The sequence below is a fragment of the Thunnus albacares genome, chromosome 10 (assembly GCF_914725855.1).
Source record: "Thunnus albacares chromosome 10, fThuAlb1.1, whole genome shotgun sequence".
Taxonomy (NCBI): Eukaryota; Metazoa; Chordata; class Actinopteri; order Scombriformes; family Scombridae; genus Thunnus; species Thunnus albacares.
In genome coordinates this window covers 4,301,092-4,373,180 of record NC_058115.1, presented here as the reverse complement: position 1 = coordinate 4,373,180, position 72,089 = coordinate 4,301,092, and the positions used below count along the sequence as shown (strand labels likewise).

The window sequence follows — 72,089 nt, the reverse complement described above, 5'->3', positions numbered from 1 at the left end:
GTTAGCTTCATATGGTCAGATATGACCTATTTCATATTAACCCCAGGTTTTACCATCTAAAATGTGAACTTCCACAAACATTGTGCACACTGTTAGACAACTTCAGCTAATCCTGTTCTTGATTAATGAAAGAGGGAAAAGTAAGTAAAAAAAAAAAGACTACAGGTTCTTCCTCAGAGGATGAATGTAAAGAAGTCATTTTTTAGAAAATGAAAGATGTGAATGTTTAAAAAATTTAAAAAAAACTTTTTGTTTGTTTTACATTTTTTTCTTTTAACTGCACTGATGTGGTTTGTGCTTGTCTTGGAAAGATGTTAAAGAGATGTTTGCCTGTTGCCTGTTTCTTTCATTTTTACATTCCCTTTTCCAACACTGATAACTGCTAATGAGAGAAACTTGCTTACATTTTTAGATCAAGCATTGGAACAAGGTTTAAAGGGAAGAACAAGCACCCAACAGAGAGACAAGTCCATCACTAGTAAATATCAATATCACATTTTTCTGACAGAGTGCTAAGACATGCATTAGGTGCATGTTTAAAGTGGTAAACATTTAATAACTAGCACTCTCAAAGCTGACAGTAGTCTTTGTTCACATTGCCAGAATGTCTCATAATGGCAAATGTCTGTGTAGACAATTTAAATAAAGTTTGTTTAAGCTTGTGTAAAGGAATGTTAAAAAAATGACTTCTCAGTGAATCTTACCATGTACTTTTTTTCTGCTTTTTTTAGTTTCTCAGTTCCTCCTGGCAGGCTCTGAGGAATTGTTTGTGAGTAATTGGTTGATATTGTAAATTTACATCTGAATACATGAAATATGTGTTTTAGAATCAATAGTTTATCTGTAATTAAGTTTCCAACTACCCTTTCATTGAAACAGTGAAAATCTAGTAGATGCATCATTTTATTTTATGTTTCTTCAGTATGTTTTCAGTTGAGGATATTTCACAGTGATCTTATAGCTTATATTTTACTAATTTAAAGAAACGTTTCAACCGTTAATCAGTACAGTAGTTTAAATATTAAATTTATTTCATTTAAGGTTTGAACTGTACTACAAAAGCTGAATCATTAGATTGTACTTCTACAGGTTTTTAACATTACTGTACATATTTAAACATTAAATCTAAACACAAACACTGCAAGTTAAAGTTAGAGATGATTTTAATCTGTTTTATACAGTATTTTTAGACTGTACTGTAACTGTTATTTTACAATCTTGAGCATGTGTTAACACTTTGTTTAAGGGGTTTGATTGTAATAATTTAGGAAAATTATGTAAAGTAACAGTGTTTCTCTGCTGAACCTCTAATGAAAATGTCTGTACATTTATTGTTTTTGCACTTTATATGAATTAGGAATTATTTCACTTCAATTTTATTGTTTTTGTTTGGCAGCCGTTTTGACAGGGTTGTTGCACAAAAAATCCGAGAGCAGAATATATCCATGGATCGGAACAGAATTCTGAGAGCAGAAGCAACCTGAGTGCAAGGAGAAGGGCTGAAGCCAGAGCAGGAAATCTGTGCAAGCAACAATAAATCTGAGTGTAAGCATACAGTCTGAGCAGAAGCAGAGCAAATCTAAGTAGGGGCTATTTGAGTGAAAGGGCAGGGTTTTAGGGAAGGAATTACAACATGAAACCAATAACTCATGCTCTCAAATTGAGAGACCACGCTCTTGAATAAAGATCGGAAAAAAAGCCCCATATTCTCCCAGCCTCCAGCCCCTGTGCTACACATTCCAGGCCAGTCTCTCCTCAACACCCATGAATGTGAAAAGATGGAAATATGTAAAGATGGATGTTGAAGTAGAGCATTACTGGCATTAGCAACTGTAATGTCAGTACTGAATTTCAAATTGTAAAAGGCCTCACACTACTCATTACTGAAAAAAGTAATCACATTTCTCAGTAATGACTGCTCAACAACATGTCTGCTCTACCTGAATTAATGCAGCACTCCAGTAAGTGTTTTCAATAGTTCACATTGTTGAAATATTTGCAAATTAGTGCTGTGCTCAGACATTTATATTCTTCACCATTTGTGATCATCTTACTGTGCAATAAGATGTTCTTGTGGTAAATTCACTTTGAACTGTAGAGTAATTGGTAGCTTAGCTTAAAATTTAAAGAAGTTTCCTACAACCTGTATTAGCAGTGTGCTAATGCTTGTTTAACGCTTTTGCAACTAATCAGCTCTTTCTTGTTGCTTTAATTTTCTGAAGGTCCTGTTGGAATATCAAACACAGCTTTATCAAATATTATTAACTCTAATAGACCATTGAATATGATCAAGGATGTTCCTCATGGATACTTGCTGTAGTCTTTTATTTGTACCTTTTCCAGCCCTGTCCAGTAACAAATTATAGTTTCCATTTACATCTGCTTTACTGGGACATAAAACTCATATTGCCATCAAAGCAAAGTGAGGACATGGATTTGGCAACAAATAAGAGAAAGTCATATAGTAGCTAATATTTTGTGAAGAGTAATCTCAAGAGATATACCATCAAAGGCTTGGTACTACTGTGGGGAAATAGCAATGTTTGATTGCTAAATCAAATGTAATAGGGGGAGAATGCATCCCTGTATTTTCTGTCAGACAGAAACTCTTTGATGATACACACAGATGCTGGGAGAGATATATGTAATAACTTCACCAAGGAAACACTGTCTGAGACTAAATCTCCCAAGAGTTTCAAAGTAGAGATTCCATTAGACAGTTCAAATAGTTTCTCATCAGGTTGTCTGTTAGGACTGTGGTCCCAAGCTGTTGTGTCTCTATCTGCTGTGTATTAGTGTGTGTTTGCGTGTGTGTGAGCGTGTGTGAGAACAGTGATTGACTGACGCATGTCAGTTGTGTGTGAGCAGAAAGGTACATGATTGACTTGGGTGGTCATTGGTTGGTAAGAGACACACAGGCAATTGCTTCAGATAACATCAAGTATAACAGTATGCTGTATGCAGACGTTGCCACTTACGGTGTCAAATGTAACCATTCAGTGTGTACCATCAATTCAACAAAAGAGAGGACGGGTTGAGTAATGTCAGCAAGCACAAATGCACAGGGATTTCTGAATGAAATATAATAGGTACTACAGAGTTCTTGCATTCCAGAAAGTCTGATGGGCATGTACGTTGAGTCAAAAACTGACTGTGAAAGGACCAAAATGAATGAAACGTAAAATTACAATGTTTTTACAAAATCATCCAAAGACAACCAGAACATCCTTTCTAGTCCGTGATTTTTACATTTTTTAAGATACTTTTTTCCATTTTTTACCTTTAATTGACAGACAAAAGTGCAGAGACACAGGAGTCAAGGGTAGGGAGAGGGTTATTATAAGGAACAAAGCTCTGCAGCTAGAATCGCATTGCGGACGTTGTGGTTTTGTGGCATGTGCCTTAAGGCTGTATTCAGACCAAATAAGGCGGTACGGAGCATCACCGCAGGGTTGAGCAGAGGTGTGTGGGAGTTTGGGTGTGTTTGTGCTCTAGAACGTAATGGCTGTGAAACAATCAGAAAATTACGTTTTATTGATCCGATTCTCCAGCTTTCTCACTGCCACTGCTCCCTCTCTTCATTCACTCTGTAGCTCACTCAACCACAGCTGCTCTCTCTCTCTCGCTCACTAGTGCTTTCAGCTCTCTGTCTCTCTCTATATTTTTTCTCTCGTCTTTTTTTTAAAATGAGTCGGGAAGACGACAGCAAAGCCTGACTTTACTTTTAACATTATCAAACAAAGAGAAATGTCCTCCCCTCCTCCTAGTAATGTCTTTGTACTCCCTCATAGCAGGGGTTTACAGCTCTGATCAGTCTGGACGCCGGCTGTGATTGGCCACCGCAGCATGACATCACGTTGCGGTTCTCCAAAAGTTGACTTTGGATCAACTTTCTTGCTGCAGGCCAGTGCGGCAGCGCTGCAGCCAAAACACCCACATCCTCAACATGCTACCCCCGTTCAAATGAATGGGAGGACTGGCGTTTCCACCACAATGCCTGATTTGGTCTGAATGTGGCCTAAGTTGTAGGCTACCAGGGTGCACCAGTCCTTGTAATTTTGACCAAACGGACAAATTCTTCTTTAAAGTAGAATCTGCTTTCAGGCTTTGTTTGATGCAGGGTAGATGTCAATGTCACGGAGTTTCCAAACAAGCTCACTATAGCTGATGTCAGTGGGTAGAACTGTTAAGTTGGGCAAAGTAAAAGAATATTTTAAAAAAAATATTTGAAGGCTTTTGGAATTTAAAATGATCTGAACAACCTTATGAACAATCATGGAATGGTGCTGATCATGGCAAATGAATGATAAAGGTTTGGTTATGGTTCGCCCCATTTTGTGACTGGTTCCATAGAATGGAGCTTTAATGGCTTCTTTAATTGAGGTGGGGCAGTTATTTGCCATGGCATCAAAGTATTTTCCCTTGTTAAAGTATAAAATATAAAACACTTATTTGTTAGTTAGGCTATTAAAAATTGACCTCAAGGTTAATGGTTGTTAATGTTCTGTCATGTCATAACAATTTGTCATATCTACATTTTACACTTTCTGGCCTTTACCTGGAATGTATTTTGTTATTATAAACAATAATTCCACTATCATGTATATGTTAAGATCTTCTATAATGGCGACATTAGAGTAATTTTAATTTCCCATGTTATAGCTCAGAATAATAAATAACAATGATGACCGTTTTTGCTGCAGGGGATGAAATAACAGGGTATTTCCTTGTTTTGCCTATAGGCAAAATTCTAACTTTTCTCCTTAAGGATGGAAACACATTCTCTGCAAATAAATGATCTTCCTTTAGGAGAGATGGCAGGAACAACAAGCTTTGATGTCGCTGAGCTTAAAAGGGTTGACAGTGATGTCCTCCTATAGCATTTTTCTATTTTCTCAAAATCCTTCTTGCAATGAATTCATTTAAATTTACTGTCAATAACAAAGATTTTGCCATCATGGTGCATTGCATAAAAAATACACATTTGGAGGGAACACAAGTGTTAGGTAATTTACGGAGATCAAGTTGGTCCTGGTAACTGCTCAGATTGACAGCTGTATTGGATATTTTAATATGCATACCTTGTCACCTGAACAACTAATGGACGACTAAACCTAAAGATTACACCTTGTAGAAACCTGATAATATAATCAGCAGCTCACTTTTGGATTAATTTCAACACTATATGCATATTTTGTTCCAAATTCTACCCGTTATTCTGAATGTTATAAAATGCTGTGCTCCCTTGCCATAGAACCTATTGAAAAGACTAAATCAGCATGGAAAAGAGATTTGGAAATTGATTTTTAATGAGGATGATTGGAATAAAGCCATAAACTCAGTGAGTTCTGTATTTATCTGTAATCGGCTATGTGAAACACAGTTTAAGATTTGTCATGGGCTCCAATTTACATCCCCAATATTAAGGAAATTCAATTCCCAGGTCTCTCCATTGTACATAAAATGTAAGTTACACACTGCCTCCTATATACATTGTATTGGTACTATAATTAAATCATTCTGGGACCATATGTCTGTGGAAATTAATTTAATCTTCCATCAGAATATAAATGCTCATCCATCCCTTCTTCATCTCAATGTTAATAAGGGGACATTAGACCTGAATAAAACTGAATTTAAACTTTTGGGGAAACTTTTGTTACTTGCAGGGAAATGCATATCACTTAAATTGACTGAGTCAGAGCCCCCTATGGTTAATATGTGGTACAATGAAATACTGTCTACAGTCCTGAGTTGTAGTGAAAGAAAATTTAGCCAATTATGAAGTTGTTGTTTTTTTTTTATCATGTACCACAGGCGATTGGAAATACCTTGCTTGCAAGATTGACTAGCTGCCTATCAAATTTAACTTTGTATGTATCAGATTCTTAATTACATACAAAAGAAACTCAATTGATTAATAGAAAATATAAGGAAGAGGTAATTTGGAGAGGTAATTGACTTTTTCTTTATTTTGTTATTCTTTCCCTTCTTTTGTAGTATAGTGTTGTATTCTTTTGGGGCTACTACCTAATTACTTTCTTTTTTCTTTTAGTTTTGTATTGCATTAGGGTGATTTATCGTTTTGCATGGAAATGGCATCTGTTTTAGTTGTAGAGCATTGACTGGGCATGTTATTTGTAATTATTTGTGGTGTTGTAGATGTTGTCTGGGATGAAGGGATTGGGGTGTTGGGGGGGTGGGGGGGGGGAGTTGTTGTTGTCAATATATTTTTGTTTTGTCTTATAGCTATGGTGTTAATGACAAAAAAAAACTTACGGGTCTGGGACCTGTGACCCAGGAAGTTGTTGAGAATGGGTGTAACAGTTTAGAAAGGTAAACTCAAATGACTAAATTAATTCATTTTATACTGTACCACCAAACTTCTACCTCCCAGACTAATATATTGTTAGCAGCAGCCACATAAACCAGAAATATTATATTTACCATTTAATATTATGTTTACCACCAAAGTGTAATGTACTAAAGTGAAATTTTAGTAAACACCAGCATCACGTACCCTACACCCCAGACAAGATCAAAAGCATGTGGGAGTAAGAAACTCCAACCTCATTTTCTACAGTGAGTCAGCAGGTAGTAAACAAAGAGCAGACTACTGGCACTTTGAACTAAGCCCTAACTTTCTAATGAGATGTCATGTTTCTATTACTCATAGCCATTCTGTGATATGGATACTAAAACCTTGCTGCAGTAACAGAGTTACAGGCATTAAAAAGGCCATGGTGTTATTCAAAGAGGTGTGGGGGCAAATAGGTACCATATATTTTTAACAGTGTAGTCACCAACACAAGCACTGGAGTCTGTGAGGCAAATGTACAATAGTCAGCACAACTGCTCCTGTGTATTCAGTAAAATCCTGATGCTGTTATCATAATTAATTCCAAAGTATCTTAACACAAAGGTGATTTCATTTGTGAGATGTTTCCAAAAAGCATCTAAATCTAATTTTGAGCTGGCATCACAGTCCTCTCTGAATAAGCACCATTTGTTCATTTATCTCTCTCCACTAATCTCATACATCATGCTGCATTATGCCTGTCTTGTTTGTGATGAAAAGGAGAATGTAATAGTAATAATTCACACATATCACAAAGAAATATTAATTGATCTCTAGTGGTATGCATCTTGCAATGCAGGCAATAATTCTGTTTTTATTTGCCAGAGTTTTGAGGTATGTATTTCTGAGTTATGTGCTATTATTATTTCTTTATGAACAGCCCTTCATCCATCCACCCAGTACTTCTGTGCAGCGTCTCTTGCTACAGTGCATTTACTAGATGCAAGTGGTGAGCACAGGTTTTGGTATAGGTACCAGCACAATGGTAACAAACCTGGCAACCTTACTATGACAATAAGACTCAAGGAAGTCACTGCATGTTGCTGTTGTTGCATGTGACTCACTCTAAAACCACATATTGTTATTTTTAAATTCCAACAAATGAGACACAGCATGTTAATTAGTGAGCTTTACAGGTGTTGTTTTTTGGGGCATATTTTTGAACTTTGGACAAAGTCAGGCTTCATCCAGCTTCATCCAGCCTTTATGCATAGCTAGGCTAATTACCTCCAGGCTCCAGCTCATCAATCTGCTCATCTCACGCTCAGAGGGAAAGTAAAGAATGTCTACATTTCCCAAAATGTTGAACTATTCCTTGAAGCTGACTATGATGTAGAGGGTAATGTAACTAAACCAAAACGAATATGCCTAATAAGAGTCAGTTAGTCATCCCATATGCATCAATCCTATTAGCTATTGAAAACACAAACTAGAATTTTGTTGCAGCAACTGAACAGCACAACAATTACATAATAGTGTGTGAGTCAGAGGTAGATAACAGGATTTGAGAGTTCATTGTGTGATTTTCAATCTCATCCCATTTCTCGATTTGTGGTTATGTGTTCACAGGTCATCTTAATTGTTTGATTGTCAACAAAGGAAGAAAAATGCAGTTCAGACTGTGCCAAATTCAAGGTAACCCCTGCAAAAATAGCTTATAATAGCTGAAAAGTTATATCATTATTATTAATCTGTTTGCAGAATCCTATTGTGTCCTCACAGCCTGTTGTTTGGAAACAAAAAAAGTGTCTTATCACAACAAAACATCTTGTCATAATGACAAAAGCTTTTTGTTAGCTTGTTATGATGAGAAATGTTAAAAGAATTGAAGCAATTGCAGTACTGTAGAAATAGATGACTGTGTGCACTTTCATCAACAGACTTTTCTCTTATTTTTGGGCTAAATACTAGTGATTCGAGGTGCATACCTATGTAATTGTAATGTTCTCTGTTCGATTCTTGCAGTGAACAATCACTGCAATTATAGCCTAAACTGTCAAGACCTAAACTCAATGTCCTTTCTGAGATCTAACCATTGTTTGAAGCCAATAAATGGCTGCATGAATATGAATGCAGAACTTAAATATGGTTCCTGTTAAAATTCTATTAAAATTGATAACAACAAATAAAATCTTGAACATATACATCTACAAAATAATGTCACACGCATACAATCATTGCTTTTTCAAGTATACAAATCAGAGCATTTGAGTTCAAATGTATATTAAGGAGTGCAGGCATTTATGCTATTTAATATTGTTGTTAAGTAATTAGTTAGTTATATTCAATTTAAAAAAGATTACATTTTTTGTAGCCTTCTTTGGGATTCTGAATCTGGCTTGATTTGTACACCAATTGCCAAGAAAGAATGGACACTTAATGTCGTGGCATGATGTATTGCTCTAGCATGGGATGTAGTGGCTTCCAATCTATTCTTGTAACAATCATGCATCCTTGGCTGATCACTGAAGATAACTGTTTTTTGTCCTTGATCTCTTTATGCCATCATTATGGCCAAGATGTAAAACAAAATCTGGCATTTCAGGGCATCCATGTAGTTCATAGTCCAAGTTGTCAAAGCAATGCCCTGAGTTTAATCCTCACCTTGGCCATAACCTTTATATACCTTTTTCTATAGTAAAAAGGCCCCAAAATCAGTTGGAAGGTTTGCAAATACACTAAATGCACAAATGTTTTTGGAAATCCTGTCTACATACTTATGTGTACTTTTGGTCTGGGGCTGTTGGGTTCCTGATCAGGGAAATCTTCATGCTTATAACATACAGTGATAATTTAGACAACAGTGTGTTTTCAACTTTGTAACAACAGTTTGGCGAAGACCCTTTCCCTGTTTCATCATGACAATTCCCCACGTTCAAATCCAAGTCCGTAAAGAAATGGTTTCACCATCCAACATCTTTAGGGTGAGCTGGAATGTTGTCTGTGAGCCAGGCCTATCATCCAACATCAGTGTTGGACCTCACTGGTGCTTTTGTGGTTGAATGGGAGCAAATCCCTGCAGCAAGGTTGCAATATTTGGTGGAAAGCCCGAAACCAGAAGAGTGGATGCTAGTAGCAGATTAATGCCCATGGTTTTGGAAGAAAGTACCCAAAACCACATATGAATCTTCAGGTGTCCAAATACTTTTAGCCATGTAGTGTACTTTGGAGCCACTTTTCATTGAAGTAAAATCCCACTTTTCTAAGCATTCTTAAAATGTGCTTTACATGAACATCCTAAGGCGGAGGGATAATCAAAAGCATTCTTCTAGTATTTCCCGGTAGTTTGTACTGTATGTACTCTGCATCCCACGACGTTCTCGTTTCCTTTGCAGTGTGAGGTCACACAATCTGTTAAACAGAAATCTATTCAAGCACGGTATATCAATATGATCCCCTGGTTTAAATCATACATAATCCTTTCTCATGAGGTATGGTACGCCTCTCCACACAATGGGAGACGGGACATAAGACAAGGTTAATTGGGATCAGTTGTGCGTCATTGCCCAGCTGGCACGCTCTTGGCTCTCTCTGCCTTCCGACCCATCCAGATGTCACCTACAGGATGGTGCTGACTTATTCCGGTGCCACCTGCTCAATGATCCTTTCACTACCATGGACACCTTGCTGCAGCAGAGCCAAATACATTGACGAGTTGCTGCACAGGGAGGGTCAGCATGCTCCTAGGTGCACGCACTGATACTTGCTTGGCCAATATTAGCAATGGAAGATAGCCTAAGCATGCAATTGTTGTCCATGTGTTGCTGACAAGTTCTTGAAGATAGTTTGGAAAGCTGGGACATCCATGAGAGAGATATTTGTTATACATCCGGTCTGATCAAGAAGAGGCACCACAAAATTCTTTTCAATGTCCACAAAATAGTGTTGGTTGCTTGGTGATGTAGTGACCACCTCCGCTCTTGGTCACCTACCGGACAGTATGATGACAAGGTTAATTTAAGCAAACTTAGTTGTACCATATTCTCTGCAACTGTTTTGTGGAACAGGTCATACTCCAGAATCAAAACTGGATAATGCAACACAGCCAATATAATAGCTCCCTGTCTTTTATGACCATCCGCTTCTCCATCCCCTCAAAGGTCAGCACTGTTAAGACAGTTAAGACACTTATCAATGGTGCCATTTCACGTTGCAAAGTTGGATTCCTCATGGATATACTAAATGTGGCAATTCCACTGAAATGAATTGATGTGGTCTGAAATTTCACTGTGATAAATGCGAGTATGAGTAGGCCCTAGTTATGGAAGGGTGACATACCGTGGGTGGGGGTGATTAAGAGCATCAAAAGATATCTGAAAATAGCCTCCATATACATATTCTGCACTGTTTCACATAATGACTGATGATGGTGGTGGAAATGGAGTTTCCTTTCTGAAAGGTTGAAGTAAGGTAAGAGATCTCAAGTCTTTTTGGGGCCTTTTATGTCTATTTTAAAGAGCTGACAGGATAAAGGGCAGAGATACAGGAAATGGCAAGCCACAAAGGTCCTCGGCTGAACTCAAACCCGAGATGTTGCGATTACTCGGTCAGGGCTCAAAACCCCTCAGCCACCAGGGCATCTCTGCCCAAGGTTGTTGAGTTGGCTCTCTTTCAAAGTCAGAAAGTATAGTGTCCTTGTATAATGTGGGTTTCTGCACCAATGAGACAAGAGAGATTAGGTTTTTTGTCCATAGGTTACTCTGTATGTTTACAACAATAAAAGTAAAAATTTATACAAATGCCATTCATCCTTACTAAGAGCCAGTTTGAGTTTATTGTGCTTTTCTTGATAAGTGAAATACCTAATGATAATGTGTTTATCATGTAGCCACTGCAGTACCAAGTAATGTTTGGACAAAGACTAGCAGAAAATAAATTTTCTGTGCCGAATAGTGACTAATAAATCGGGTTTGTATTCCTCACAGCGTTGTATCTGACTCAAACCAAGGATACAGTCAGTCAGTATCATTGAAAAGCAGTTCTTGCTCTCTTTTTGATACACAGATACTCTTTAAACTTTTGGAGGTCTACTATTATCTTTTTCTGTTTGCTTCATTTATACCCAGGTGAACTCTAGCCTCTCTTCAGTTATAAATTATACCACCACAGCAGGCAGATGATTTTTGTCCGTCTATCATTCAGGCTGGTTGTATGAGCATTACTATCAGACTGCTTGGGTGGTGAACTTGTGATGAATGAAAAATAAATAAAACCAACAACAGCAACAAAACAAGCTGTGGAAAAGGTATTCAGCTGCCTTTGGTTCACAACTCACAATTCAATTCAAGACCTAACAAAACCCATGGGACTGTCACTGTACTCCTGGCTCTCCAATTTGCTTGCTTACCTTACTGACGCAAACATTTTGCATGCACGCATTTCATACATGCCCTTTGGGACCATGTTTAAAATAAGTTTCCTCTCTTGAACAGGCTATCCATTTGATACTTGTTTCTTATAATCAACTTCCTTGATATGCTGAGCTTTAAAGATTACAATAGAATGTTGGCAGACTGCTAAAGACATATTTGCACAAGATTTTATCCATAGCAAAGCACGCATTGAGAGGCTTTGGTGCAAAGTGGATTTCAAAATATGCATCAAGGTGCCTGTTTCAAGAAGAAATCAACAAAACCTGAGAGTAACCAGATTTTATGTTGTATACAGTACATTACACCTCTATTCCCAAATACATTGGGAAAAGATTTAAAAAAGAAACTTCAAAATTCAGATCCAAATTTTAATAAAATTGTCCTCCATTGCTTAAATGCCTTAATTTCACTTCAAAATGTCACTTTTTGAGCAACCTGCCCTCTGGAAAACAGTTTAAGAAAAAGTGAATAATACATAATATGAAATACATATAATACAAAAAAGCATGATTTACATGACCAAATGCCCATGTGGACTAATCTATGTTGGCCAGACACAGTGTCCTTTAAAAACACGAATTGTAGAATATATAGTGTCTGTAAAAATGAAAAGAAAGTTGTTAATTTTAGCAAGACTAAACAATATTTCTACACTCAAAATGGTATGCATACTCGAAAATATCTAAAAGGAGGGGGACATCAACTACCTCTCATTGAGGTAAGCCGCTTTCTACATATATTATATCTATATAATATGATTTGAACCCTTCATATATTTCATTTTTACTTTATTTTATTTTTGTTTAATTTTATTTTCCCAGTGTCTCTTTTTTTTCTTAAATTTTCCTCATTTAAGTCTCATTTTAAAAATCCACCAAGCAATCAAAAGCAATAAACAGGAAAGATTTTTTATATTACAATTTTTTTTTTGCTCTGTTACTCTATGTAATTCAAAACCTATTTTGACTTATGAAGAAAAACCAGCTTGCATGAAGTTGTACATTTCAACAACTCAATTGTGAGGTAGATTTACAGTCATTTCACATCCTAAAAGCCAACTGTGCTTTCTCTGTGTACCTCACATCATTCATCACCTATAATTTCTCATTTTAAGGTTAACAGACCTTACACTTTTGCATGATGCAAAATGGAGTGCCAAATGAATGGCTGCTGGAACACCTGCCACAATTTAGCACACTCTTACTTGAGTGAAGCTGTAGCCCACACATGAGGTAGTACCCTGCAGCTGCCACTTTCCAATTACCATGATTAAACACGCTGATCAATGAGTATTTGAAAAGATCAACATTCAGGCAAAGTGTGATGAAAAGCCCCGGCTTAAATAACACTGCAGATTTTTAAAGATTTTTCTTCAACAGCTGAATGTTTGTGTGCCAGCATACATGTGGATGCATGCACAATTCAAGTTTGCAGGTTTGAGATACGTTGGTTCTTGTGAAGATGAAAGATGAAAAAGCAAAAAAAAAAAGAAAAGAAAACAGATGCAATTCCAACATAAACCTTTAAGATTATTACTAAAAATTAAAATGTATGTATATATTTTAAATGTGCAAATATACAATCAGATTGTGCAGATTTTAAATAGGGCAATAGATTTTGTTTGGCTCCCTGTTGAAATACATACAACAATTATGAAGGTCTTCATTGAAGAATTTTTGACAATGGAGCCTATGGTACCAATATGTTGTTTAATGAGATAAGGTAAAAAAAATGCAAAGCTGAAGGAGGAATTAAGACTTAAAATCAACTTTCCGGTAAGCAGTAGAGTTTGGGGAATTTCAAAATTAACTTGTTTGGTATGATTCACACAAAATCTGATGCCTTTACCCATTTGATTCAGTTTGTTTAGGCTGGTGTGAAAGCTGTCAATCAAACTCAAAAACACATTTTTGAAATGCTGAAAGCTCCAGAACATAGTAACTATATAAGTGATCTTTACAATTACACAAGATCGTTTGGGAACAATGGTAACATATTTGCATATCAAGGGATCAGAAAATGAAAATGAGTGAAAATGTTACCACGTGACCCTTATACCATGTGTCATGTTTCATGTGACAAACAAATGAAACATCTTCATGACAACTGAGCAAACTCCATTCACTGATGAATGCCGTGACATGTGGCTGTAATTTATAGAATTTTCTAGTGAGTGGATCTTTCGTTAAGAATATTTGAAGTTAAAACAGGTTGACTTTGTGTACTACTCATTAAAAGTGATAATGATATGGTATAAGATCCCGTTTTTCATTCTGTTTCTACCTGTTTGTCATATATTCATGGTCCAGTTGCACTTTTTACCATAAATTATCATAATCAGTTATTTCTTTGTGAGCCTATTGTGATACCAAAGAAGATAAGTAAACAGAAATGGTTCAGTAAAGTGCTGCATGACCTGCTGTCAATCACCAGAATTTGATATCCCCTTGTGGGTCTATGTAGCACTAATTATGCCTGTCAGTCCATATGACTCAGTGTTGACGCCACTTGATTAGTCAATGTGAAAAGAACTGGATCAAAACTAAAAGGCTAAAATGTTTTTTGTCCTTAGTTCTGACCAAGTGAACCAAACTACAGGTGTGAATGTGACCCATGAGAAAAATGTCAGTGCTGTGGAGGCCTTTATAACTGGTTCAAAATGTATCAAAATTTTTTCATAGAAGCAGAGAGGATACTGTCTGGAACATTGTATTTAAAGTGTTTTTGTGAATGAGGGTGTCATTAAAGAATTGGAAAAATGCTAAGAAGCTCTAAAGTGGATTTTTAAAATGAATCGGGCCCTAAGTGTTTCACATTTTCAAACCTATGGGTAATTTGCTTTGTTTGGAATCAGTGGATGAGTTGGTACAGCATTTTCAACTAGGTTATGTATCTTCTCACACTTCTCTTTTGGTTACCTTGAAAATGCAAGCTAACTTGAAAATTTCAAGCTAACAAAAATGCATCACTGACAACCATGTAAGAACTTTCACTTCACTCATTGGTCAGATGTGTCTGGGGCGGGAGTGAGAATGTAAATATAGGAAGAAGGTCCTGAAGAGGGTCCTATCTGCCCAAATATCTAGAAGGCAATGTACTTCATTGTTAGTCCAGGTCGGACCTCGGTTCATTCTCCAGCTATCTGCTAGTAACTGTTGATGTTGCATGTTGAAGCACACCAGGCTATGTGAGCCATTGAGCCTACTAGTTGGGTCAGTTGGAGGTCGGATCACATTCCCTCCACACACTGAAGGTTCCAAAATTTGTTTGTGACCAGACTGAGATTACTTTTTTGGTTCGCACCTGAGTAAGATTGCTGTGTTCTGCCCACACTGATCATACCGATAAAGCAAGTCCGAATAAACCAGACTTGGCCAGGTGGGAAAGCACCCTTAAACAGGTTGAAAAAGGTCCAGCAGACACAGAGGTAAGACAGATCTGCCTCCAGATGAACCCAGGGCCTCTTCTTCTCATTTAGAAAGTTTTAAGGATGATAACAGGAAGAGGATTTCATATGAAAACTAGTTCCCTCTCATGCCAAAAGAGTAATGGCTTGTAAACAAAGTGCTGCAAAGTGTTGAGAGAGGACACTGAGGACAGGGGCAGCAGGGAAATCTGCAGCCTGCTATTCTCACTTCCTTTACTAAATCATTCAGGCACTGCTCACATTTTTCAGGGCAGCAGCCTTCTTTGTTATGGCTTGAGGGGGCCTGATGACAGAGGCAATTACATTAAAGAGGACCCAAGAACTGTGGGAGAAGAAAATAAGATGATCTTACATCCTTGACCTTTTTGGTACTTTGGTAAAATATTATTAACCCCCAGATGCAGAGCTAGGGTTCAACAAAGGACTGTAAAACTGAATGAGTTACTTCTCTTTTTGAGTATGTCAGTACGTCTAATGAACCATTGTTCCATTTCTAAAAACAGTTCAGTTAAAAGACATGTCTTCTAGCAGGACTGGACATGATTCAGTCAATCTGAAATCAGGGCAAATCTATGCAACTCACACATTTGAGTTGAAAGCTCAAAAAGTTCTTGTACAAATTCAAAGCTCACTTATAGTTTTTTGTTTTGTGAACCTGATTATACAAAGATTCAGTGGTATAGCCTCTTGGAACGCATGCAGCCATTGTCTCATTGTTACAGGATTTGGTGGATGGATCCATCTATGAACAATGAAGGCTTCACTGCAGCATTTTAAAGCCAGTTGAATCTGATTAATTTCTGTCTGGTTAGTTATGAAAACTAAAGCAAGAAAACTAAAGCATGAAAATGGCTTCATGATGTGCACTCAGGTTTGATGCCAACTGATGTCAAAAAAAGGTATACAACTTTTTAATAGTGTGCGTACTGCAGGAAATGATGGTTAAAGGGATAGTTTGTGTTTTTTGAAGTGGGATTTTATGAGGTACTTATCCATAATCAATGTATTACCTACAGCACGCTGTATTATGCCGCAGATCAGCTGTTGGGGTCAGCGAGTGCTGCTGTGGCGTAATATATTTTGCAGCATGCGTAGAAATACAGAAGTTCCAAGGTTGAGAAAATGTAGTGCAAAAGGAAAGGGCTGTCTGACGGCAAGGTAAAGTGGTGAAAATATTCTAAATATAGCATACACTTAAACTGATTTTTTTAGGCAGGTCTTTATTTAGGTGGCTAAAATATATTTTGCTGCTGTCCTCGTCCACAGCAGTACAGTGCTTAGCTTCCGTGCCAGTACTCTTCTGCTTCTCCAAACTGGGAGTGTGTCGACCCAAATCTACTGCAGGTAATACACTGACTATGTATAAGTACCTCATACAACTCCACTTCAAAAAAATATGAACTATCCTTTTAAGACTCAGAAATTATGGTTAAAGGCCCAGAAAATAAGGATTTTCTCAGTCAACAAAATGGACCTAAATGACTAAATGGCTCTGCTGGGGGGGGGGGGGGGGGGGGGCAGATGACTGTTAGATGCGGATGAATGTGCTGGAAAAAGATAGTAAGTGGACCTTAAGTTATGTTTTTTGTCAAATAACTAAGTTATTGCTCGTGTATTTAAAAAAATCCAATGTTATAGAGAAGTTAAACCTGCAATAAGTGACTTTTCGGTCACTTGTGGGCAGCAGAAACAAGTAGACACTGACATCGTCACCTTTTAATTTGATATGTTGAACTTGTTAGCAAACAGTTGTGTCTTTAACATCCAGCAGTTACAGAAGAACGTTATCATTTATTTGGAGTCATGTTTTTGTCCACCTGGTGAATGTAAGTCCAATATTCACTCTCTTTTAGCTCTGTTTTTGCTCTCTACCAATTCCTAAGAGAAATATCTGACTCTTTAGCTGGTAAATGCTCCACTATGTTCACCAGCTAGTCTTCAGCTAACTGTATCAGTTTGCCATGTAGTGCTGAGGAGGTATTGCACTGTGGGTTTTTAGAGCTTTTTCTCTAAAAAACATATACCTGCTGTGGCCAAAATTTTAATTTCTCAGTAACTCATGTTTGCTAGTTGAGAGTTCCTTTTACTGAGAAAAGAGCTCATCAGATAAAAGAAGAGGAGGTATTGACACAGTTGCTAATGCATGATGTCATGTTTCATCAATGAGACATGTTTAATCTACTCACTGTGTCTACAGTGTTTGGTTGAAAGGTGAAATAAAACATTAATAGAAATACAGGAGCACAAGGAACAAATTATATTAAATTAAAGTGAAAATTCTATTATATTAAATTGAATTACAATCAACAAACACAAATAAATAATAAAATAATATTAATCAAATGAAAAGTAATTTAAATAAGATTATAATGTATTTAATGATAAATAAAAATGTCAACAGATAGACTCCAATATTTTGATATTTTATAAGTCCCAAATTTCAGACATAAAACAAAGTAAAATATGAAGTAGATTTGATCTGGCATCAAACACCACCTGCATGTTGATAATGGGAGATTTTTTTTTACAGTTGACTGAGCAAATCTTCATCCTTTGATGGGGTCACTCAGCCTACTCTATAGCAACACTTACATGGCAATGAAATATGTTTTATTTATGTTTTATAACAGGAGGCAGAGCGGGCCGCCCACCAATCAGATGGTTGGTGGTTCCATCCCGGACTCCCCCACATGCTGAAGCATCCTTGAGCAAGATACTGAATATACTGATTGTTGTGCCAGCACCCTGCATGGTAGCTTGCTGCCATTAGTGTGTGAGCATGTGCATGAATGTGAGTGTGAATGGGTGAATGAGCAGCAGAAACATTATAAAGTGCTATATAAATGCAGCCGTATCAGACCAGCTTCTCCAGGAACCTGAAAACTGTCCACTCAGCGAGCAGCTGCGCTCACACAGACTGGAGTGAAGGTTCAACCTTGTGCACATGTTCACGCTGCCTCTGAACTTCATGAATGCAGGTTCCCACCTTGCTATGTCACCTCATCTCTTCCCCCTCTGTTCCTTCTCTCCATCTCAATGAGACGAGGGCAACGTGAAGCGTGGCGCCTTTCTCTCTTCCTCTCCTCTTCTTCTCTCTTTTCTCCAGCAGCTGCGATTGAAGAGTCTCTAAGCCGTGTGTCTCCAGCAAAACTGAATGCCTCATTACCTGGATTGTATGGCCCAACATTGGCATTCTCCTCACTCTTACTCCATCTCTCCTTCTCTCCTCCTTCTATGTCTCTCTTACCTTCTCTCACGGTTCAGCGGCTGTAACTTGTCAGCGCCAGCCGCGGCCATCACTCTTCAGTGTCTGTCTTACGCGATCCATCCCTCTCACTCTCCCTCTATCTGATCACTCATCCTCCCAGCTTCATTTCACACACTTCTCTCTCACTGCCTCCACTCGTCTCTCCCTCCTATCTTTCTCCAATTGTTTCATCCCCACGTTTTTTTTTTTCCTCCTTCCCCCTTTTCCATCCATCCCTCCCTCTCTGTCTTACCTTGGCAGCACTCAGCACTATCTCTGCCCACAGAGACTGGTCTGCTGAGGAGAAAAAAAAAAAAAAAAAAGATGGAAAGAGGAGCAGAGAGAGAAGAAAAGAGAGAGAGAAAGAGGGAGATTCTTCCTGTTGGCTTGATTTCAGCCTGGCTAATTGGTTTATACAGCAGCCTTCCTAGCACCGCCTGGTTCACCCCCCGTTCATCTGCTGTGTGTGTGTGCATGCAGTCAGCCATGAGTGTGAAAAGTGTGCATTTAGTTGTTGGGGCTGCTGAAGTGTGTGTGTGTGTGTGTGTGTGTGTGTGCAAGGCATGTGTTTGTGGCCCTTTATTTTCAGCTGAAGTGTTGAATCTGTCCAATTCTCATTGTTTAAGTGCCAATCTCCTCTTGTGTGTTTGAGTGTGAGGGGGACAAATAGAGCCAAATAAACATTAGAATGAGATCCACAGAGAGAAACTTAAAGAAGAGATTGAAATCCAGACTAAAAACCAAATAATCAGAATTGGAGTTAATTGAGGGAGAAGTAAATGGCTGCAAGCGGCTAAATGCAATTTACAGGTTCAGACGGGCGGAAGGGAAAAAAAAAAAAAAAAACATGTGAAGGAGGCTGAAAATAGTAAGTTGCAGACCCAAATGACCAGAGCTGAGGAAAAGAGAGGAGGAGGGAAAACATCACAACTGACCTGCTTTGATTTGAACACAAGCTGTCAGTGTTTTATCCCTGCAAGCCACATAAAGAATATGCTAGAGCTGTGTAACCTCATCCCTTCTGTCCTTATTATTTGAATCAGTCTGTTATATGACATGTAATAAAGACTGAAATGTATCATAAAATTAAGAACAATAGCCTCAGTGCTTCCTAAACAAAGACAGCTGGTTTGTACTTTGGGCCAGAGAATGTTGGAACGTGATGGGACTCTTTACTCCAAGATGCTTTTCGATCGTCAAAGCGCAGATGCTCGCTCACAATCAGTTCAGATTGTTGATCCAACGGAGCTTTGAGCGTTCCAAAGACAGCACGTTAGGAAATGAGAAAACCAGTTGGATTTGCTGAGGGACCATATGTGTTTTAAAGTAAGATCTATTATGTACATGTCCAAAAACACCATTGGCAGATGCTGAATTATGAAACAGTGATTACAGGAAAAAAAAAAAAAAGTTAAAAACTAGTTTGCGCAGAGGGCCCAGTATTTGTATCTGTATTTGTGTAGGCAGCAAAATTATTTGTATTTGTATTCGAATAACAGTGGAAAGAAGCTTAAAAATCATGTTTTTGTTTTTATTACGCTTTTAATTTCAGAAAATTAAAGTGTTAGCCTACAATAAGTGTTCATGAAGCTTGTTCATGAAACGTGTGTCAGTAGCTCAGCTTTATCTCTGGGGAACACCCCAAACTCTGGGAGTGATGTCCAAATTAGGAAGTATGCGTCATATAGCAGTGGATGTGACTCCCTTCATTAAGACCTGCTGATAGATATAACAGCGGAGCAGAGGAGAGAGACTGAGATAGCAATGTCACTGACCTGCACTCAGGTATTTGACATGGTTTATTTTTCTTCCTGAAAACAAATAATTTTTAAAATATTTGTATGAAATAAATATTCGTAAAAAAAAACAAAAAAAAAAACACTATTTGTGCTTTGCCAAATAACGTGTTTGTATTCGGGCACACCCTAGTATGTATTGAAAGTATCTCTGATTAACGTTTTTAGCCATGCTAGCAGCGATGTCTGTTGGTCACAACATCTCATGACCAGTGTTTGCTAAGATATTAGACATTCATGGTCCACAGAGGATAAATCGAAATTACTTGATCCTCTGACTTTTCCTCTAGCACCACCAGGTTGACAGTTTTGATTTTGGAGGGAATATCTCAACAACTATTGGAAGGATTGGAATGACATTTGGTGCAGTTACTTAGGATCCCCAGATGACCTATCATAATGACGTCAGTGATCCCTTAACTTTATAACTAGTGTCAGCAGCTAGTCAAAGTTGTCAGATATCCAGGAAAATATCTAGTTTTTTACAAGATGGACTAGCACACAATTTTGTACAGACATCCATGTCCCCAGTGGAAGACTCCTACATATTTTGATGAACCACTGACTTTGCACCACCAGCAGGTTGACACTTTTGGTTCAAAGTGAAATGTCTCGATAACTTTTGGATGTATGAAATTTGGTATACACGTTCATGTCCCCTTCAATATGAAATGTAAAAACTTAAGTTTATGACCAAATACCTAATATACATCCACCTCAGCTGTACTTTTTGTTTAGTGCTAGTTAGCAAATGTAGCATGGCAAGAAGCTAAACTAAGATGGTGACCATAGTAAAACCAGCATGTTAACATTGTCTCAAAGTACTGCTGTGCCACAGCCTCACAGAGCCACTAGCATGACTGAAGACTCTTAGTCTTGTTCTGGTTATGTTTTGGCAACTTGAATATTTTGGTTAAGGTTGCGGGACATGAAGAATAAGACAAAATGTGTTAAAATGTTCAATATTTTATCAAAACCACCATCATCCCCTGTCTTTATATAAACCTAACAACACGTGGGATACAGAATAAGAGCCCTTGTCTCTGGAGTCAAAATCTTGTGCTTTGTCCGTCCAACCGTCTACCTTCCACTTGGACATCACACTTCCTGGTTTGCACAGTGAAATAATGCACTCCTGTAGTGAATGAATTACATTTAACTTCCAGATTTTGACAGGTCTAACATCACATACATTTTCATGGACATTACCAATGTTTTGGCTTGGTGGACAGGTCATGGGAGACTTTCTCCACATAGGAAATGTTGACAGCTGTCACTTATCATCAGTTCTCCACTAGAACAGGAGTTATAGCTTTAAGGTTACGTAGGATATGCTCCTGGGAAGGTTGCAGTGAAGGTTTGAACCTTGAATCTAGCTTGGAAAATCCTTAGGGAGAGTGAACAATCCCAACATCTACTGTCAAGGTGCCCTTGAGCAAGCCCCTCGGCTCATTACTCCAGTCATTCCATTGGAATAATGGGGAACTGCAGTGGCAGTAGACTGGTTGTACTAGGCAGCTCCCAACATCTTAAGGTAAATGTGAAACTGTATGTTGCTGTGCAAAGCTTTTCCATGGAGAAATAAAGGCTGAACAGACTCAAACAATGGCCATTTGTTTCAAAGTTTGTGCAAAACATAGAGAAAAGATGATAAACTGCAAAGAGTTAACGAGAGTGAAAGAGACGGTATGAGTGCAATTGTATGATGCAAATCATCTACACTCAGCCCCAGCAAAGCAGTTTTAATGAAGCTGAGTTGTGTTCATCTAAGATCTGGCGAGGGATTTTCCCACATTGCTGATAAGCTGCCTTCCTTTAAACAGCGTTCCAGGGAACAATTTGAAATTGAAATCAGTTTTCCCAAGAAAGCTTGATTTATGCAGCATATGTGCACAGTGCGCACACACACTCAAAGCTCTGCCACTACATATACGTAATTGACGGTGTCATAATTCACACCTGCCTCACATAACTCAGTGCAGTTGTATTAGTGCAGAGGGATTCATGCCCTTCAGGGTGTGTGCATGTTTGTGTGTAAGTGTAAGAAGGAGAGAAAAGAGTGTGAAAGAAACAGAGAGGAAAGAGAGAGATTAAAATGACACATTTCATGGCGGAAAAAAAAAAGATTTGATTGCATGCGAGCTGACAGTCAAGGTACAAATTGTGCCATCAAAGACGTGACACATGGATATGTGTGTCAGCTGGAATTATACATTTTAGCATCAAACACATTAACGAAGGTGACTTTGAGGGAAATGTTTTGTGAGTGTGCCGTATGCATATGCTCCTGCACAACACAGGAGCATATGCATAAGACACACTCCTTCATATGTGCACACACCTTGCACATGCTCGTGTGCACACAAACAGGCGTTGAATTACAGACAGAACAAGACTAACTTCCCCACACAAGTGATCAGGAGAGAAACTGTTAGAGCAAATGTTAAACATGCTGGATAGTGATCAAAACGGACTGTCAGTCTTATCAGTGATAGTTTTGTTTGTCAAAGTTACAGCCTTCCATCAGCCTACTCAAGCAAGTCTCCACAAATATAGCTCAAATTTTAACCTTATATCCAGAACATTGGCAAAAGAAAATGTAAATTAACTACATTTCCATCCAGGAGTGTTATGCGAAGGGGTCGGTTCATCAAGTTAAACTAGTTGACGGCATCATTGCAGGAGAAAAAGAAGGTTTTGACCAGCCTGAGAGGAAAGAGTGTGCAGCTTGTGTGACTGATAGACAGGCTGAAATGTAAGTTTTATATTCTGCTTTCATGGTATCGTTTCACTTTCACAAGAGAAAAATGTTCATGGGTCAGGACTTTGTTCTCCTTGGATTAATAGTTTCTCAGGGAAACTTTCCCAACAGGATGAATGTGAAACTGTTTTTTATTTACAAAAAGTCTTCTGCCACAAACAGAGGTTGGAAAGTGGGGGGAGGGGGGGGTTGTCTTATAATCAGGATCGTCTTATACTTGGGCCAATACGGTCTTTAAGTGAAAAGTTTTAATTTGTTTCGAAAACAAAGCAAAAATCAGCTGGTTTAGTGATTATTTGTGACTTAATAATATGCATCATCATATTGAAGAGTTAAACATCAGAGCTCTTGCAGTTTTTCACTATAGAAACATTAAGCTGCTTCTGCAACGCAAAACTACATACTTGAGCTAGTTGTAAGCTACTTAAAGGACAGGTTCACAATTTTTCAAGTGCTTCTTAAGACATCAGTCAAGTGTCCATATGAACAGTAAAAGAGGTTTTTCTTGCTGTAATCATTCCTCCCGTTCATACTGACTATTAAAAGATCCCCTTCAAATGTGCTTGCAATGTAAGTGATGGAGGCCAAAATTCACAATTTTGAGTAAAAATGTATTTAAAAGTTGATGTGAAGCTTATACGATGCTTCAGCAGTCTGAGTTAGTCATATCAAGTGGATATCTATTCCCTCTTTGCGTTTCCTCAGACAGTGTTTCCTTGTTGAGCTGTGGTGGCAGCATATAATGTGAATACTCTAGTTAAAGTACCTGACAGATATTTTCTATTGCAACCTGTGAATTAAAATAATTGCAGATTGGTATCAAAAACAGATGTTCTCGCCCAATTTACAGATTTTGGTTACTCATTTAAAACAGTATTTGTTACGGTTAAATAACAGACATAATAACTTAATTCTTTGCAGTTTGTCATCTTGAACTTTCACTAAGAGCTTGAGGGTACCAACATTAACCGTGTAAACCAGCCTGATCGGGTAAGAAATATGACCATCGTTAACTGAAGTGCTTGACAAAGTACGTGGCTAAGCACAAGTGGCGTGTTTTAATTGCATTTGCCTTTGACTGTTGGTCCTGCGTGTGTGTCTGAGCCAGCAGGGCTCTGGGCAAACCCAACCTACATCAAGCCTCTACAGTTTGAGTAAGTGATCACTTCTAGTCACGCAAACACAGAATCTAAGGCTCAGGTTGAAAATAGCTGGAATCCTACTTTAATATGGGACTGATTAATTGATGTTAAACTGCTCCACACGGCCCATTAAATACTGTGCTACACCCATTAACACATTCACACAATTCACACATGTGTGCACAATACGGTGAGGATAATTACTGTGTTGTGTATGTTATTCAAATCATCACCCCCCTACACACACTCTCCCCTACTCTTATCACTGTGTTCTCACACACACACACACACACACACACACACACAGCAACATGTTAAATGTGCAGAACACAGTTTAATAAAAGGAAATATATAAAAAATAAGAAAAGATCACACTAACACAAATACAGCACAGCTCAATTCTACAGATGCAGCAGGAAGTGCAGCAGATGTAGGATTTGTTGGTTTGGATGTGTTTTTCTGCCAGGCAATTTACTACATACAAAGATCGACTTCCTGTTTCTTTTTTTGCTGTGGATGAATATAGCATTTATGACTGAATACATGCATGTTGCTCACAGCATGAAAAACCAAGTGGTGAGTCATACTTACATAGTGTTGTGTTACAGCAGGTGTGTCAGAAAATGAAATGTTCAGCTTCATTATTTTTCTCCAGAAATAATGAATTGAACCATGAATAATGAAATATTATGCTATTATCATTATCTCAAATTGTAACGTTAAAAGAAGGCTGAAGTTCTGCTGTTTCATGATGTTTGATTTCACAATGACACAATTTAAGCAGATTACTTGGAATTCAATTTAAAAGCCAGAATATAGCTTATTAACATTCTATAAAAGTAATTGTACAACATACAAACATACCACTAGGTTAACTAAAACTTGAGGGAAATTATGTTCAATGTTAATTTTTGTAAGACTGTTCTGAATTCTACTGGATTGAATGCATGCAGGTTGAAGAATCTGGACATGGTAACACCAGTTTGGCATCTATGTAAGGTTCATCTTTGGAAACTAAGTTGAACTGGAGTAAAAGAAAAGCAAAATAGATACAAAAAAGCAGTGGTGGAAGAAGTATTCAGATCATTTACTGCAGTAAAAGTCCCAATACAGCGACGTAAAAATACTCCATTACAAGTAAAAGTCCTGTATGAAAAATCCTACTACAGTAAAAGTACATAAAATCAGCAGCAAAAAGTAGTAAAGTATTGCAGTAAAGGTAGTGGTTTGGTCCTTCTGATTTTTGGTGAAATATTGGATCACCTCAACATTTATTGAAATGAAAGCATGTGAGAAGTTTAGAGGGAAAAATCACTATTTGGTGGAGCTGTTAACAACTCATAGACATGTGAAATGTGACCCCGACTACACACTGCTTTTTGTAAGACGTCAAAAGACAAAAAGGTTGGAAACTGGTTTCATCTTTAACAATGTGTTGTATTTTAAAAGCTTGTTATATTATCCATTGTGTCAAATCTTCATCTGAAAAGTAACTAAAGCTGTCAAATAAATGTAGTGGAGTAGAGAGTACAATATTTCCCTCTGAAATGTAGTAGAGTGGGAGTATAAAGTAGCATCACATGGAAATACTCAAGTAAAGTACCTCTAAATTGCACTTAAGTACAGTACTTGAGTAAATGTATTTAGTTACTTTTCACCACTGCAAAACAATGTTGCTGTTCTATAAAGGCTGTGTTTCAGTATGTAGACAGGTGGTAGCTTATCCATCTAGCTTGATGTTGTTTATATCTCTGAATGCACCGTCAAGGCCAGAAGAAACATAACTCAGGCTGTAATTGGCCATTTAATCAAGAGACAAAACCTGGAGATGGCTCATTAATTTATATGTCTTTATGGACATATAAATTGTTCGTTTGGCATTGTGTGTGCTTTATTACATAACAGTTACATTATACACAGGAAACACAGTCATTCTAAAGCTTATGGTTTCAGACTATTTGACACCATGATGGTTTTTATGTTTATTTAACACAGGTGATAATAAGGATCATTATCATTTATCAAACATGCATTCATACAGATTTCAAAATGAGAATCTTGTGAAAGCATTTTACACCTTTCTTAACTAAGCCACAAATGGTGTATATTGTATGTCTGCAACAAAGTTAATAAAATAAAAAACAAAGAACCATCCTCACCGTAGAAAATCTTGATGTATATTGAATAAAGTAGAGTATTCTCATTTTCTGTCAGTGCTCGAGTTCAAAAGACTTGATAGTGCACCATAATGGACCCAAAGCAACTGAAGCAGAAAGGTGGAGCATCATCTACACCTGGGAGATGAGCTTTCACCATGTTAGGGAGGGAACAACGGTGTATAATATCACAGAGCCAAGATAATGAGGTAACTACTGGCTTATATTGAACAGCCTGGAAAAAAAGATTGATATATCTTGTATTTTTAATACTTGCCAGAGCTCTTTTCTTACAGGCAGTTAATAAGAAACAGGCCATGATGTATTGTTCTTATTCAGTTTCAAGAAACCACAGGCTGTTGAGATAGAATCTGATCAATAGAAATGCACAATTGGAAGTAAACTGCATGTTTTTTTGGCTGCTACAGCATAAACTCACCGGTATCTGCTCTGTAAATGACTTACCTTTGAGAATTCAGCCAGGACCTTACCTTCCACTGAATTTATATATACTGTACAGACACACACACACACACATATATATATATGTAAAACTATAAAATAATACAGATTGAATTATGTAATCAACCAAAAAGTGTTAAACAAACCAAAATCTTTTTTATTTTAGATTGAAATATAGAATATTGAAGAGTGTGCAAAGCTCATCACGGCTACATTGAGGAATCTGAAATATGTAACGTGTGACATTTGAAATTGGAGCGAGTCAAACGTGTTCATGTAAAGTATTTATATTGATTATTTTCAAAATGAACAGCTTCTGCTCATTTCATACTTCTGGTGCCGCACTGAGCCTGATTTTCTTTTAAACATCCCCTCCAGACATGTATTAAGACATGCTGGATACAAGATGTCATTCTCAGTGTGTGTGTGTGTGTGTGCTGGAGGCTTCAGGTTTTCCACATCACATTCACACACACCAGGTTTAGCTCCGAACTAGTTGTGATGTCACAAATCATGCTGAGCACAGAGAACGAGGGGGGTCTTTAAGTGAATCAACTCATAGGTAGGTGTAGGTTTACTGCTGAAAAAACAAACAAAAAAAAAACAACATTTTGGATTTGGTTTCTCTTTAAGCTGTGAATGAGGAGCTTTGGGATTTGGGGATGTTTAGCAGCTCATCCTGTCAGTCTGTGAAGCTTAAGTGCAGAGCTGTAAACAGTAAAGGGTAGTTTGCAGTTTGTCATTAGAACTGTTTTACTCTTATTAATAAATTCAACACCACTTTAATTGTTGTGATGTCAGTATCACTCGTTTGGTATTTTACTAAATGTGGCCTTCATTTGTACATTTGATTGAAAACTACCTGGTCATGTGTCAGCTGACTTTTCTCCAAATACCACTGTTGGCTGCTCCATCCTGGCTTAAACAGCACTACACAGGCACAAATCTGTCTCTGTGTCAGAAGCCAGCATTCATACCACTGATACACCATACTCCAGCCTGGCTCTATTCAATCTGGTGAGTCAAACCAGTCTGGCTCTCTCTAGCGTGGTGTGTATGTGCTGTTGTCAGGAGCTCTGTGTGCCTTGTCATCCCCTCAGGTGAGCCGTCAGAGTCAGAGTAATTACAGTCATTGCCAACTAATGCTGGTTCAGGGTCGGGACCTTAATCTGATGCAGCTGTCCCTTAACATCAGCTCTCTGGTCCTAAGCCATGTCACAGCAGATGGAGCGTCCAAATGAAAAACAGTAAACTAAAGAAAGTGCACAAAGATGACACATTGCACAGTGAAATACATTTTTAAAAAAATGCTACACAGCAAAGTTATAGGATCAATTTTATTACTGACACTATGACAGCTTGACAACGAATTGGTGAAGCATACTACGACACTGCATCCCCCATAAAGCATTACACCCACTTATGATGTCTCGTGTCCATATGATCAACCTAAATGAAATTCATTTTGTGGCAGAGACATGGAGAAGTCAATTTTTTAAATTAAATGCAGTGAGAACTTGTCATACAACATATATTTTAGGAATCGTGGTCAAAAAGGGCCTATTTAAAAGTCACAAAATCAACTGAAGCTCCAGTACTTGCTCAAAGCCATACAAAGCAGCAAGCAAGAACAACTTCTTAAATTTTCCTAAACTGTAAGGAGCTTTGGTTGAATGCTTTTTTAAAAGGTACCCTGTAGAGTTTTTGACCACTAGGAGCGCTAAGGAGCGATGCTGTTTTAAAGGTGGATCCCGTTTTATTATGCAGATGGAGGAGGATGGAAGTGGAAGCAGAAGTTGCAGGATAATAGTACACTGAATTTCCTTTCATTTCCCCAAGGTTCTCTTAAATCATTAGACAATTTGACTTAGAGCAAGTGGAAGAAGCCTCCAGGAAGAGTGCTCAGCTTTGAGGTGATTTTGGTGTAGTGGTCATAGTTGGTACTGCAAGTCACATGATGTAGACTAGTACAAAAATAATTCTTCCCATATGCAATGTCACAAATCAGAATTAGATCTGTTACTCTAGGTACAGTAAGAAATCCAGTAACAAGTGTCAAACAAGTCATATCAGTAAATTATTTTCTGGCCATTTTTGTGTGCATGGACCCAGCAGGAAGTCAGCCGGCTCAGTCATTGTTGGGGCCTGCACCACAAAGCAACTAAACATTAGCTGGTTTCACTAACATTAATGATCCAGGACAACTTGTATTGTGAAGCTGGTTATCAACTGGCTCTGTGAACTCTGAGTTTACTGATCCAGCTACGAGCGCCTTCATGTGAAAGATACACAGTATCACAAGCAACATCATCAGAATGAATGAAGTACTTCATAAGAATTGAGATGGAACAGTGATACATGTGGGAAAATGTGGCCACAATTGCAGCAAAGAGGTGAAATTCATACAATGTATGAGAAGCTGTAGAAACACTAGAAGTAATTCCCAAATATTAAGCATAGGGCATGTCTTTGCTATAAAGTCAGTATTTTTTGCTTTTTTGTCTGATGGTTAACAAACTATTATGAATATGTGATATGATGCTCATAAGAAAGATCAAATTAATATAGACTGTTTCTGCTGCCAGGAGAAGAAAAGCAGTTAATGTCTAATGAAGCATATCTGACCAATGTTGTTTTTACAATCATGGGAGCTAATTAACCAAGTGTGGATTATTTTTCTAATAAAAGACAACAGGAGGTATAACTTTTATTTGCAATTGTCATGACGCAGTCACCTTGTGTTATACTGAGCTGCAGTGATAGAATGAAAGTAAAAAGATCAACACTGACAGAAATGCCTTTGGGAATGAAAGAAACTTTGCACAATTAAAAAGCAGCTATAATCATCATTAGTTATGTATTTGTGTAATAAACTATCCCTCTGTTTGTTAAAAGCTGTTTTAAAATCAGAGTGGAACAGCAAACTGATTCTAACAAAATATATGCTTCTTTCTCACTTGTCACTTTGTTATAAACTCAGGACTTTTGTCCCTGTCAGGATCCTGTAGGAATGATGATTCTGTCTTCCCAGGGATCTGACTGGTTAGTAGTCGATTATGGTCTGATCCTCTGAAGTTAACCTGCTTCAGAGCAGGTTAGCCATGTAGCATAGGTTACCATGGTGATTTATCCCAGTTAATATGAGCCAACTTCATGATACCAGCAAACCTGAGTTAAGCCCAAAGTTAGCAGGCTAACTCGCTAATCTCGCGTCATGGTACAGGCGCCCGGTTAGGTACAGTGTGTTTACTTATCTCTTTTTTTTGTGATGAAACCATTGAAATGTTTTATTATGCGCTCAAATGTAGTGCACATGTATGTCTGTTACACAGCAGTATGTATCTAAAGTTTGCTAACATAAGCTAACCAGATCAAGCATAACCAAACCAAAAATGGCTGTAGCAATAAACCAGAGAGCGCTGAATAGTTTTACTGCTTAAAAATTCAGCCTCTAATTTGTAAGAAGTTGCTTTACTTCATCTTTCATAAGTTAGTCTGTCAAAATCATAAGCACATGAAGTTGCAGGAACAGTAGACGTAAAGCCATACTCATAGATCCTACAATACCCTTCCATATAAAAGCTGCAAAACCACTGTACACCTAACAAACATTTCACATTTACAAACACAATATTCTCTTTAAGCTTCTGGGAACATCCACAATGAAAATGTTACAACAAAGGTATGTGGCAACTATTGTATGCAGACTGAAAATTACCCCTTTTTTTATGCTTCAGTGCAAATGTATAGTCTCTGAAAACAGAATCCATCTGTATCACTTAAACTCACCAGTGTTATCAGTGAAAGCAGGTGTTGTTTCCAGCCTCCTGTGAACACTGATAAGCTGTATGCTATTGATTAGAAATGAGCTACGGCATTTCAACCTGATTTTTATCTACAGAGACTATTAACATGACATACACCCTTAATTATAGGATTTACCAATCAAAAAAGATTACACTGCATAGCAACAAACATTTTTTACACAGTGGAACTGCTTGTGTGAAAAAAAAACCTCCCAAAGCTCATCTGTTGGAACTTTTTTTTTTCTTTTTTTTTACCAGTGTGGCTGACTACACATTCCAGCTCTATCATGTGTTCCTTAGGTATAATGTTTTCCTGTAATTATGCAAAGCATATATGTAAATGTTTGATGGTAATGCGCTGCACTATACAACAGTATTACATGAATACATGATGAAAAAGAACTGATGAGTGATTCACGAATAACATTATACTGATGTTTTTAACTTCCTTCATGACTTTGAGACATGTATTTACATTGTTGATGCAGTTTTTATTTGATGGTGTTCAATGTCAACTACAAGATTTAATTTAGATTGGAGGATAGAAGATTCTAAACTTGGGAAAGGTAGAGTATCATTTCATTTCCTTCTGTAAAGACATTTACAAACCATGAAAATTCATTGAATCAAAACATAAATCAAAACGTGACGGGAACAGACGCTTAAAGGTTATGCGGCGATTACACACAAAATCTTAAATGTGACAAATATAATTATCTCTTGGACAAACCCTGTGCAGCAAAAATGGATTTATTAATGTTCTCTTTATATGTTCATTAAGGAAAAACAAAAGAGGAACTACCAACTTAGGCTGTTCAGTCACAGTGGCTTTTCATCTTTGAAAACCACCAAAATGCTACAGAAAGTCACCCAAATTATCACAGACCACTAAAAACCATTTTCACCCACTTAATCAAATAGACAGTAGCCCGACTGAGTGGAAAACCACTGGTTCTGGCAATACTGGTTTAGTGCTAATTAAATACCCTTTATATGTGTGTGCTGTATATATAATATACTGTATAAAATTATCCAAGTCACTTAGATTATGTAACATTAAAAGCCAAGGCTTCACTTACATGAACAGAGGTAAACTTTTACAAGGATTTTATTACAGAGCTGACTGAATGATCATTTGGAAAATGATAAATTGGAAAAAAGAAAAAAAATAACATTTCAACCTAGATGTAATAAACTTGAATGTCATTTGGATTCATGTGTCATTTCATTTACTGCTACTCATTGGAGGGCCAATTCTAAAATGCATGGAATATACCATGCATTTTTCCTCACCAGAAATCGCCCAAATGGTACAAAAAGTGGTCCAAATCATCATAAGCTGCCTAAAATACTGCCCATAATCTTTTCAGCAAAAATGCAAGTTACCTACACAACACCTACACTGTCTCCAAAAAAAAAAAAAAAGGCTTCCTGCCAACTTCAGCTATTATTTTATTGAAATTGGCCAGGTAAAGCCAGCCATTAGACAATCACTGTTGGCGTGTAATACAGAAGAGAATAGAGCTGAAGTGTTAAATCACCTTAAGGTCACAGTTAAGCACAAGTGAAACAAGATGTTCATTTGTTCATGTTTGTGTGGGTACAACTTGAAACATGGTGAGTATACAATATTTGAATCTTAAATACAATGTCTAATAAATATTGCAATATTTTATATGTTGATATTTTTCCAACATCAGCTCTGTTTGTTTGAGCTCAAAGCTCAAATCAGAAGAGCTTGTACATTATGACTGGTCCTGACCATTTGTGAGTTTTGTTCTAACCTATGAAACTTATGTAAATAAGTGATGAGTCCCATAAACGTGCTTTATTTGCACAGACACACACACACAGAGAGCTCGGAGCGTTTGGACCATGACAAAACAGTGAGAGATAAGAGCAGAGTGGAGAGAAACAACTGCTCTGTATTCTGTATTCCCTACAGAGACTCACAGTGGGGATACTGCTACTGTGTGTGTGTGTGTGTGTGTGTGTTCTTTGGAGCATTTATGTACATAAGTGTATTATGTGCATGTTGGTTTCGGTCTTGGTTGACGAACACAAGACTGTCACGCACAAAAGACACACAAATGAGAGACAGCAGCCTTGCAGAAGCCAGCCTAAAGTTGTGTCCCACTTCAGGGGCCAGCTCCTTCACAGGTCTGCATGTGAGGAATGAATACATTACATGAGGGAAGGCTTTCTCATTTTCAGAGCTCATCCTACTGTAGCCAGAAAATATTTCCTACTTGTGGTGAGGAATTTTATTGCTTGATTTCAGTATTTTCAAACTACTACCAAATGTCATTCTTGACTGTGTGGAAAAGGCTTTGAAATAGGGATGCACCATATTATCGGCACATCATCGGTATCGGCCGATAAAAGCCCTAAAATGAAATATCGGCATCGCCGAATTCTGGCGAATTCTGCCGATTATGAGAGGCCAATATGTCGCCATCTCCTCCGCCGCCTGACTGTACTTCCCTTGATGGACTGTGTCACACTGACGGCCCCGGTGCTTCCTCCGCAGGTTCCACTTCACTCAAGCTGCCCGTCAGACCCGCTGCTTCTTTCCACTTTAACCCGAATAACAAACCGGGGCTCGGTGCTCCACATAGAGAGCCAGAGCTAATGTTAGCTGGGAGGCTAGCAAAGGCCAGCTGGCTGTGTTTCCCTCCAGTCATGCTGCGGCTAACGCTCCACTAGCCTCCCAGCTAACGTTAGCCTCGGCTCTCCATGTGGATCCAACCGGAACACTGAGCCACAATATGTTATTCAGGTTAAAATGGGAAGAACCCACTTGGCAAGTTCATTAAAGTTTTAATGGTGAGCTCCTGAATCTAGTCTTCCTAAATTCTTCCTTCATATATTGTCTTTCTTGATCATACTTAGTGCAATCTATGCTTGCATGCATTATAGTCTCCTCAGCCAGCTGGAAAAAAAAATTGTGCATATATCAGTATTGGCAATCGGCCACAATGAGTTGGAAATATCAGCATATCGGATATCAGCAAAAAATCCAATTTCGTGCATCCCTACTTTGAAACAGCATTTACACCTTCATGCAGGTCGACTGTTGATCAGTGAAATAGCTAAAAATAGCAGCAGGAATGTTTATCATGTCATTCAAGTTCTGTGCCCATGCCTGTGCATCCACATACACAAGTACATGATACACTTAAAATAAGGACCCTGTCATCTAAACATTGCTCCATAGATGGCTGAAAACTCCACAGGGTACCTTTAATCTGGCAGTAATTTGTAGGGGAAATAGAGACAAAGGTATGACACTGTTATTTTAAGTAGAGTTTAGCTAGTTGAGATTAAAATCAGCTGATTTCTATGGAAATTTCTGAGAGAACTCCATTTACTGTAAATAAAAATTGCAGAACTTATTAAAATAAAAACATTTTGAAGGGGTGGTGGATGGCGGGGGGGACTCAGTATGACTTCAGTATTACTAATACGCTGGCTACAGCCCTGCTACTGATTCATGCCAGACTGCAGTGGACAAAGCAAAATACAGTATGGGAGTTGACTCTGCAAGGTTACAGACACAGGCTTACTGAGAGTGTGTTTGGTTTGTCAAGGCTGCATTAAGAAGAGACATTTTGGACAAATGTTAATATGGTACCACTTCCCTAACTGGATGCACAGCTGGTGTCCCTGTTTGTTTTCACTGATTTGTTCCTTCATTAGTGAAAGCTTAAGGTTAGGATGAGTGTTGGGTTATTTTTCAGAGTAAAAGTATGATACTCTCATGTGTTTGTTGTATGCATTCAGTGACACCTCTGTGTTTTTGTCTAGTGTCGTCAGAGAGAGAGAGGAGAGAGAAATGGCAGCTTCTTCTTTTGTCTCTGTTGGTAACTGTATGTGTGTATGTATGTGTGTGGTAACGGTAAAAGGCTGACCCTCAGCTTGTGAGGTGAATACCAATTCACTCGTTGCAGACTAACTCCTCTCTCTGTCTGTGTTCACAAAGACAAACATACACGCTGCTGTCAAACGTAGCGATGGATGGAGCATACATTTTAGAAAGAGATGGTTTATTCTTCAACGCTGCACTCACAATCAAAATGAATCAAAATGTCTACGCACACGACATGTCTTGACCAAGAACATCATCCGTTCCTCTTTCCCATCAACAAACTGAAAAACAACTAACTCTAGCTGTGCATGTTCATGTTGTGTGGCATACAGCTTTTATTTTATGTGGATATCTGGCAAAATAAATCTCACTGGAAACTATGTTTAAGTATTTCCTGAAAAGCTACAAAGGGGGTTTCAATTGTTTTTCTTTTTCAGCAGTCTGTAATATTATCGCTAAATGTCAGGTTTTTGTTGCAGTCCTTCAGAATCAAAGCAGGCCTCTATCTCAAGCTGCCATTTTGCACTACGAAGAAATCTATCACGGTGAAGGCACATAGACCATTAATCAAGTAGATCTGTAGTTTTTCATTGTTACAATATCTACTGTTCTGTAACTATTTGAAAAACCCAGCTGGATGCCAAGCAGTACAAGATTAAAGGCAGAGATCTCAAGCAGATGCGTACATGGACAGCTGTGGACAGCTGTGGACACCATGGACGCGTAGTAGATGTTTATACTACTTTCTGGAATTTGCTTGGAGGACGCGTGTGCGCACATGTGCAGTAGATCGGCATCAACACGAAGGCAGCGGTGTGACGGCACGGACTGGTGCGGAGGTACGCGGATGTGTGCACAGAGCCTACACATACACCCTCCCTCTGATAGTGAGAGTAAACGGCTTTATTATTTTAAAGTATTGTAAGAAAATCAGAAAGAGCTGATGATATAATGAAGTAGTTCTTACTGTTGACAGAACATATTAAAACTAATGAAATTAGCTTTTTAACTAACCGAAGGCTGCAGATCAGAAGGCCTTTACCAAAAATAACTATGCCAAACAATTATAAATAACCGTCAAAAAGTGTTTTTATTGATGGTAATCAAGCTAAAGTTAATGTTTTTAAAGGTATTGAAAGAGACAAAGCAGTACACAGTTGTAGGAAGCTTGGGCTGTTGTATGGAAGATTGTGTCAAATTAATCAACAAATTAGTATCTTTTTTTCTCTGTATTTCCTTTAACTGGATGCAAAGGCAAGCTCATGGAACTGATGTATGTGTAACTCTGGTATATGGGGGTGTAGTGTAAGAAAGAGGCTGGATTGGGATCAATACATCTCATCAGCTCCTTTCACCCCATAAAAGCAGCGGACAGTTTCTAAATGAGCTGTCTGAAGTAATGGATGTTATGCTGTTGCAGATTCCTAGTTTTGTTTAACACTAGTCCTGCTGGCATTTTTACATGCTAAATACTGCCACTATGGTAAGTACTGCAAGAGACACAGCCAGTCTGGCATGCTGTTTCCTTAACTGTATAACCAGCTGGACATAATAATGTTTACAGATGGTGTTTTCCCTTAAAAGTGTTCTCCACCAATTTAGCATTGGATTTTTCTTCTGTTAAAACCTGACGCCTACATTACCCACAACGCAGCTTGACTACCAACAGTTCGGTAGTGGATTTGGGTAATGTAGGCTGGAGCTGCTGGCCTCCAGCGGAGATGAGGAGCAGGCTACAGAGGTCTGCTAACCTCACTTCTTTCCAACTCCACAACTCCAGCCCCTTTCGCTGGCTTCTTTCATTTTCTTGTAGTCTTCAGCCCCAAGTGATGCTGACTCAAGTGACATCACTTGAGGCAATTTAAAGGCTTTATAGGTGGAGTTCCCCTTTAAGAAATCAACAATATCTAGAGATCTTTGATGGCTAGGATGAATCTTGCCAAGTGCTACACTCCAAATTATTTCACTGTACAAACTTTTGAACTGTGGGTTACATTGATGGACAGATGAATCTAAACCAGTACAAACACTTCAAAGTAAGTGTATCGGTGCTCCAAAGCTCTGAAAATACCACAAACTATTTTCATTTGCAGTAAGACAGGACTGCGGCCGTCACAGTTTTAACTGCAAACATAACTTTGGAGTGATAAATCTGGTTAAATCCCAGCATTTGAGCCTCTGTTGACCCTGAATTAGCACAGAGAAAATAGCTCTAACTTTGACCATTACACTGCATCCTCTAGCAGGATGAAAAATGTGGACAACATCTGTTTATGTAGTTTGACCTTGCTGCTACATCGTTGTTATTGTTGAGAAAATGCTTACCCTATAAAAAGCTATAATAATTGGCTTTTTTTCTTTTTTGGTTCCAATATTTTTGGTCCAGACAAGAGTCTCGGTTCAAGGGCTGCAGACTAAATGCTGATGAAGTGTCTCAAACCAATACTCTTCTGGCGCTGTGCCTGAATGTGGCTGCCAACTTTGCTTCCAGTTAGGAAAACTAATCACAGAAACTCAATAATGTTTGTTTGTTTTTTCTCTTTTAACCTGATATTTGCCCTTTTGTCCATAGGTTACAGCTTGACCTAAAAGAAAAGCAATAAGATAATAAAGCGAAGGACATTCAGAACTGAAATTGTTGGTAAGCACTCGAACTTCACTACATAACTTTTAAGAATGACGCAAAGGGAAATTATGAAGCAAGGTGAAGAGGAGGGATGAATGAAAGGCTGATGTGAAAGCAAAGAGAAAAAGAAAAAGAAGAAACACTTAAATGGTCTCAGTATGTAGGTCTGGTGTCTGGAGTATGCTCTTCATGAATACTTTACTTCTTGTTATGTAATAGTACAGTGTCGCCATACACTCAGCAATTCAATCTGAACAGATGCAGCGCAGCACAGAAGGCCTGAGTGACTCCGCTGTCATCTTCTCATTAATACATGAGTGTGTTTGTGTTTGTGTTTGTGTGTGTAATCCGTGTTACGTTTGCTCCACTGATCGCACTGTTCGGCTTCTCTAAACAAAGTTCTTCCATTAAAGCGCTTTGTAGGGGCTGACATTTAGATGGGACGTGTCACCTGAGTCCTCTGATGTTTCTGTCTTTGTCGTCCTCGTCTGCGGCGAGGTTTTTCAGATGACACGACATCGTCCGAGTCCTTCAGGGGGACTCAGCACGCTACACGGCAGCTATGTTGGAGATCCTTGACTGTGTGTTTTTTGAAAGTCTGATTTGTCTGTCAGATCAAGATGTAATGGAGTGATTTCTTGTTTTTCTGTTTTTTTCTTGTCTTGACAGTCTTGACTTCTAGACGTTTAGATTTGTCATTAAAAAAAGCACCGTTATAACTAATAACATTGATTATGGCTGTACTCTGTTCTAATGAGGCACTCTTCATAATGAGTTATACATTGTAATTAATGGCTTTATTAATGGCTCATGATGGATCCTTTGTTAGCATTTTTAAGAACAACATTTCAGGTTGCCAGATAGTGAGAAATCTCTTTGGCTGGTTGGACCATTTGATCACTTACCTTCTGGAAAAGGGCTGCAGACCAAATGACTAACAGCTTATTAATATTTACAACTGCAGACTTGAAAGATTAAAACCTTTAAGACTCACTTTAAGATTTACATCACAAGATTTACAGTAAAAAACAATGAGCTGTCTATCAAATACTGATATCATGAACTTTCATTCGAGCTAAACATGATGTTATTTCATATCAGTTAAGTTTTTTTGTAGCCAGAATTCCCTGAGAAGCAGGGAAGTAAGTGGTAGTTGTTTGACTTGGAAAAACAAGAGACCAATCAGAGCTTTGTGGGTGGGGATTTAGAAGTGGGATGTTCATCTTCTGGTGACAGTGCCAGAATAAAAAATGGTCAGAAGTAGCTGAATGTGGTAGGTTTTAATCACGTTACAGTGACCTGTTTGAAATCTGATGGTACATTTTAATTTTGTATGTCTAATCAAATACCATTACAATTTATAAATATTTCTGTAAACAATTCATTTATGAGATTTCTCTGTCACTAAGTGCCGACAACATTACCCTACTTTATCTTTTTTAAACTATGTTCTGTTTTAACTAACGGTACATTTCTGGTATTTTCCTCCAGTGTTTGATTTGTATAGTAACACTCCTGCAGTTTTAGTTTATTTTACCTACTGAGTCTGTGCATCCTGACCAGAGGGGGAACAGATTTGTTTGCCATGTGGCTGTCACAGCTGGTAATGCTGTGTAAACTGCTAAACACTGTTTGTGGAATATCCATAGCACACCCGCATCAGCCACACCAAACCTACAGGGTCCATGTATGCTCCATCCAAAGCTGTGTTTAACTTGTTTTTATTGAAGGATGAACAATACATACATATACTGCATCTCAAAACATTGTCATTGGCTATGATTGGCTATAGCACAGATAGATGGATGAATGGATAGATAGATAGATAGATAGTTTCTGCTGCAGGGGATCGCTGCAGGTATCTAATAAACTCAAGCAGACATCTTTCATCGTTAGTCTTTTTAGTGCCAAATTCCCTCTTTTTGTTTTGATCCTTCCTCTGCAGCTCAACAGGGAAACACTGTACAGGGAAACAAAAAGAGGGAAGCTGCGTAACTTCATAGATTATTTAAATCTCCAGACACGCCGACAGGACCGGTCAGGATCTAAAGTTAATGTTAATTAAGCGTTTCCCTGTTGAGCTACAGTTGAAGGATCATAACAAAAAGAGGGAACTTGGCACTAAAAAGACTGAAACTTTCAAAGATATTTGCTTGAGTTCATTAGATACCTGCAGCGATTCCCCCACTGCAGAAACCATAAGTACGTCTCCCCATTAACAGAGACGCTGTGCGCATTTACGCACAAGGCACAGAAGCATAACTTCATTGATTATGCACATCTCTGCTGCAGGAGGATTACTGCAGGTATTTAATAAACTTAGAAAAAGTTCCAGTTCTGTTCCAGTGACTATCTATCTATCTATCTCTTGAGATGCAGTATGGGCAGATAATATAGATAGAACAATAAAAGCAAAAAATAAGCTGTTTTCTGGTTCCAACTGCCCATTTGAAGACGAAAATGGGAAAAACATGTTTTTTTTAATTCAAGTTGAACATACCTTTGGACTGACACGTACGGGGACCCTACAGACCTTCAATGCAAGAAACACCAAACATATCAAAACACTCCAACCAGCTTTAGACAAAAGTTTTGTTTTTGTTTTTTTGTATTCTACTCTTATTCTTTGTCTCCTCTGTGAAGAAAGTTTCAAGTTTACATTCCACAAATACAAACCAACACATGGTGGGTATTTCATAAGTTGATCTCAGTATTTTCAGACTCACTATTTTTAAATCTGACTAGGTTTTTTTCCAAAGAACTAAATTAAGGCTTTACCATTTCTTGAAGAATTGTATTCCTGGCAGTATGGAGAAGGCTTTAGGAAGTCAAACTTACTATAGAGAGCACTATTGACCTTATATTAGGCCTAATACGCACATTCTGTTGTCACCTCCAGTTTAATTGATGGTGAAGCTGTAAACAGGTGTGTAAATACACCCTTTAAGGTCTTGAAGAGATATAGAGCGCCCTGTATGACTAGCACACAGTGTGGTCTGTATTCTCTGCTGGAGGTCAAAGCACTTACTTTGCTTTTACTCTTCACCTCTTGACAGCATGTAGAGTGAGCTGTCTTCCTTTACAGTTATTTGTCTGACATGGAGTACCGCATGTAACCTGCTGTAAGAAATGGAAAATGTCAGATACATGTGGAATAAATATTTGAACATGAAGCCATACGGACGCATCAGTCTTTAACATGTACATACAAGATCTTTTAAATCATATATGGAGCTGAGGGAAGCAGCTCCGGCAGCTCAGAGACTCCGATATGATGATGTTGGTCTGAACGCAGCTCCTGACCTTTGCTCCACCCCCTCACCATGTCTCGCCGCGCACAATATAATTAAGCAGAAATCCTGCGAAGCATTCATCTTATAACTACAGATTTTGGTGTAGCACTGTGGTGTGTTACGGAGTTAGATGTCTGCAGCAAAAGCGGCTGGCTAATTACGGTATCTTGTGTCAGTGCTGAGAGTGTGTGTATCTCAACAGCTGCCATGATGTTTTGCCTGTGTGCCATAATAGCCCCTGCTGTTGCTAATGGAGATGAGAGTGTCTACAGGCTTCAGCCCACAGATGCTCATAATTATTGTTCTCTGTCAATGGAGCTGTGTGTGTTGATACAGTTGCTACCAGATACTGAAGTTTGTACACACACACACATACTTAATATTCACACATGCTGGCATACAGCTACGCGCATATGTAAAGAGCCGTATGCTTGTTTTTAACAAAAACTACAGATATTACAGCAGTGCTGCACTGTCACTGTAGGTACATGTAGTCAAAAATATGTCATACATATAGTGTTCAACTGACTCAAAGATGCCACTGATATAAAACTATGCAACTGTTTACTGTATTTACTTATTTGTCAACCTTTCTGTCTGCTTACTTTGCAGCCGATCAAGCAGCAACAGCCACGGCTTTAAGCTGAAGCCAATACAAAGTTAGCTTGGGTCCGAGGTAGCAGGGTGTGTTTCCAGACTGTGAGAGTCAACACTTTTGGCTGGAGGGGGGGTGTTGGAGTCAGTGCTCAAATTCAAACCTTTACTGTTCATCCGGTAATGTTAATATCTCCCAGATGTTGACAATGTTGGATGAACACCCCTTTTGAGACGATATTCACCGTTTGATTATTGGTCCCTGACCTCAGGGTGGTTCCCGTTATTATTAATCCATGATAATAATTGCATTGATTTTTAATGATTAATAATTTGATCATTATTGCTTATTGCTAATAACCAAACCTGTTCCTAAGTGAGTCCCAACAACAAGGTCTGGGCCTAACCCTCTCTTGGGTGGTCCCTGCTCTCTTGCCAGTCTGCTCTCTCCCTTCTTAGCAAAAAATATGTATATCAATCTATAAAGCAAAATACATTGAAATTGAATGGACTGCACATGATGACCACTGACTATCAAACAAAGGAAGCATAATGTTACATACTTAAATATTGCTAAACGATGCAGCAGATGACATTAGCTAGCTGACTAATTACCAGATATAAGGCCTTTACACATACACAGCAACGCGAATAAACGACACAAAATTGCGAAATAATCGCCTGCGAATAGGTCGCATCAAAACTATTCACACTGGCAGCAATACGAATTTGCGACAGAAACATAGAAAAACGAATTTGCGAAGGAATTTGCAACAGCTCATTCTGCTGTCAGTCAGCCTGGTGAGGGCAGTTTGTCCAGCGGCTGCTTCTGTGGACAGAGACGCTTAACACAGGTTGGAGTCGTAGTGGATTGAGCGGATATAACGCTCTCCTCTTCTTTTGTCGAGTGAGGAGAAGGACAAGATCATCATCACTGGAGGATGTTGACATCATCCTCCAGTGATGATGATGATCTCCGACCTGTGTTCAGCGTCTCATGTCCACAGAAGCAGCCGCCTGTCAGCTGCAGCACCTGGGAAGCTGAGAGGACAAACTGCCTTCACCAGGCTGACTGACAGCAGGGAGTTACTGAACCAAAACAGTTTGCATGTCGGCTCCACGGGAAGAAATCCACAGTGTTTGTATTTATAAATACATGTTGATGATTCATATGATACATGATACATCAATGTATTGATTCATTGGCTTTATTTCTCCGCCCAACGTAGTGAGTGAACCTACCTGTCTGCCTGCAGTGCTCTCAGACAGATTGGGAGCTGATCAACCAATATAGATACGGTAAATATGTTCAAAACACACACAGCAGGATATTCAACACCCCACGTGGGCCTTCACAAGAAACAGCTGTCTGTGCAGATTACACTTTGTGATTGGTTGATGCTTTTGTTCGCTGTGAGAAAAGTCAGAAAAATCGACCTGGGTCCAAAAAAAAATCACGTCAGTTTTTCGCCTCGTAATATTCGAGTTCTGTGTGAAAGTACTCATGACACAAACAACAGTTCGAAAAAATATATTGACGTGTGAATTAATTGCATGAAAAAACCGCGTCCAGTGTGTAAAGGCCTATATCCAGGCAGCGCTGTTACCATACACTAAATAGCTTATTGACATGTACCAGTAATGTTAGCTTAGCCATGTTCTCCAGTAAAAATGTCAGGTTTGCTTAGCTATGAGTCAAAAAAAACAGTGGCAAATCTAGGGGCAGCACGGTTGCTAGTGGGATTTTTGTTTAGACCTCACCTGTTTTGTAGTGTTGTAACTGCTGTGTGAGCCCCACAGCCGACAGACCACATGAAGCGGAAGCAGCATAGCACACCGTGCTTCCATGTCATAGCACAGGTGAGTACATGAGCACACACAAACCACCCAAGAGAAAGAGGGCTGCAGATGAACTGATACTGTATACAAGAGGACATTATCCAGCCTCGCCCACTCCCTCAGTCTCTACTACATCCACACACAGGCAGCAGCAAGGGTTGGGGGTGGTCAGAAATTAAATTAATTACATTTCCTGATGATTATAGATTTTTTCCTCTGTCAGAAAGATTCAGGGCTAGTCAAAAAACATATAAAAAAACAACAAGCCCCAGAAGTCCGATGTTGACAACGCCGACGGTCTGTGATAAAATCAGATCAAAAAGTATTAATGCATGTATCAAATACATGACTTACACACTCTCATCTATATGTACGACATACAAAATATAGTCTACAAAGCTGACATGTTAACACTTGTTATTCTAGTTGCTTCTAGTATTTAAACAAATAAATTCTATTTACCTTAAGCTGATTACTCAATATATGTCTCAGCTTATAAACAAACAATGAAGAAATTCTCATGAGCAAGCAGCCAGACTTCTTGCAAAAACAACCACTCAATTAAAAACTGGATGAATTCCAAATGAATCAGGTTCTTTCCATGTGAGTCCAGACAGCTCTCTGTAACTCTTCAACAGCTTCACTGTTCAGTGTTCAGGAGATAAATTTACACAACAGCCACAGAGACATTTAACCATCAGAGAAGAAATTACTGACCAAAGAGACAGAGAGAGAGAGAAGCTACATCTGACTCATGTTATCTGATGTCTTCTTCTGTCTTTCATAGAGATGAAGTATCTGTCAATAACAGGTAGCTCCTGGTATTAAAAGTGAAGCCAATGCAGAGGTGACTTAAACCTGCATTCATTCTAATGGCCAGCAGGGGGCGACCCCACTGGTTGCAAAAAGAAGTCCAATCTCGCTTGATTCAGTAAACCTCAGTAAACACTTTCCTAATGAGTTTATAGTCTCAATCACTGGTTTCAAGTCTTCTTTAATATAGTATTAGGTTTATTTTGTAAATTATGGCCCCATTTAGAGTAAAATAGACAAAAAAGCAGGGTATGCTTTAGGGTGTGGCTACCTTGAGATTGACAAGTTGCTACCAAACTGACAAAAACAAACACAAAACTAACAAAAATGTTGACAACGTAACGTAACCATGGCACAACCCCAGATTTACAGAGTATAGGCGTAGCTGCTGCTATTTCACAGTGTGTTATCAGTTCATGAAAGTTAAGTGGAACATTTTGGTCACCTAAAAACACAACATGGCTAGTGGAGCTAACAGCTAAGCTAACTGCTAACGCCAGAGCTGATGGCTAACCTCCACCCTAGCAAAGCCTCCCCTAAGCCTATGTTGTATGATATTGTACTTTGTAAAGCACCTTGTAACTCTGGTTTGAAAGGTGACACACACACAAATGCTTGTTCGCTGAGTGTGTCCTTTTAGTTGTCCTCTTTTGAAAACAGTAACATTATGTGTGTATGTGTTTACATTCAGCGCTATTGGCTACTGTAAATGCTAATCAATATCCATGACAAGTCCCTCCCTAGCTTCATGTTTTTACCCGAAACATGTTAACATGCGGAATCAAATAGCACTCTGACATCCGTTTCATGGGGCCTTTAACAGTCCTTCAGGGCTGCTACAACAAGCTAACTGTTGTGTTGGCTAACGTAAGTAGCTATCTATTCCACTGCTTGATAAAAAAAAGGGAAACGTAAATCTGAAAACAGGCCATTTCGACTCTGTTGAGAAGGCCTAAATAAAATGTAATTTTTTAGTGAAGTAGTTTAGAAGTAGTTCACAAGTTGCACGTTATCATTTCTTTTCTAATATGCTCATGTATGAATCTGTCACTGTACTACAGTGGTAGATAATCAAAGATGTTCTAGTTCCAAAGTTTGGAAACTGTCATTGGACCAATGCAATGTCAATTTTGTATTCTGGTTGCTGATTGGTTAGGGAGGACATCCTCCCTTGCAGCAACATTTTACGTGGTTTGGCCAGTCATTGATTAGCATGAATAAAAATGAAGTACATTAAATTGATATAAGAGATCCCGCCCTCTTCTACTCTCCTCTCACCACCTCACATACACTGTCCTTTCTCCTCTTGCCTGCCCTGCAGGTGTCGCTGTTGAAGCCTTTTAATCAGAAATTCTATGATTGACGAGATTTTGTAATGGTTTATTTCAACTAATTACTCTTTTTTTATGTTTTGATTTCCCTCTTGCCTCTCAAAAATAGAGGAGGAGCAACCTCCTCTGCCTCTATAGACAAGCCTCCTCTGGATACAATTCACTGGTGCTGGGTATTTCTAACCGTGTGCTTGAAACAAACTCTTGTCAAACCACATTTAAAGACAGAAGTGTTTGTAGCGACATCACTTGAAGGTAAGGCCTGCTGTTAGATGCCATAATTAAGAGGTTTTCAAAGTGGGAGGCGGGCCTCCCCAGGGGGGCTCCAAACAGTTTAAGGGCAAGCACAGTGAATGAAAGTGAAAAAATATTACATTACTTATTACATTAGTTATCAAAAGGAGATCACGTAGAATAGCCTAAATGTATGTGATTTGGTTAAAGAGATAGTTCAGAGATACAATAATTTTGGGGAATTTTACTGTTTTTCCCACTTTCCCAGAGTCAGAAACTAATGAATGCATTAGTGTAGTCTGAAGTTATAACCTGCAACAGAAATAACAGACTATCTTGGCTTAGTTGTTGAATGTCTATGGGATCCCTTGCCATAGTTGATTAAAACTGGATGACAGCAGTTATATTTGCAGTTATTAGAATTGGATGGTGCTTTTTAGTGTGTGTAAAATCAAGATTTCCATCATTTCCCCGTACTATAAGCTTGAGTAAACATGTGCTTACCTGTGAATAACATCTACCTTCTTACCTACAAAATACTAAGACTAGTTTTTTCTGAGAATTACCCCAAAGAAATATAAAATAAAATAAACAAGAGAACAGTTGTTTCTGAACTACATCTCAAAGCTATGGAATTTCCACCGTCTTCATTTCCCTCAGCTCCCTCTACAGCAATCCACAGACATTTTATCACCATCAGGCATAATGAGACGTTCAAGTGTGCCCTCCGAGGCTGTGGTAATTCAACAGAGGATAATGGCAGAGTTGCAGATTTGTGGAGCTGTATGGTGCTCTTTACACAAACAGTTTCTTCATGTTTACTGATCTTGGTTCTCCATGTGCACTGAATAAAACATGTTTAGGAGCATGTAAGTGTCTCAATGGGAGTGCGTGTAGGTACAGAGGAGAAAGACAATCATGTTCGCTCCATCTTTAGCGCTTTTTGGACTTTTTTTTTCTGTTTCATCTTGGAAAAAAAAAAAAAAAAAAAAAGGAAAAAAGGCAGAGTTCTCACTTCAAGGCTACCTTGAGATACAAAGGGTTAAAAGCTTGTTATCTTTCAAAGACTGTACCGAAGGAACACAAGACTACAATAAATACAAGAAAAGCTTTTGTAGTTATGACAGACTTGTTTTATCTGCTGTTCTATTGTACATTTGCAGGTGTTTCTACATATAATTCCTTAACTTTCAATTTATTTACTTTGTCTGTGCTCTGCCATGTGTGTATTATTTAGTTGAATTCAATATTTCTTTTAATTCAGATGTGCAAGACAACAGGTGTTCATTTGATAAAAGTTTTTCTCGAAAATATCTGTAGAGAATTTTGAAATTGGAGCTATTATGGACATTGTAACCAAAAAGATCATTTTCTCATGAGAACAAACTATGACAGATTATGAGCAGCAAATGTTATATTACTCCACCACCAGTGGATTATATTGCAATCACTGCACACAGTTGAAAAAAGGAAGGTCACCACACAAAAAACAGTTCTTACTTAATAGTATTATTGTGCTACTGTAGCCTTGTTCCTGAGCTCTGACCCACAAAATCCAATTTTTATGGCAACTGTAGAAACAATTGACTCATCAGAGCTTTGTAGGCAAGGTTAGATATGAGGAAGACATAGCTGGAGAGCTACCTTGCTTCATCCATGAAAAACAGCAATCGAAATATGTCCGTGAAAAGGGCAACAACTGTGGTTGAGAGTGACTCAGCTATATAGGTTGTTATAAGTGTAGTTACAAAAATAAAAGAGCTCATAAATCACTATTTTTGTATTTAATAACTTAAAACATGAGCTGCTTGCAAGTTGCTTGTTTGATATAATTCCTGCTGCATTTGACCTCTGTGCACACTTGCCTGTTCCAGCCTTCAGTCTGATTATCAGGCTAGTGCTAGTGGTTCCTGCTATTAGATCTTTTACATCTCAAACATGATCAATACTATTACTAATCTCTTTAGACTACAGCTGGAATTTTAAAGATCCCCTCTGGACATGTTGTAAGATATATAAGAAAATACTCTGCTTGGAATAATAATGTGTGTCTGATATGTTTTTTTCTTTTAAAAAAAAGTCCAGTCACCTCATTAAAAAGCTTAAAATTCCATCTCCTCCTTCTTCCTGATTGAAAATCCTGAATTTATAAAAATGCAAATATATTTCATTCCAAAAGTTGAACTACTGGACACAGGATGCTTCCTCCTTCACTATAAAGTTCATTCCCAGCGATGGAGGCTTCAAGTTTCCACATCAAATTTGTGTAAGTTGAATATTGGACTACGATTGGCTCCGAGCAAGTTGTGATGTCACAAATCCTGCTCACAGACCCGCCCCTTAAAACTGGATTTTCAATGAGCTCAGAGAAACTTTCCTCTTTCAGCAGATGAATGTAAAAAAACAAACTCTGCACGTTCATCACTCTGCACAGAGAAAAAAACAACATCCAACTGAAGGAAGAAGAAGAAAAACACAGAGGGGGACTCCAATCTACTAAAACTACACAGGTAATTGCTCCACAACAGCAGCCATCTCATACTAAAATACTGAAATATTGCCCCTCACTGAACAGACAACTCACACCTGCTGTATAAAGACAAGTATTATTTTCCTTGAGGTTCTTCTGTTAAATAATGTTTTATGCTACATTACTGATTCCTTATCTAGCACATCATGGCTTGTAATACCTTTTGTAATTTTATGTTGTCAAGAGTCAGTTTGGATTATTTGTTTTGGTTCTGTCACTTTAACCGTCTATGTTGTGTCTCCTTGTCACCTGTACGATGTGTGCCTTGTATTCAGTGTATGAACAGAACATCTGAGCTCTGGAACTGATACTGCTTCTTATCTTGCCACTCTATATGCACCTCAGTGCTGCAGGTCACCATGCTTTGTAAGGGTAATTCCATCAAAAATCCTACAGTACCAATCAAAGCTCCTTTCACTAGTGTTATTCTGCAGCGACAAAAAAAGCCTGATGCTTCCGCTGCCTGTTGACTCCAATCATGTGTCATTGTTTTCAGACTACTACAGCAGCTATGATTACCATTAGGCAAATAAACTTGTTTGGATGAAGTCAGGTTTCGTGAAATAAGAAAACCAATCGATATAATAGTATATATAATGTGTCTAATAACTTCTTGTTTCCTGCTCTGCTCCCCCCACCTCTATTCTCACAGGATTTCATCCATATTCAGCTTATTTTTATATATTCATGCGCATGTCTTTGATGTCTTTATTCATCTGCATCACTCTGAAATCCGTTCCCTCACTCTAACCAATCCTGTCCTTGTATATCAGAGAGGAAGGACGGAGACAGACAGAGAGGGAGGTTAAAAAAAAAAAAAAAAAAGTGGTGTCAAGCAAAGGTTGCAGCAGTATTACAAGTGAGAGCTAAGACCAAAGGAAAGGCAAAAATAAATGAAAGGAAGAAAGTAGAGAGACAGAGTCACAGGCTCCTGCTCTGAGAGTTCACTGTTACAACCAATTACACCCAGCTAATTGGGCTTATGTTGGAGAAAGAGCACTATTTTTGGCCAATTCAAAGTCAATGATACAGAGATAGAAACAGATACAAGAGAGGCAGAGCTTTGACAATGTGGTCACCAATGTGGTTTTTTGGTTCACCAACTATGGAATAAACTGACAAGACATGTCTTACATGTAGGATGAATTGTTGTAACTTTGGTGATCTGACTTTTTATTTCTTGCCATAATCAGGTCAAATTTTCTGTTAGGATTAGGGTTAGGGTTGGGGTTGGGGTTGGGGTTAGGGTTAGGGTTGGAGGTTAGGGCTTAGGGTTAGGGTTAGGCAACTTACCTTCTTAACTAATTACATTTCCATCAGCCTCAGATAGATGTTCTGTTTAGTGCGAATTAGCAAACATTAACATGCTACCACTAAACTGAGAAGATTATACATGCTCAACATTAGCATGCATATACAGTACCAGTCAAAAGTTTGGACACAACTTCCGATTGAATGAGAAAATGTGTCCACACTTTTGCCTGGTACTGTATTTATACACTTAAATGCCACATCCAGGCTGCGAGAAGCGTCTTAGCCCAGACTAGCAGTGGTCAATGTGGTATCTACGTGTATACACTGTATCTTTGCAGTACTTTACTCAGGTATTTTCAGTTTCTTCTACTTTATATTTCTACAATTCAGAAGCAAATATTGTACTTTTTACTCCGCTACATTGATATGACAGCTGTATATACCGGTTACTGTGCAGATTATGAGTTTGCATACAAAACATACAGTCAGATTATAAAAATTATGCATTGTTAGCTACCCAACAGTATGCAAAGTAGTATTAACTTCACCTCAACCACCTACATTATGGAAATGCTGTTTACATGTTAGTGCAGTCATTATAATATATAGGAATAACAGGCACCATTCTGCTGAGAACTGAGTACTTCTTATACTCTTAAGTACATTTTACTTTTAAACTTTTGAATGCTTGAGTTTCAAAAGTCATTTATTTTTACATCAACTTCAGTAAAAGATGTGAATACTTATTCCACCACTACTCAGCAGTGTGACGTGTTAACTCAGCCAACAACTCAAAGTCACACATATCACACACAAAACTTAACTTTCCGTATTATAGATTATTAAAAGTTTTGGTACTATTTTTTAAATATTTATACTTAATTTCCACAGACATGCTGCTCCATCAATATTTTTTTTCTTTCAGGTTTAATTGAGTTTGGGTGAGATTATTAAGCCAAAGCTTAGGGTAAAGTTTGGGTCATTGTCTTCCACACATGCTTGGTTAGTTATGTGACAGAGCAAATGTCACTTTTTCTGCCTGCTGCATTCATTAAATCATCCCTTTAATGATTTTAATATTAGAGATGTATTTTTCAATGTGTCTTACTAGATATGAGAAATTAAATTGACTTCTGCGAGCGATGTCTTAATTGAATAAAAAAGTTCAGAGAAAATACAAGTGTCTTTGACAAATGAGAAAACTTTTACCAAGTTTCTGGAGCTCGATCTTCTGTCCGTGTTGTGGCGGGTGTATATTCAGATAGGTGGTCATACATAGTTGATCTGTTTTGTAGTTTAGTTTAGTTGGAGTTTTAGCTGCAGGTAACAGGTGTAGCTGTTGAACAATACTTGAGATTTTGTGTTCACTAAGGACAGAAATACTTCTCAGTTCCACCAGAATGATGTTGTCATATACAGTACACTGGGTTCTAGAATGATGATGTGATAATGAGCCTCCTCTTTCATTATGCTCTTTATTGACACCACAACATTCTAAAAAAAACTCTTGTTGAATGTTACATGTTGTATGTATGTATGACCACTGTCAAACCTGGGCTCACATACAGTAGTTAGAGAAACACAATGAATCAACACTATAAGGTTTAAAGATTCAAACCAGCATATGGCCCTTCAATGACTTTTCATTGCAGAGATGGTCAGGGATGCACAGTGATCACATTGAACACAAACGTAAATGCAATTGCGTTGTCAATCCACATACAATAACTACGTGGGCAGAAAAATGTAATCACACATGACTGTTCCAAACCAGCGTAGCAGCCATTAACCAGTTAGCGAACTAAGCTACTAGCAGGAAAGCAGCAAGAAAGCTATGGATATTCAAGACACTCATGGATGGAGTCAAGACCAAACCAAAGCTGTGTCTCAAATCACATACTTCTGTTAGTACACTTTCATGTAGTACACTGTGTACTTAATGGCATAGTGCGTGAATTTTGAGAGAGTAGTGTTGTCCCAAATCAAACACAGCCGTTGTGCACTTACCGGAAATGACTATTGCAAATTAGCATTAGGTAGCGTTAGCATTCATGTTATCGTTCGAGCTACCAAATCATTACAGACTGCTAAATTAACCCAAAAAAAACTTACTGCTGGCTTATACCAGACAACAGCATAGTGGTGCTTAGTCCTAAAAAAACATGTATAACTTACATTTGTATAATGTGGCGATGTTCACCGTAGTTACAACGCACCTGGCTGCCATTTCCAGTTTGAAAAGTGGTCCCTCCCCTTCCGCTACATAGCCAAGATGCTGACTATTGAGGGCGAGAAGTGTCCATAGTTCCACACTCAACTTTTTGACCGTTTTGAGTGCACCATCCGGGTACTCACAGTGCACTGCATTTTTCCATACTTCTCAGTATGAATGCACTTATGCACACAAAATGTTAACTGTAAGTACAGAAGTATGTGATTTGAGCATAGACTGTATGAAAATATGGACGTAGTTACTGTGACGTCACCCGTTGGTTTCTGAAGAGCGGTTTTGAAGCTCAAAGCGAGCCGCTCCGGCCGTCGCCATCTTGGCAGTGCGTGACTCTGCCTAACTCCCAGCCAATCAAAAATGGGCAAAGAGGCGGGCCGAATGGCTGGGGATTGACTCGCTTTTGGAGCCAGCCACAAGTGGCCATTCAGGGAACTGCAGTTTCTGGCACTTCCGCATTGGCTTCATTTTTCAACCCCTGAGGTTGCCGCTTGGATTTGAGACACAGCACAAGTGTTTGCTTTCAATTTGGTCCGACGAAAGTGTACAAGAAAAATTCATATTGCATCCGAGCCATTTACGCAGCAGTGGCTAAGCAATTGGTGGAGGACAGCTACAACTGGTCCTGGCTGCATTGATGGGATCTCAGTCAGATCTCAATGTGGACACTGGAGACACATATTAATACCATGTGTAAATGTAATCAGGTTAAATCATATCTAGTTACAATCTGGATAAGGGACTATTAGAGCATTTAGATAGGCTTTTTGCACATTCTCATCCACCTCTAGCTGTTTGGGTGGAGAACAAGAGGGGGAGAAGGACAAGAGTTAAATGCAGAGCTGGTAGAGTGGAGGAGCAGTGCAGCGGCCTCAGTTAACAGTACTGGCTTGTCAATAAGACTTTACACATGATGCAAAGTGACAGTGAGCTGTGGTTATATTTAGCGCAAAGAACAACTCCACCAGAATTTGGGCTTCAGACAGGACTGAACTTAATCTGAAGCACAGCTGAATTGTTACACTTTATGTGTGTAGTTTTTGGATGTCAACTTACTGGTGTTTTGTCAAATCTCAGGCTTTTGCGGTGCAGCTCTGGGAAGTGACTAAGCTTCTAATTATGATGCACGGCGCAGACGGAGAGCTGCATTCACTATCTGACAGATTTGAATAGGGCAACAAACTGATGTATATCTGCTTATGACCGAGAGAGGACAGAATAGATCTCAAATAAATTGGTACGTATTAGCATCTCTCGACATCCCAACGCCTGACGCAGAGCAGAGGACACGTAGAGAGAGAAGAAACAGAGTGATTCCTTTCCTCTACTCCATTACAGTGGTAATTAACAGCAGATAAGCAGTCTGATGGAACCCATTCAGTCCGATTACGTATGGTAATGGCCTTCACTCCTGTGGTGCTTAACTTTTTTTTTATTATTATTATTATCAGCCTCTCAGAATGATAAAGAAACCTAATTTATGATTTTTACATAGTTTTCTGTGTCTGGGAAATTGATTTATCATTTAGAGAAAAGCCATAAAAATGTAAAGGGATTGTCTCCCACCCACAAAGCATTTCACTGTGGAGAATGGGGATGAATAGTAAGCAAGGAGAGCTGCTGTTCAGGGCTTCATGGACAAAGCAGATGACAACCAACAAAGGACAAACAAAAGCCTTGCTGCTTGTGACTTGAATGGTACACAACTACATAACTGTATTATGTTTCTCAGCACATTTGATGTATTCTGAAGTCACTGACAGGAAGCTACAGAGAGGCTTGTCACCCTGTTCTCATGTTTATCTGAAAACATTCAGATATACATACAGGCTATATCATATGATACAGTCTTGTGTTTAGATATTTCCATTCATTTCTATGTAAAAATCTTGCCTAATTTCCATACTTTTCATAGAGTTTATTTTTGTACACTGTCAAAACACTCCATCTATTCAAGGTATTTTGTCTATGAGTCCTGATTTCTTAAGAGTCAGTCTAAAAATGTATATATAATAATATCATTCATTTGATAATGGTCAGCGAGTACATATGATTTGTAGTTAAAGAAATAAATTTTATTCTTAGAGATATCTTTCCTCATGCTCCTTGCTTTCCTTGATATTTTTGATATCACTTTTTATTCAAAATGTAATATATTTTTCCAACGTGGGAAAAGTTAAATATTTGATTAGTAATGGTTTGTTCAAATTAAAAATTCAGTGCAAGTATGAAACAAGCTGTTGCTCCAGCAGGGTGCATTTTTAAAAACACTAATGCATTTCCTGTTGCTGTTGAGCAAATAATCATGACTCCAAACTATCTGAAAAGTAATCTGTTGAAGCATTTTGGTTTTAGCACCATATCTGGCACAAACCCAAAGGCTGTTTTCTGACTTCAGGCTACATGTGTTTGAACTAATTCAACTGAACTCCATGTTTTCCATTTCCAACTCAAAAAAGTAATCAAAAAAGAAAAGGGACAGCCCTGCTGTCAATTAATTCGCCGACTTGAAATGTGTTTGAGTTGTGAAATCGATCACAGTGAACATGACAAACATTCTTTTTTGTCAAAGTGTTACTGCTGCATGGTTATAGAACCAATCAAAATGTTTGTTTCCAATAACTTCCTGGTAGAAACCACTGCGTCATGTACGTACAATTTAATGGTGGGGAGCAAAAATAAATGTCAGTTTAAGTAAAGAGGTAAACAAAGAAGGGTATGTAAATATGTATAAGTATAAGCAGTAAGTAGTATAAGTAATTAAAAGTAAGCATTAGTAAGTATAAATGAGTAAATTAGTGGTAAGTTCCCAGGAAAAAAAGGAGTAGTGAGGTCCAGAACACACATGTAACCATGTCAGTCAACAGTATGACTGTCTTATAGAAGATCACAGAGAGGGACGACGCACACACATGAACACAATAACACATTGAAGGTCAACACATTGTCAAAGGTCTATTCACAGGTATTTTTCTCTCCGTCACAGCAATCAAGAAAATGGTTATATGTCTGGTACTGTTCTGCTGCTGTCTCTGTACATACACTCACATATTGACACAAAGACGCTGACATGAAGAAATTGACAAATGGATACTCATCCCTTCCAGCAGAGCAAAAAGAATCAGAAAAGAATCAAAGAGCAGGAGACGACGTTAACATAGCTGTCACAGCCCATCGCAGTGTGTCTCGGTCAAGCAGGACAAGAACACCAAATTGGCGATGGCAGAGAATCAGGCTGCCAAACGTTAGCCTGCAGGACATGAACACACAAAGCAGTGGACAGTAAATGGACCTGATTCACTCACTGATTGTGGCAAATTGTGCACGATTTTGCATGGAGGACACTGTCACTGTGAGGCCCTGAAGTCATTTAACTGAGTTTAAATAAATGTGATAGAAGGCAGTGATTGATACTTCAACTGTAATCCATTCTACATACAATATAAAGATATAAAGATCCATGTATAACCGTCTTTTATCATGTGATTGAAGTGCCATCTCCATCCTTGATCTATTGAGGAATCCAGGAGATGTGTTTGAAAGCTCCAGGCTCCAGTCACGCACCTGGCGTAAGATAGGGCCCATAATGTCATTTGTCTACTGGGGACAAATGCATTTCAACATTTGTCTAGAACCACCAACCATGGTTTGGAATTTTAATCAAACTCTAATTCTTTTTGTCTGCTTTTATACTTTCTTTTTTTTTTATCAGATAAATATTTGATCCGTCCAAAATATAAAAGTTATAACGGTATATTGGCCATCTTTGGATAGACAAGGTTTTTTTTTTTCCCCATTCAAGTTCATTCAAGCTGCCAGTTTATTAGGTCCACCTAGCTAAAGGTAATGTAGTTTAATACCTTCATAAAAGTTATAATGCTCCAGTTTTGTTTAAACTGTTCGAGAGGTGTTTTTACACCTTTAAGGTCATTTTGGATGCTGTAGTTTGTAGTGTTGTTCAACTGTTTACACAATACTGAGAGGTGATTTAATATTTTAACCTCCTATTGATATCATTACTAAATTAAAATGTTCAAAGTGAAGAGATCTTTAAAAAAACAAACCTCTAGTCTTGGATTCCTATCACCAAAAACTACTCGTTTCTTGGCCCATTTTTCCACCAAATTTCACTGAAATCTGGAATCACATCTTTGAGATACTGTGTCAACTATCAAACTGATGAGACCAAGAATATAACCTCTGTGGCAAAGATAAAAAATATACAATAAAATCCCTGTTGGTACTTTGTAACAAGCTGTAGGCTCACTAGACCACTAGCAGATTTTAACAAGGCTTCACAACTTGGAAAGAAAGTTTCAAAGATCACATCCAGCCTTACTGCAGAGTGCTTCTGCCCAGCCATTTTTATATCCACACACTGCAGGTCACATTTTTATTCCTTTGTTGGTATAATTGCACAAGTTGAACCTGCAGAAAAAGATGTTTATCTAGTAGCTCCATGTTAATTTTGAATGTATTGCTGCAAGACACTGCATCACTAGAATCTACTATTCGTAATATTTTAAAGGTCTGAAGTTTCAAATGTGAAGGAATATAGTGTTTATGATTCCAATCCTGTTGTTAGGTTGTAGGAAACATCCTCTGGAACACGACGTGATAAGTTTTATGAGAGGAAAAAACTGCGCAATGATGCTGAAAAGAAACAAAACAACGAGAAAAACAACAAGAAGACAACTTATAACACAGAACTCCACAGAAATATGTGTGTGCGTCGTGTTCCAGTCGTGTCACGGCTCTGTTGCTTTTTCAATATCCACTGGAAGCGTTTCAGAAGCGGAGCGTCTTCAAGCAGTCAGCTCCTCAGGAGACACGTATCCAGTATAGTTTAGAGTCCTGTTGTCGCCTTCTCTGAGTTTTACCAGCACACTGAAAACACATTTGCATCTCATTCATGGCCGGAGTTATAACAGGCACTCTGTGGCTGAACTGTAATACACTGCAATGTATTATCTTTATTGTTGAATGGTGTAAATTAACAGAAGGGAAACCATACTTTAGCTATATATGCACAAAGGCAGTCGGTGATGTATCATGAAATATTAAGGCGTTTATATACATTCACGAGTAAATTACACTCTTCACAGCTGTTCCTCAAAGATAAAAAGAGGGTAAATAAGTATGTGTTGCTCACCCAGATCACTCAAGGATTCTTATGAGGCGGATTCTTTGTGTTTGCAATGTGTTTTTTTGTCTTTCTGTGTGTAATTATTGTCACACAGTGCCTGAAAAGACTTTACAGATGTGCAGGTGCCTCCTGATCACTGCCAATATGCTTTCTTTAAGATATTGACATGCAGTGGGTATTACACAGGAAATTGTCAGGATTTTTTTTTGTTTCATTTAAAACATTTACACAATACATTTCCTTTCACGTGCACACTGACTCCCGTGCATTAATGCGAGCGGCACGTTGAACCCTCTACGCTGCCAATTAAAGCAGGAAGTAGGATATCGTGAGCGAGACGCAGACGGATAAATTAAGCTCATCTCGTTGTTCATCATGGCTTCATTAATGAAGGTAAAATAAGCATGAAGGCAGGTTTAACAGATGATAGATAGATAATGGAGAGAAGTGAGTATATGGTTGCGTATCCGTCTTAATAAGCAAGTCTTAACACATCAATGGACTTCACTCTCTGTGAATTCATTATTAGTATTTAAAACACCAAGCCAGCTAAATGATAACTGTTCTACTAATGCTACTGTGAGATCCTGTCAATCTTGAGACTTCATTGTTATTATGATTATTATTATTATAACAGTTAATGTACAGCCTGTGGAAAACTCAACTAAAGGAAATATTTTTCCTCCTCCACTCCTGTTTTGCAACATAATTGTTATAATTATTTACCATGTTCAGCCCTATTAAATGAAGAGGAATGAAAGGTTGTCAGTACTGGGGACAAAGCGCTTATTTTCAAATTTAGTGGTTTTCATTATCTCTAAAAAGAACGTTAAGCTCAAGAAAATAACATTTCAGAGGTGCGGAGTTTCTTCTCACAGCAGAAAAGTACTTTTAAAGGACTAAAACTTCATTTCTTTAACAATATTTCACAGTTGAAGGTCAAAGGAATGTATGTATGTGTGTGATTCCAGTGGGATGCAAGAATATGGAGAATATCTGCACAGACATGCAGATACTTAATGCAGACATTCATTGCCTATTCTTGTAATCCTTTTATTCCTCCACACAGAGCATCTCGTCAGTCATACAGCAGCAGGTCAATAAAGCCCACTTTTGAAATATGTGATGTAACTGTGTGAAACACCCTCTGGTCCAGTCAGCTTCTGCAGTGACCACCTCCAGCTAAAGAGGGCGGGAACCTGTCCGTATCGGTTCAATCTGAGCTGAATGAAACGGGACCACTCGGGGAAGATGAGAGAAAAGAAGTGAGAGAGGAGATGAGAAAGAGACGAGAAAGGCCGGGGAATTGACAAGTACGGTGCGGGCTGCTGTGACGGAGGCCATGATGAAAAAAAAGAGCGGAAGAGAGAGAGATGATGGTGAAGAAGAGGAATCTGGGTAATGAAAATGGAAAAAAAAAAAGAGAAATGAGGGATAGAAGAGAGATGGATGCCAAGATCCAGAGCAAGACTCACTTTGTTTTATGCTGCCCTCATGAAATCTGGAATGATCCTATTAATGGTATTATAAATGACTTCATCACTCCATCATCAAAATGTCCATCACTGCTTCCCAAAGCACAAGGAAATATATGATAGATAGATATTCTGTAAGTTCATCACTATGGGCGACGCCTCTCATCCGATACATTGTCATAAATATGTTGGTTTTAGCCGCTTTAAGCTAAATTTGTCTTGGCACCTTTGCACTTTGGTTATGTCAAGTGGCCTGAAGGTCATTTACCAGAAAACATAAATTAAACATCAGTAAGCAGCTCACCCTTAGCAGCAAATTCAGACAAGTCCAGTTCTCTGTGGAGAAGGATTGGTGTTGTATTGGCATCGGCACAAGAGGAGTAATGTACAACATGCTGTAGAGCAAGTAACGGTTGGTAAGTTTGTATATTTTGTACTTGTGAGTCTTTCTACTATGCCTACATTTTTAAATTTCAAACAAACTACTCTATGTGTCATCCGCACAAAGTGTTTATAGGTTTTTCTGAAATGCTACATTGATGGCAGGATGCCATCTGCCTTCACAGAGAGGCGAGATGTGATGAATCGTACAAATGGGAATAATGGTGCACGCTTTCAAACGGTCTCTTTCCAAAAGCACTAATTTATACACATGAAAAGTCACAGAAGTATATATGTGTAAAGTAACGGAGCTTGAAGGAGAAGAACAAAATCTGAAGGGAAAAAAAAAAAACCTGCCTACTTTCACACCTCTGGCCAACCGCCCCCATAAAACCAGTGTGAGAGTCGGATTGTCTGTTTCAGGAAGTAAGAAAAATTGTTTGAAGTAAACTGAGGCTTTAAAACACACACACACAAAAAGAATAATATGCCTTCTGTTGCTAAAAACATGATGATGCTCAGTTGGCCATGTTCTTTGTGTGTGTGTTAAAAGAACACTAAATTAATGCTGTCATAGATGATGAAGAATAACGCAGCTTTGTGAGACTGACACATGAAGACATGCATCTCAAACCAGGATATTACTTAAGTCTAATTAATAGTCAGTCTGTTTTTGCAGCACACTCCCGAGATTTAAATTGTCAGAATATGAGCACTAATTCAAATCACTTATGCAAAAATGTATATATGGAAAGGATACAGGATATGAAAAGTCAAACTAGCGGAGAACAGTTAATTGAGGGCAGCAGAGGAGGGAAATTATTCAGTGTGAAAGAACAGAGAGAGAGAAGTGAGGATTTGGATGAGAAGCCCAGGAACGAAATGTGTGAATCTATTTGTAACACGACAGTCTGGCTCTCTCTCCCGTCTGATGTCCTTAGAATGAAATGTGTATACACAAGTGGTCACACATGCAGTGTATATCTGTGGACTGTGCAAAAGAAGATAATGATGACACTTCATGTGGTATTAGTTCTGTCCTCACTGTGACAAGATTTCTTAATATACCTACTTTGTGCTCAGGTTGAATCAAGGTGCATCAGCACTGCATTATTTAATCATCAGCTACAGCGAGACCTGAATAAAACATCATTTTACCTGGAGAAAAAACCATGTATAGATTAGAATTAGTGTGTTGAAGCATTTAAACTGGATGCTACCTGAAATCTTTCTAAATTCAGAATGAATGTGAAGCTAATTTTTGCCCCACTTGCTCACAGATGTAGCTAGCTGTCCGTGTGTGTTTTTGTGGATGTGTTTGGGTGACTGTTCAGACTCACTTAGAACTTGCTAGCAACTTCATTTTTTTTCTTGAATATTTCTCCAGTTGTCATGGTCGTGGAGTCTTGGGATTAGTGCAAAAATCACATGCATAAGTCTTCTTAGCCTCACTTCAGGCCTGATGGAACAAAGCTGCATCTGTTGACGTCCAGTAGTGTTTCTCTTCACTTTGTTTGCTATTAAAATTTGCTTCAACTTAATGTATTTGTGACTGGCTTCAAATCAAGAGAACACAAATCAGTCTGAAGCTCTGAGCTAAGGTTTAACTTTAAATATATTGAGTATTTAGAGTACTTTGAGTTTCCCAGCATGAAGTGTTTGAAACCATTGCAGTGCTACGCTAACAGGATATGTGGGCATCAAGAGGTAGTAAATCAGTTTAGGCCTCATCCCAAAATATTAGGTTGTTATAAGGCTGACAACTTGTGAAATCAAGTGTTAACTTAGTGGTAACAGTGTTGATGCTGCATGTGTAATAAGTAAATAAACAAAAATCAATTAAAATTGTATGTATGATGTATCAATGACAGTAGCAGGAATAAGGAATGAACTGGAGACAATGTATTTAAATCAACATGTGAAATGATTTATTAACGCTAACATGCATTAAAAGCAACCAAACTGCAGCAGTGAGTGTCTCCAAAGTACAAGACGTGTTATCAGCAGCAGTGGAGTCGAGTATACAGGATTGTAGCGTTGAACGATCTCTGCAGCGAGCAGTTACAGCTACGCTAAAAGCCTCGAGGGGCAAACATGTCCGTCAGTCACCACCTGCACAGTTTAAACATGAACTTTGTCACGCACTACTGAGTGAGACTGTAACACTATTTAAGGTTGTAATGCTTCTATTTATATGGCTGCCAATTAGTTTGGTAACATATAAAAGCAGAGTAGGTGCGATATGGCTAGAACTTTTTAGTGAGAGCCTATCACTATTTCCTGGAGGCAGTACAGCTACTAATCAACCATACAATCAAGTATCAGTAGAAAAGGATTGCAGAGGTGTAATTAATCATATTAATATATTAGAAGTTAATATTAATAATACTAAATACATTCAATTCAGATGAACCAGTTCCAGAACCCCAGTATATAATAGGGATGTGCAGAGGGCCCAGTATTTGTATCTGTATTTGTTCAGGCAACAAAATTATTTGTATTTGTATTTGAATAAAAGTTTCGTTTTTATTACACTTTTAATTTTAGAAAATTAAAGTGTTACAATAAGTGTTCATGAAGTGTTCCCTTGGGAGCACTTCATTTGCGTCAGTAGCTTTTTCTCTGGGGAACACCCCCATCTCTAGGAGTGATGTCCAAATTAGGAAATGTGCGTCATGTAGCAGGTGGATGTGACTCCCCTCGTTGAGACCTGCTGATAAACATGACGGTGGAGCAGAGGAGAGAGACTGAGATAGTGATGTAACCGACCTGTGCACTGGTATTTAACATGTTTTTTTTTTCCCCGAAAACAGATAATCTTTAAAATATTTGTATGAAACAGATACTCATAAAAAACTCACATTTGTGCTTTGCCGAATAATGTATTTGTATTCAGGAACAACCCTAGTATATAAGCTGGGTCACTGAAAGGGTGAAAACTGAGCCATGATCAACAGAATTAGTTCCACCTGCGTCCTTCCTGCCATGACAAAGCAAAATATCTGCTGTGAAAACGGTCTATACAATGGAGGTGAATGGAATTGTGTTTGTGTTGATCACAGCATTGACATATGTATATGACACTGAGCAGCTTCTCACTGCAGAATCAGTCAAGTCATGTTTTGTGTAGCCCAATATCACAACTCACAAATGTGCCTCAGTCTCTACAATACAACATCCTCTATCCTTAGACCCTCAATGTTCCTGTTACTTTGACAGATTTCACTGTCAACCCTTTTCTATTTCTTTAGTAGAAAGTAGCTCCAGTGAAAACTGCAAAGGTGCTGGAAGGTTATCAGGAGAAACTGGGGACATTGTCTCTTGGAAGACACATTTCTTTTTTGGTTGAAAGCAACCTTTAAGTCATCCCTGTTTGAAAATGTGAAAATATGAAAAAGGAAATAGCTTCAACTTGGCACTTCTGACAACCTCTTTTTGAGCTAAATGTAATGTCAGAGCTAATTACCCTTGTGTCTGATCTTTGATAAAACATTTGCTGTGACTCATTGTTAGAACAAGAAACCTTTTGTCCACCGCTGAGAGTGTGTCTGTATTGAACCTCTGGCATTAACAGCATCCTTCACCTTCCTCCACTCACCTCTTCTAACGCTCCTTTCCTCACAAGTTATAGGCACCATTAAAATGCAAACACTTTCTCCCTCGCAAACACACTGTAAAGCCAGGAAGGGTATACGTGCCATTAAGTACTATGGACCAGTGCCTTGATCCAAGGACAAGCCTGCTGGCCTTTTTACAGCTCAATATGTACCAGTCACTCAAGTGTGAGGGTGTATCTTCGCTGCCATCTTTGCAATCATCAAATACGCTGATATAAACTGGGTCGCAAGGACTACGGGGTGCAGCCAAGGTTGTTATCATCTGACTTTGATGTACTGAGGGAAAATTGTTACACGGTTGACATTTGGGGCGAGCGAACTGACAGTTTGTGAAAATACACAAGTAATATCAGGTGAGGAGAGTTCATCTTTAAAAGTATGCAGGTAAATACATGTGCTCGATTCAGGTTGGAAATGTACTGTGAAATAAATGAACGTTCTTAATGACAAATAACTAAAGCAACAGATTTATCCACAGGCGACATCAGGTATTTGTCAAGCGCTGAAAAGTTTCCATGAAGCTCTCTCTCCAATTAAGGTCCAGACGTATCCCTCCATCATAGCTAGATACAGCTGGCCACACTTACATGCATGCATACACCCACGTGGCCGCCCACTCTCTCTCTCTCACATACACACTGTGGCTGGTCTTTCATCAGTCTACATAATTATGTTAGTCTGGGTTAATGCAGATGAATGAAGCCAAACTGTTGTTCTGAAAACAAACAACTGAGTCACTGGCATCCACATTTGTTTGTGCAGTACAAATGTGCTCATTAGAAAAGGTTGATTTTTATAACAATATTAAACGGCGATTAAATGGCCTGTATGGCACCTATGAAATGTCATTAAACCTTTATGACATGTCATTCATCTTTTTATGGTTTCATAGTATTTATCTAAAATGTTTCCATCATTGTCATTGATGGATAGTTTCACTGGAACCAAATATCACACATGCAGAACAGACACTGTCTTAAGAGCTTACGCCTAAATATTGCAATTGATGCAATTTAAGTCATTGAGTTTTCTAGTTTACTGGTTGGTTACTCAGTGACTATTTCCGATTGGATTGAAATTGCAGCTCTTTCATTTACTGCACTAGCTTTTTCAAAAATCTGTACTTTTTCATTTCAATGCCATGTAAACCCATTCCTAGACAAGTCAGCAAAGCTTTCTCACTGCTGCCTTATTGTTACACAACTGGCAGATTCCGAAGCAAAGTATTAAAGATGACTTCACTGTCAGTGCTGTGCTGGCTAAGAGCAAACTCCTTTCATAAAGGTAAAGAATTAATCAATGGTGTAATTTCTCAGCCTTACACAAGTAAAGACCTTAAGTTAAGTTATTTTCTTAAAAACTATTTTATTTTATGAAAAATAATGGGAAAACCTTAAGTAACTGTAATAAGTACAATATGTTTCACACATAAATCAGTCCTAATGTGGTTTTATATTTTATGCAACAGTGACACAAAAATTATCTTGCAATCCTGACTAAGCCTTAATTCTCAGGTATAATCTTATGCCTCTAACGCTGGCTAATTCCCAAGTAATTACTGCATTTAATGATGTGTACGGATGGCAGTATCTGATGGTTGGTCCACCACTCTGGTCCAGACTGAATCATCTCAATAAATTATAGATGGACTGGTACAGACTAGGGTCCCAGTGTTTATTTGGCCTCTACTCAAATCCTTTAACATTGGGTGTCTCCTGATACCTAGTCCAATAGATACTTATCTTATATTGACCCTTTACACAGTCCCTCAGTTCAGCCTCTGTCTCAAACAGGCCGTTTTAGCTCCTGTCTCTTTAAGGCCCCCCTCCAGATGAACCCATTGTGATCTGATTGGCCAGCTTTTGGAGGTGATCATCTTATTGCCAATTTTCAGTTTGTCCAATACTTACTTTTCTTCAAATAGCTGTGAAACTAAAGACAGTCCCATCAGCTTCAGCTGCACTTTGTGTTTAATGCTAATTTGCAAATGTTTGCATGCTAACACGCTAAACTAAGATGGTGACTGTCGGGGCTCACAGGCTGACCACCTGTTTAAACACTAAGAAACAAAGGGAGTCCTTAAGAAACTCAATTTCCCCAGAGTCCTTGGTTGTTCGCACCAAAGTGTGAATGCTGCCCATGAACCCAGGCTAACAAAGCTAGAGGTTCCCCTCTTCTCTGTCTCTTTTCTCCTCACGGCTCAGCCTGCAGCAGAGTGGTTTCAGCAGGGCTGTAACCCTCCTCTCTCTCTGTCCATGCTCTTACCTGCAGGAGCTACTCCTACAGCCTGTAGTTCTCTGCTCCAAGCACGCACACACTCAACTCTCCTGAATAAGCAGTGACACGTGAGCATGCTTAGGATTCAGCAACAAAGGCAAGTTAGCATTGATAAATTAGAAACAAATACAAATACTGGGCCCTCTGCACATCCCTAATGGAAACACATGCATCTATTTTTGTTGCACAAGAATAAGTTTTGCCAACCTCTGCTCTGCAAAGAGCTCCAAAACCCTTCAACCTTAACTAGCTGTTGATATGATGATTCTGGTTATAGTTATTAAGTTAATTAATAATCAGTTTCCAAATTGATAGTTTAGTAAATTTTGAGATTTAGCTAATCAATCAATTGGATATCTTTTTCTGACTCAAGGGTTGTGCCCCGTTACTACTAATTTTTATTAATAATATATATTGATTTTAATCATTAACAATTATCTTTGATGATAATTAATTATTGCTGATAGCTAAACCTGCAACCAAGGCCCAACAGTGACCATGGTAATCATTACCTGCTAAACATAAACATGTCAACATGTCATTGTGAAAACTGCTTCACTCACATTGGATACAAGTGGTGCCACCCTTTGACTATAAATGTGAATGAATATTCTGTGATCAGGACCCAAGACAGGTACCAGGTCTTTATTCTGTTCTAATATCTAATTACACGTTAGTTTTGTTCAAAGAGCAGGCACTTACAAAGTTTTGTTCAAAGAACAGAACAAAGTTCTGTACAAAATTATGATTCAGCCCTCAGAGATTTGTAATACATTCTGCTCATGCAATAGTCTGCAGGACAATATGAGACTGTAGGGAACAATACAGAGAGAAAATGATGTATAGTAATGGAAGTATGCTGTGAATATATATTTAATAAGTGGGTAGGTGTACTCATGATTAATGTAGGTGTGTTTGTGTCTTTTTTTCCCCATTAACTCTCATTTTTTGACCACCCTGTACTGGTGTTCTATGGCTGTTATTATTCAGCTTCCTGTTCAAATATTCAATTATCATTAACCTCCATTTTCAAGGAGCCAACAAGGAGGTTAACTCTTTTCTCAGAGGTCTCAGAGGTCTTCCAGTTGTTGAATAACAATGGAAACATCTCAATTGGTTGCAATTATTCTAATAGCTTCTTTGTGAGTGTGTCACGGAGGGTTAAAACAGTATAAGGAAGTTCATTCAATTGGTGTCAAGTATTTAAATGAAGTTCAGGAGGAGAAACGCACTTGAATGCAATTCTACTGAATAAGCACCTTGTGTGTCTTATTTGCAACTTTATTTAACTTTAGCTAGAAATTGAATGAGGTCCAGAGGGAGGAGCTCTTCCTTGAATGCAACTGTACTCATTTTATTTCTGGACTGTATCCATGAGTAACATTAGCATGAAGAGTGTGAGGCGTGTTGCATGATAATTATGGTCCAATGCTTCAGCCTAAAGGTTCATTTTAAAAATGGACAAAGGTTCATACAGTTTTTTTCTGTACAGCTGCACTCATGTAATGATCTTATTAAACTATACATACAAGACCCTTTTAGGCCCTGTTTACACCTGGTATTAACATCTGTCTCGGGTGATCCGATCACAAGTGGATAGCCTTAAGTACTGTTCTGTTTACATCTGGCATTAACATGCGTCCTGAGCGACCACTTGTGATTGGATCTCACTTCCTCGCTCTATATGCAAATAAACACGGACATCATTTCCGTTTGCAAAGACCAAATTCATTCGTTATTAACTGGTGGGAGGACTGGGGGTCCATCTGTCCAAAGCTGTGTTCAACTTGTTTGATAACAGGATAAAGAAATCTACAATGCAGTGATCCCACCGCAGCTGCCTCCATTTAGAGATGCTGTGCGCATTTATGCACGAGACACAGCAGCATAACTTCATTGATTATTTAAATCTCCGACAGGATCGATCAGGATCTAATGTTAATTAATGTTCTGTGTTCTTCTACACATCAAAAAGGTCAGCTGTTACACACACAGTCCAGGTTCATACTGTTTGGAGTAAAGCAGCCGTCCTCCTGATAAATCCTGAGTTCCGTTATGTCGAGCAACGCAGCAAAACTAAAACCTGTAGTTATCGACTTGACAGCACAGAAGAAACTATCCAGCAATGTTTAGCTTCTGAATTTTTTTTTTTTTTTTGACAGACAAGCACAAACCAAGTTAGTTTCTGGTTTTGGTTATAATTTCTATTCTAATTGTCGACTTGAAGAGGAAAACCGGTTAGGGGAACGGGAAAAACAGGAAAAAAATGGGAGATGGATTACGTTTCTAATTCACCTGAAAAACTAAAGTAATTTGTCTATCCTGTTATCAAACAGCTTTGGACCAGGAGGCAGCAATGCAATTCCCTGCTTAGTCCGCCTAAAAATAGAGGAGGTCAGTTGAGTAGGCAGTCCTTCAATATGGTCCAGGATGCATTGCGTTTACACTGCTAAATGAATGTGGCCACATGCAGCCCAGACCACCTCCGAATGTGGTCTGAGTGATCGGATCTCAATCTGTCCTCAATGTGTCTTGGGTGCGTTTACACCTGTACTTAGAGCTGTCTGCTTGTGATCAGATCACCCGAGACGGATGTTAATACCAGGTGTAAACAGGGCCTTAGTTAGAGGTTCTTGCATTCTTGCATCTTAGTCTAAATTAAAGCAGATCTAAAAAATGGCACATCCCGTTTTCCATTTCATATTTGACCATATGTCATCTTGGAAGCCAGTAGGAAAGTATGCTTCATACAACATCTCCAGTTGAGCAGTGGTGTGGACTGATGGCAGTTTTTAAGCTGGTAATACTGCTAGCTCCTGGTTTACCACTGTCTTTCTCACTGTCCCCAGTATCTGTCCTCTTTGATCCAAAAAGTTATTTTGGAAACAAGAAAATAATTCAGGGAAAAAAGGAAGGGTCTGTCCAAATACCCACACTTGTGTTTGTGAGAAGTCAAAAGGCTTCTTGTGTTATATTACTGTTGAGATGGTAACCATGTTAAGGTTAATCACAGCTCACTGGTTTGATTAAGGCTACCCCAACACATGAATGAATTTAGATGCTTCATTTCAACATAAATTAAGCAAGCACTTAATTAAGCAATTAAGTAGGATCAACCATGTTGTAATTAAAACTAAATGACAGCAAAAACACCTGTACATTACATTGTGGGGCTGAAGAAATGATATGGTGTATAAGGAATGCATTTCTCAAGAGCCTTGGTTACAGGATATTTATTTTTATAGTGTCAGATGACACGAGGAGGATATATTTTCAATATCAGGAGATAACCAACTGCCATGACTGCTTAGTGTTTGGACGTGAGTAATAATATCAAGGCTGAGTAGATCATGAACTTCAACATCTTTATTATTGTTGGTACTAAAGCCAGTTTAAACCACTAAGCTTACCACCAACAACTGTAAAAGTGTTGCACAGTAGACCATGACAAATTATGGGATACATTTAGCTCTGAATCCCCCTTCGTAGTGGTATTTTCATAGTGGCTTTTCAAATGAGGACACTTGCCTGCTACCTGGTGGTGTGTGAACATGTGCTTAATTGTGCAAGACCGCAAATGTGGGTATTGGGGCAGTCCTGATATGTCCTTATAAAGCAGCAATAGTCTGGGTCACTGAAGTCCTCCGAAAGGCATCAAGTGATTGTTGGGTTTCTTGTACATGGCAAATCATAATATGATCAAAGGTTACTGTCTGCCATTATCCATATAGAATGGAAGTGAATGGAATTAAGTTAAGGAATGGATATGCGTCTACCTTGCTTTCGCTCCGGCTGGCATCCTGGAGAATAATCATGACTGTGGACAAGATTATTACCTATTGAAGCTTTTCATTTACAATTGGCATTTGTGTAGTAGACATTGACACTGAAGCTCTGATTTTGGCTCATGTGTGTCTCTGTGTGATTAAACAATGAGAAGACTCTTTGCACTAATGCAGGACAAAGAGGAAGCAAAGACATTCAGCTGCTATGGTAGCCATGGACCCTTTCTTTAAACACATAGAGCAATTAGTGCAAAGATCGTTTTAGTTTTCAGTACACTGCCTCCCTTTTTTCCCTATTGTTCTGCTTGCTTACTGTAAATTCTGTTTGCCAGCTTAGAACTCTGAGTCTTGCCTTTCTTCTCCACTTCAAATGACTACTTTATAGGTTGGAATACATTAAATATTCTTTCTGAACATGCTCACCCACTCACAAGTGTGTCAACATTTACTTTTGCAGCCTTTGAGCGTATAATGAAATTCAAAGTTTAAATTGTATGGAACCACAACGACTATATGTTAAATCATACATGAGTCTGGCTTTACACTCAATACACTCGACTTCATTATTCAGTCTGCAAACTGTCACAGCTGGAGTAAACATTGCACTTAATGACACAAAGAGGCGATGGATCAAGCTGAATCCAGCAGTGACTGAGTCTTGGCTGTTGAACAATAACGTTTTGGCTACTCTGGGCACATATTGTAAGTGGACCACTCATGGAGAGGATGCTGCATGCCCTTCCATTATAATCAATGAAAGTGGCTACACCAGGCATGAAAGCAGTGTGTAAGTCGTGCGTATGCGCCACAGAGTTCAAGCGAACAAGCGTAAAAATAGACCTGTCTTCTCTTTGTTGTACTTACTTGGGCTGCCAGCAGCTGAGATGACCGGCTGGTCTCACCTATCTCCGAAAATGTTGCAGCAGATTTCTAAACAGGTGTTATTTGGATAAACTGATCACATACTGGGAGTCTATATGGTTACTTTCTCACCTGAAAAAATATTAAATCTAAATAAAATGTCATATTAACGGTCCTAAAGTGAAAATTACAACAGTCTGGCTCAAAATCTCCACCATGATGCCATCGCTCTCAGATATCCAATCTTTGTTGCACCACAAGGCACACTGGGTAATGTAGGCCCAGAAAGAATCCTGACAGAAAGTTGAAACTGAAAACCTGTGACACTGAAAAAATACTGACAGTGTAAAGAAAAGTCAGTCACTGAAAAAAAGACAGTCATGAAGAAAAAATCTGAAGACTGACACTAAAAATCACATCATAATGCCAAAAATATCAAAATAAAATAAGATAATAACATTGTTAGATTGCAATTATTTCAATGTCCATGTTTTATTTTTCAGTGGAACTTGTTTCAAAGCCAGTACAACTTTTTTCTAATACAAGTGTTTCAATGCCAATGTTTCCTTTTTCAGTTCAGGTTTTGTTTTCAATGCCAACTTTTATTTTTGATGCCAACATGTAACTGTCACTGTTCTGGCTCCATATCCTTGCCCTTGACAACTAGTAATTGAAAATCTTCCTAGTCTTGGAGAGATTGTGTCCTGGCTGGATCGGGCCTCATCAGGTACCCTTTTAAAGGAAATGCAGCATCCCTCACCATTGTGAATGGCATATCACCATGTTGGCCTGATCCAGGCAGCTGAATTTGCATACACCCCACCATCAATGGTTTGGCCAAAATCCCAAACCTGAATGACTCTGAAGCGGTAATCTGCATCAACAAGTACTAACAAAACAATTGAAAAGGGTTTTTTTATAATTAAAAACTGGGTCCTGAGTGACCTGGTGCTTGTATTGTAATATGTTTGCCATTGATGGCTCAATGCTGCTTTCTCTCTCCATGCCTCCACTGTGGGATGGAAATTCTCTCAAATAGTTATTCCTACTACCTCATGTACAGCCAATAATGTAAGTTTGCAACATCAGGTAAAGTTTGTCTGACCAAGACCTTAATGGTCAAAATGTTGAACAAATACATACTATGGGAACTTAGATTTTCAGTGTTCAGTTCTCCTTTCCGTAAGTTGTGATTTTATCCTGCACCTTCACCAAATATGGGTTGGATGTGCACAGTATTTTACATCTTATTAAAAGTTCACAAATACTGAAATTATCCCATGGAACCTCCTGCAGACACCTGGCCAGCTAAGACAGACCACTACAGGCTTTGAGGGACAAGAATGCACCACTAAAGCTAGAGTTGGATCCTCCATCCCTTCCACAAGAACTGAACAACAGAAAAGAGATTTAACAGCCTTGGAAGACAGGCTGTGCTAGTCTTGGTCCAGGATCCTCCAGCACCACCACATGTGCCACGGTGAAGAGGATGAAATGTACAACTTTGCCCTCAGACTGGTGCCTGCCCTTAATACATCAAGTGCAAGGGGAAAGTTACGAGCAAGATACGCCTTGCTGGAAGCATTACAGAGTGTTTGAGATTGGGAACAAGCACAGCCTTCTTCAACTACTCAGTGCCAGGATCCATTGATAAGACAGTGGCATCAGCAGCAGCAAAAGCACAACACCCAAGGCCTTCAGCCTATACATCAATCCCCATCCAGTCTAACAACACAAAGGTGTCAGTATATATACAGAGCAAGAAGTGAGGGGCCTTGAGGGGAACATGGTGAGAGCATTCAGTCACTGACCTTTAAAATACTTTGGATTTACTTTGTAAATTTATGTTGTTATTATTTATTGTTGTTTATTTATTTTGTTTATTGTTAACTTATGTTTCAAAATCTGCGCTAGCTGGTGTTTAATGCTGCAATAAAAAAAAGAATTATCCTATGTATATTGTATTTATTTATATTTATGTGTGTATTTTACTGAAACTTACATATATAGGTTGTAGATGTTAACTTACCCATATCACACAAATGGAGCAAAAAAAGATGAAGTTAAACGGTTTTCATGGCGTCCAGGAGCTGAAGACACAATCCCAAAACCAAGGTCCAGCGTCTTGTTTTGACCATGAAGTTACGCAAGCCCACGCTGTACGTCTGCTGCAGGTGTAGCCACCAGAAAGAACCATTATGCAGTGCGTCCGTTCTGCTAATGGTCCGCTTACGTTACATACCCAGAGTAGACCAAGGGTAAGAGGTCCTGTGTTCTTCTGTTGACAGCAGGGTTCTCTGTCAGGCCAACAGCCAGCACAACAATCCCAATAATTGAAAGCTGTTCCTTTTCAAGCAAAATCAACCAGAACCTGCTTTGTGTCTCATCAGTCACTCTGATTGTGGGTTTTTGATGCTTTACACCATGGCTCTGGTTCTCCCACATGGGGACTCTGTGTCTTCCCGCTGTATCTCTGTCTGTCCCATCTCTCTCCAACACATAACTAGTTTGTTCTCTGTTGTACACCTCAGTGACTTTAATCTATAGTCTCTCTCTTCCATGTCCCTTGTTGCTTTTTCATGTTTGCCTCTATCCCCCCCACCTGTCAGCTGTATGTTTTGTCATTACTGGAATGCTAATTAAGTGTAAACAGGTCCAGAACATTCTGTCTGGCTGCTTCTGCTTGGAGTAAAGACTTTGAAGATATGTCTCTTTAAACCTGCAGCCTGTTGTGGAGCTGTGAGATAACCTGGAAAATAAAATGAGCTCATATGAGGAGTGTAATGTAAACCTACAATCTGTACGTTTAACTGTTGATGTCACAAAAATATCTTCAGATTTATAATGAGTATACTCACAGATGAAATGGGTGGGACCTAAAGCAGGCGTTAGAAATCATCTAAAGTCTTTAATTTTCTGTGAAAGATTGTTTTCTAGTGCCATCATACTCCTCATGTATGTATAAGCTTGCCAACACAATATACAAAATAACGTATTTTGACTGTCCAGGTGGATCAGGGGGTTTAATCAGTGGGGTCAGAACTGCTTGGGCCATATTGCATGATTTTTCATTAAAAACTGGAGGTTGTGTATATAATGAGAGGAGGTCCAGATAAATCTAAAGTTCAATCCAATACCAAGTAATACAGGGCCAAAATCCATATTGATACTAGTACTGATACTTTTGATTTTTAAAAGTGGTGTACGTACTTTCATGTGGGGAAGGGCAGTATGTATAATTTGTGAGGTGAATGTATCATCAAAAGGCTAAATCTGAACACATTTTCATGACCACTAAATGACTAAAGGTTAGCAATCATTGCCACCTGTGAGACCAGGGTTTGATTCCTCTTTTTTTCAATTCCATTAAAATATTTAATTTAGATAACAAGTTTCAATAGGCTGAGTGTA

At 38.5% G+C, this 72,089-nt stretch overlaps 1 long non-coding RNA gene across 1 annotated transcript; it reads right to left on the bottom strand.

Moving 5' to 3' along the window:
* Positions 1-36,507: 36,507 nt before the first annotated feature.
* LOC122989952 lies at positions 36,508-63,779 on the bottom strand. Its single transcript, XR_006405219.1, has 4 exons — positions 63,494-63,779; positions 53,454-53,456; positions 45,032-45,040; positions 36,508-36,519 (listed from the first exon to the last, which is right to left on the bottom strand). It is a non-coding gene; the product is annotated as an uncharacterized LOC122989952 (long non-coding RNA).
* Positions 63,780-72,089: the final 8,310 nt, after the last annotated feature.